At 36.9% G+C, this 66989-nt stretch overlaps 5 protein-coding genes across 16 annotated transcripts in view; 1 reads left to right on the forward strand and 4 right to left on the reverse strand.

Annotated features, from left to right (window-relative positions):
* Nucleotides 1–2148, reverse strand: part of LOC306877261 (regulator of nonsense transcripts 3A) — a 9848-nt gene extending 7700 nt beyond the window's left edge. For 4 of the 6 annotated variants that reach the window (XM_079428913.1, XM_079428915.1, XM_079428914.1 and 1 more), the window contains exons 1-5: nucleotides 1960–2138; nucleotides 1075–1181; nucleotides 875–981; nucleotides 646–744; nucleotides 401–511 (exon numbers count right to left, since the gene is read on the reverse strand). In XM_079428913.1, the coding sequence (XP_079285039.1) occupies nucleotides 401–511; nucleotides 646–744; nucleotides 875–981; nucleotides 1075–1181; nucleotides 1960–2100 (565 nt within the window). In that variant the 5' untranslated portion in view covers nucleotides 2101–2138. Of the gene's footprint in view, nucleotides 1–400; nucleotides 512–645; nucleotides 745–874; nucleotides 982–1074; nucleotides 1182–1959 lie in introns of all 6 variants that reach the window. The other 2 variants (XM_079428912.1, XM_079428916.1) reach the window with 2 other exon arrangements.
* A 2652-nt stretch (nucleotides 2149–4800) lies between these two features.
* On the reverse strand, nucleotides 4801–21953 carry LOC306877260 (cell division cycle protein 16 homolog). 3 transcript variants are annotated; one of them, XM_079428910.1, is made up of 19 exons: nucleotides 21749–21947; nucleotides 21248–21302; nucleotides 21005–21102; nucleotides 20732–20770; nucleotides 20284–20424; nucleotides 19892–20051; nucleotides 19039–19133; nucleotides 18614–18747; nucleotides 18433–18512; nucleotides 18295–18344; nucleotides 18129–18202; nucleotides 16913–17038; nucleotides 16658–16810; nucleotides 16505–16568; nucleotides 15687–15748; nucleotides 5981–6116; nucleotides 5799–5889; nucleotides 5626–5703; nucleotides 5236–5533 (listed from the first exon to the last, which is right to left on the reverse strand). In XM_079428910.1, the coding sequence occupies exons 1-19, from the start codon at nucleotides 21794–21796 to the stop codon at nucleotides 5514–5516; spliced, it is 1704 nt and encodes a 567-aa protein (XP_079285036.1). In that variant the 5' UTR covers nucleotides 21797–21947; the 3' UTR covers nucleotides 5236–5513. The 3 variants fall into 3 exon arrangements, with proteins under 3 accessions (XP_079285035.1, XP_079285037.1, XP_079285036.1); XM_079428909.1 differs by having other exon boundaries at nucleotides 4801–5703; nucleotides 21749–21953; XM_079428911.1 differs by having other exon boundaries at nucleotides 4814–5703; nucleotides 21248–21451; nucleotides 21544–21953.
* A 9-nt stretch (nucleotides 21954–21962) lies between these two features.
* On the reverse strand, nucleotides 21963–31951 carry LOC306877263 (DCN1-like protein 2). Its single transcript, XM_079428921.1, has 7 exons — nucleotides 31868–31951; nucleotides 30410–30626; nucleotides 25092–25260; nucleotides 24545–24675; nucleotides 24377–24459; nucleotides 24121–24217; nucleotides 21963–23969 (listed from the first exon to the last, which is right to left on the reverse strand). The coding sequence occupies exons 1-7, from the start codon at nucleotides 31868–31870 to the stop codon at nucleotides 23890–23892; spliced, it is 780 nt and encodes a 259-aa protein (XP_079285047.1). The 5' UTR covers nucleotides 31871–31951; the 3' UTR covers nucleotides 21963–23889.
* A 4817-nt stretch (nucleotides 31952–36768) lies between these two features.
* On the forward strand, nucleotides 36769–55484 carry LOC306877295 (transcription factor Dp-1-like; the record flags this gene model as incomplete). Of its 5 annotated transcripts, none has more annotated exons than XM_079428981.1 (11): nucleotides 36769–36948; nucleotides 40615–40699; nucleotides 40783–40849; nucleotides 41026–41129; nucleotides 48631–48752; nucleotides 49829–49994; nucleotides 50106–50321; nucleotides 50400–50551; nucleotides 50650–50816; nucleotides 50911–50989; nucleotides 53044–55484. In XM_079428981.1, the coding sequence occupies exons 2-11, from the start codon at nucleotides 40688–40690 to the stop codon at nucleotides 53183–53185; spliced, it is 1227 nt and encodes a 408-aa protein (XP_079285107.1). In that variant the 5' UTR covers nucleotides 36769–36948; nucleotides 40615–40687. The 5 variants fall into 5 exon arrangements, with proteins under 5 accessions (XP_079285107.1, XP_079285104.1, XP_079285108.1 ...); XM_079428978.1 differs by lacking the exon at nucleotides 36769–36948 and adding an exon at nucleotides 37618–37880; XM_079428979.1 differs by lacking the exon at nucleotides 36769–36948 and adding an exon at nucleotides 38950–39174.
* A 776-nt stretch (nucleotides 55485–56260) lies between these two features.
* Nucleotides 56261–60611, reverse strand: LOC306877431 (protein-lysine methyltransferase METTL21C-like; the record flags this gene model as incomplete). The annotated part of the gene is made up of 5 exons (XM_079429206.1): nucleotides 56261–56428; nucleotides 56545–56816; nucleotides 56941–57058; nucleotides 59657–59820; nucleotides 60515–60611. The coding sequence occupies 5 exons, from the start codon at nucleotides 60609–60611 to the stop codon at nucleotides 56261–56263; spliced, it is 819 nt and encodes a 272-aa protein (XP_079285332.1).
* Between the last annotated feature and the right edge of the window lie 6378 nt (nucleotides 60612–66989).

Below are 66989 nucleotides of genomic sequence, written 5' to 3' on the forward strand. Positions count from 1 at the left end.
GTTTTCTGTTAATGAGCAAAATAACATCTGTGGCAACATGTGTTTTGAAATCACACAACAGGGTTAAAAATTCACATTTGAGAAATGATTGTGTGCTATTTATGTAGTAGAACAAAAAATGAGAACATCTGTTATGTTCTAGTTCAAGTAATGTTCACCACAGACATATTTTACTCATCTGTTACTCACCATATACTCAAACCTCTATTCCCATAAACCCAAATTATCATACCAGACTGGCCTGCAAATTGATATCATAATTGAGCAGCTCTATAGTAGAAGAGCATTTCTCAACGTCAAAAATGTTATCATCAAAATCAAAATTGTCCTGTAAATATATGTCCTGGACATACATGTCTACAAAAATGCTAACAGTGCTAAACGATTTCAAAAACAGTACCGATGAGTTCTCGGGTTTTAGCTTCAATCTCTCCCAGGAGTGTTTCTGGATTTGCCATTGATTTCTCCTCATCACAAGAGTAATTTTCCAGAAATCGCCTGTATTCTGGGTCTGAAAAATTATTTTAAATAAAGTGTTTAACAAATGTATTAGCTTTTTGCAGTATATATTTTACTTAGTAAAGTCACTTTTTATAAATACTTGAAATTTATAAATAATGTTTTATAAATTAAAAATATAAACACCTTCTTCTATAGTTCCAGCTTTAGCATCTTTCTTCTTTAACTTTTTCTTGGATACCTTCTGAAATGGAGCAAATTCTACAACAGCTGGATACTCTTGGCCTAAAAAAAATATAAAACAAATATCATATTAAGCAAATATTTTATGGACTTGTTATATATTAGACTAAATATTAACTATTTATATTACCACTGTTATAATTAGCTTGAGGGGAAACTAAAAATGAATTACCTTTATTGTCAATGAATACATAGCCATCAAAGCGATCTCTGAAAATAATGATATCCTCTGGGTTTTTGAAGTTGATGTATGCTCTTGAGAAGAGATGCGGATATAAGCTGGGGAGAATAAATATATAAAGACATGCACATGTATAAGACGCTGACAGTGCTCCTGATCACAGTATATTCATATACACAACCCAAATATACCTCTGATCAGCGGGGAAGAACTCGAAATAGTCAAAAGATGGAAGAGGACTCAGATGCTCCTCGAGCTGGTCTTTTGATAAACTGGGTGGCAGTCGGCGTATGACAACCTATATAAAAAAGAAGCATGTATAAAGAAAACTGCACTAAAAAAACATCAACATCAAAGCAAGATCAGCACCCACAATTACAAAATAACAGTTGCAAATAAAAATGGCAATAACAAAAACAAACATGCCATAATGTGTGTGTAAAACTGCAAGAGTTAAAAAGAGACCTAACTAGTATACAAAATAAAACCTGAAATATTAGTGCTGAGGAGGGGCTGTGAACGCTTCTCATTTCTTCAGTAATTACAGTCTAATTTTATTGAGGGGTCCACAATTCCTGTGCATGAATGGAATGGAATGATTTATCGTGCTTTTTGTCATTTTTAATTATTAAAAATCAAGTCCCCATTCATTGCAAATGCATGGTAAAAAACAGTGCATTATTTGAATTTCCCATGTGTTCCAAAAATATAAGTCATACACAAGTGTGAGTAAATTCAACACATACACATTGGCTATATATATATATATATATATATATATATATATATATATATATATATATATATATATTAAAAATTTTCATTTTCAAATGTCTCTCTCTGGCTCCACTGACTGTGCGCTTTTCTAAAATTCTATATGCATATAAATATTCAACGCCTGGACTATTAAATCCATCCAAAAGGTTAATTGCGTAGGAATGCAATGATTGATCCCACTGGGGTCTTCGTTTCGTCCGGCTGTCCTGCGTTTTCGCTGTCTATGGTGCTGAATCCCGTTCCCTCCATCATCATCATCATCACACTCTCCCAGCCCACCAAACAACTGCGCCACTTACCTTGGTGAAGATCTCCTTTTTCTCCTCCTTGTGCTTTGGGTTCACCGCGACGTTGTCCTGCTCCCTCTGACACTCCCTGAACTGGATCTCCACGCTGCCCCTCTCCCTGCTTCCTGTCCTCTGCTCCTTTTCAGACCTCATATCTCCATTTCGCCCTCCTCGCTGTCCAAAATCCGCGAACTCTCGCGGGAATTCACCCAAATACCGCGAGGCTTGCACGTTAGTGCTTATTCTCTAGTCATGTCAAGAGGAATACGCTTCGTTGCATTTTGTTTATAGCAGTGCTACGTTATTTTAAATTGGAAAACTAAATAGAATATGGTTATTTGGGCATTATATATTTGGTTCATCTTTAGATTTAGATACAGAGATACACTTTATTATATATCACTCAAGTAAAACAAATCTGTTCATTTCAGCAAGGTGGAGGGGACATGACTGTCATCGTGTAGTCCCGGGTGCCGCGCTGTCGTCCTCGGAGTCGCTGTCGGTGCAGCTCGGTCCGAACGGGCTGTCGGTGCTGACTGTGCTCCATACGCCTGGGCTGCTGGACTGACTCACGGAGCGACCGTAACAGTCACGACTAGGAACTGCAAGAAACACGAGACCACAGTATATATTCTGTTTCCATTCCCTTATTTATCTGCAAACTTATATCTATCCATCCGTCTGCGAAAGCATTCAGTATAAATTATACAGATATCCATTATATTTATTGTCAAAAAATGTAGGCCTGCCCTGTCTATCTACAAAATTATATTATTTATCTGCAAAATTATATGTCCGTTCGTCTACAAAAATAGGCTATCTATCTATCTATCTATCTATCTATCTATCTATCTATCTATCTATCTATCTATCTATCTATCTATCTATCTATCTATCTATCTATCTATCTATCTATCTATCTATCTATCTATCTATCTATCTATCTGCGAATCTACTCCACTCATAAATCGACTCATTTATTAATCTAAACAAATGTGTCCATCTGTATCTTTCTATTTATCTGCAAATATATCAGTCAGTCCATCTGTATGAAGACGCATGCATACAGACAAACCAACATTTATTCAGACACCTTCAACATTTCTCACATTGCCACAGTTTATTCGCTATAGTTTAGAAAATGGTAATAAAATATGACAAGAACTCAGAGTTAAACTGTCAGAACAAATTCATCTTGATAATGTCAGATTACTTTGATATAAAAGTATGTAATGGATTACAATCAACCAAAATTATTCAGCTGTTAAATTCAAGTGCACCATTGCATAATACCAATTTAGGTCAACCAATTCATGCTTAATTTTGTTCAGTCTGTGGTGTAAAAATGTTGCATTAGCAATTAAAGAAAAAACACTTAAGCAAAACATGGTCAGGTTAAAGTGTCTGAATAATTAATTTATCAGTTTTATTGGTAGTCCACTGTATGAAGAGTTTTTGGGTGTAATATTTCACTGTTTTCTTTATTTGCTATACTCACTTACATAAATTAAATATAGTGTCCTGCGCCCACTTTTTGGTTTGACTGTGTGTCCATTCATTTATGTGCAAATTTATTATCTGCATACATATATAGTAGTCAACATTTGAAGTGGATCAAAAAAAGTGTAAAAGTTGACCTAAAACAAGAAATGGGTATTGTTTTTGTTTTAGGACAACTTTGATGAAAGGTTTTGATCCACTTCAAATGTTGACTACTGTATACTTTGTCAACAAAAAAGGGATCTGTCTATAAAAGTAGGCATCCGGCCATTTATCTATCTGTCCATCTATCTTTCTGCTAAAGCATTACCTTATCCACTCATTTATTTACATCTGAAAAAGGGTCAATTTTCCCATTAATCTATGCTAAAAGTATCTATCCAACCATTTACTTGCACAATTTACATCTGCAAATCCATCATCAATCTGCAAAACCAACCTGAAATTAAAGAAAAGTATCTACTATAATTTTTTAATCCGCAAAAGTATCAGACCCACTCTATATTAAGTGCATTTAACCACTAAAAGTAACATTTGATACAACTTTGATTAACTTTTTGATCCACTTCAAATGTTGACTACTATACATCTATTCATCCATTTACTTATATCTATCTACATTATTTCCTCTATTTAGTGTATCAGTATCCATATTTAATGGTGTTGTGTCTTACCCCTGAGAAACATTTGCTTCCCGCTGGCCGTCTCAATGCAGAGCTGAGGTGAAGGTCTCTCTGGTGTGGAAACGGAGCTCTTTAAACTGGGCACAAATGTGGAACAGGTGTCCAGATCTCGACTCACGCGCACATGCGAGTAGGTGATGTTGGATTTGGATGGTGTGCAGCCCATGATTAATTCTGCTGCTCACAAGCCAGCTTCCATCTGGGAAGCATCCAGAGTGACACAGCCTGCACATTTCAATGGCAGCAAACAAAGACACTTTTGCTCTACTTCAGGGGCCGATCTGAAAGACCCCGTGATGTTCCTGATGCACAATTAGGGAGGAGGTGCCAGATGCCCCCTTGAGAGGGGCTTTGAGTACAGCAAATTAAATAAATCTGGAACACTTTAAAATAACTTTCAGTGGTAACATCAACATACACTTGCTCAAAAGTTTGGAATAAAGCAGTTGTGCTGTTTTATATTTTTGTGGAACTATGATACATTTATACAGCATTTATTAGAAATAGAAATCTTTCGTAACTTTATTAATGTATCACTTTTGATCAATTCAATGTGTCTCTAAACAACAATTTCAAATAGAACATTTCAAATTGTAATATTTCACATGACTATTTTTACTGTATTTTTTATCAAATAAATACAGCTTTGGTGAGCATAAGAGACTTCTTTCAAAAACATTTTTAAAAATCTTTAATTATTCCAAACTTCTGTCCAGCAGTGTACAAAGTTATCACATAAATTGTATAAATTATCATATTCTATATTTCACTACTGATCTGGTTGGACAAACCTCAAGCTTTTATAAAGTGCTACAAAATCAAATTTCCTAAAATGTATAAAGCTGCTGATAAAATCTGAGGGAAATGCACAGATTACCTTGCATTCTCATCTTCAAACACAGATTTGAGATGACCGATAAAATCCCTGATTAAAGTCGTTGCAAGTAACTTCCGTTGGCTGACTAGTTTCATGGTTTTCTAAACTAAATGCAAATGTCAGCAGCTAAATGTTATTATCTGATTGGCAATGTAAAGATCACATTTTGTTCAGCTTCATCCACAAAACAGGTGTTTTAATAGAGCACCAATGAGAATACACAAATCTGTGTAAAAATATGGATGCAGGGTTTATTGATTAAATCATTTGAACCCTTTTGCAATCACTTTTTTACATTTATTCATAGTAAAAAATCCACAGGGGTCCAACACGGAGGACACGGCAGGGGTGGCGGATGGAGCGAGGGTGGGATGGTTGTGTCCTCTTTAGCGTCACATTCTATCATCATCTCATGCTCAAAGTTCCTCTTTGACCCATTTATAGGTCTCAATCATGTGCTGGTGTCAGACATGGACGTCTCCAGCATCATATCACTCTCGTGCATGTCACATTCTAAGAGGAAGCGCTGGAAAGCATCAGTTTGTTTGTCAGCGTTGAAAGACTGTGTTTCCAGGCACACGTTCACCTCTTCTACGGGTTGTGCTCTGCTCTCATTACCTTCGGCAGAAGTGTTGAGCATCTTCATCAGTGCAGGCGTGCTGAGGGTCTTTCTCACTTTGTCTTTAATATCAGTTCCTGAAAACAAGACAACTTAATAGTTGCAAAGAGACGTTGAATCTGTAATTTACGAATTAGATGATGCAAACAAAGCATATGGATGGTTGTCTTACCAATGTAGGCATCGGAGTCGCTGATATACATCTCAATGCAGTGACCCAGCATGGTTACGGAAAATGTGTCATCTCGTTTAAGACCAAGTGCCTAATGAAGAAGTTTAAATGTTTGAAGTGAATCATAATTGATAAAAAAAAAAAAAACAGACAAACAAATTGTAATGGTTATATATTCTCACAGTGTGAAAGTAGTCGATGGCACTCTCAAAATCTCCCATGAGGCTGTGCACATAACCGATGGCTGAGTAAGTGGAGGCATTCTGTGGGATGAGGACCAAAGCTTGCCTGTGGTATTCGAGAGCCTGTTCATATTTCCTACACAGACAAGATGAAAGCAATCACCTGATTTTTGTCTATTGCAACAGATTAACGTCTAGACAAGCTTGCTATAGAGGCAGCGGAAAATCCTAATCAAATGTTGACTTGTGAGTATAAACACTGCACACTATTATTGATTTTTGTATTTAGTGTGGGTCTAGTTTGCCACTTTTACATATGCTCAGGTTTCAGTTTTGTGCAGGTAAAATGCGTGTGGTTTTTCAGATGTTACTATAAATGATTAAATACTTGGAAGAAAAACAAAACCAAACCTAATTTAGCAGATTTAGTAGTAGTAGTAGATTTAGAATTCTGAATATTCTATCAATAAAACTGGGAAATGGAAATTCCCAAACTTTAATGAAAAAACTCCCTCTCTCTTTATCTATATACAGTGCCCTCCAAAAGTATTGGAACAGTAAAGACAAAATTGCTCTGTTGGCTGTGGATTCAAGACATTTACAAATATGAATAAAAGATGAATATGAGAAAACTACAGAATGTCACATTTTATTATTGGGTGATTCAACACTTAGATGTTTTACCAGCTAAGAAGTTCAGCACTTTTAGAGTTTCATCCCTCTATCTGATGTGAGCATAAGATAGGGGGACAGTTGCCTCACAGGTCTTTCTAAGTGATCAGCTGTGTCCTGATGCATTAATTCTTCAGATATTAAAAGCAGGGAATATGTCGTATCAGTTATATCCATTACTTCTGCATTCTGAATCTTGCATTCGATGATGACACACACAAACCAGGATGAAGACGAGGGAGCTGACTGAGAGAATAGCAAGCAATTTGGATGCTAAAAGAAATGAGGAAGTTAGTTAGAGCTCTAGCAAAAACAAAGGGCATGGAGAAATCAAGAGTTTGGAAACCACCAGTGACACCAGCAACCAACAACGACCTGATCGGCTGAGAAAACAACAGTAGTTGATGACAGACAAATCATAAAAGCTGTGAAAATGAATCCTAAAAGACGTGTCTGTAAAATCACCAACAACTTCCAGAAAGCTGGGGTGATGCTCTGACAATCTACTGTCCTCAGGAGACTTTGACACAGAATTACAGACGCTACACAGCAAGATGCAAACCTCTGACCAGCACCAAAAATAGAAAGGCAAGCTTAGAGTTTGCAAAAAAGCACAAAGGTGAGCCAGAAGAGTTTTGGAACTGTGTTTATGGACCGATGAGACAAAGATGAACCTTTATCTAAGTGATAGGAAAGCAAAAATGTGGAGAAAAAAAGGGAACTGCAATGATCCCAAGAATACAGTCGCATCTGTAAAGCATGGTGGACGTGGTGTCATGGCATGGGCATGCATGGCTGCCTCTGGAACAGGCCCTCTCAACTTTACTGATGACTTAATGTATGATAACAGTAGCAGAATGAATTTGGAAGGGTACAAAACCATCTTGCCTACCAATATTCAAGAAAATGCCACCAGATTCATTGGGAAGTGCTTCATATTGCACCAGGACAATAACCCAAAACACCCTGCCAGTTCAGTCAAGGAATTTATAAGGGCAAAGAAATGGAAAGTCATAGATTGCCCAAGTCAATCTCCAGATTTAAATCTGATCGAACATGAATTTCACAAGCTGGAGAGGAGAGTAAAGGCAGAAAGTCCCCAAAACAAGCAACAATTGGAATTGGCTGCATTAAAGGCTGGGAAAAGCATTTCAAAGGATGAGACCAAGAGTCTGGTGATGTCTATGGGTCACAGACTCACTGCTGTGATTGTGCGCAAGGGATCTGCAACTAAATAATAGCTTTTAATCTTTTATATCTGCCTTATGTTCAACTGTCCCAATACTTATGCTCACATCAATGAGTGGGATGAACTCTAAAAGTGCTGTTTTTTTTATTTGGTAAAACATATGTGTTGAAACGGCTAATAATAAAATGTGACATTCTGTAGTTTTGTCTCATATTCATCTTTTAATCATATTTGCAAATGTCTTGACTCCACAGCCAACAGAGCAATTTAGTCTTTACTGTTCCAATACTTATGGAGGGCACTGTGTATATATATATTAGGGGTGTGCAGCGGAGCCATTATTTGTATCTGTATCTGTGACAATCTCAAAATTATTTGTATCTGTATCTGTATTCGGATGGATCCGGAAGTGGGCGTGGCTTAAACTGGAAGTCCGTCAAATTACGTGAAAATACCATTTTAAATGCAAATCTGTTCGATTCGTAGTTTTCATTTAACAAATATGCCTTGTATAACTAAAGAAATTATTATTTTGATTATAATTACAACTTTGCAAATATTTTCAGTTTAAATCAAATTTTCAGAAAATGTTGATCAAAAAAGAAAAATAACTTTATTCTCCTTGTTTTCCAGTGAAACTGTGTACAAATTTGTCAAGAGACAAGCATCCACAATCTTAAATAAGAGCACTAGTAGAAAAAAAATAAATGGAAAGAAAGTGTTCAGTACTCATAGCAGAATGACAATAAAGCTCGCTTGAACTTGAAGTAACTTGGAGATCATGTATTGCTGGAGTCTGTGATCATTTACGAGTATTTTATCAACAGAGCACAACAAATCATTTGGACCCTCCAAAAGCCTTGATGAAACCTCGCTTTTCTTCGTCTTGTATAATTAAATGTAATGCCATTCACAAAAAAAGGCTAATGTAATGCGTTTTTACAGTTGGATTTCGAAAAGGTTTGAAGTTAGGACCGTTTTTAGGATATTTTTGCGAGTTAGTTGATATAACTCCAGACAAAGCTCTGATTTCTGAGAGACGCGCATAGACCCCAACACGGCTATTGATTTGCGCTCATTTTATTCATATAGGCTAGTTTACACATTCACTTTATACATCCAGGCCCATAGCCAGCTATGAGGTCCAGACCTCCATAAATGTTTCATGTTCAAAAATAAAATTTGAAAACATATGAAAAATTATTTAAAATCATGTCGCTGAATAAATTCATGTGGCTGACTCGCAGCAGCTGAGTGAACGAGCTTGGCGCAAATGCCGCCTCCACTCCACTCCGCCATGTTGCCAGATCTAGTTATTAGCGTCGCTGGACTTGTTTTAATACTAAATGTAACAGAGTTAATAAAGTAATTAGGGCATTAATAAACTGGGAAGTTGAAGGTTGAGATTAGAGATTCTGTATCCTACATGTGATTGTGTCTGCCGAATATTTTTTTCTGTTATTCGGATGAATTCGTTATTCATTTTGAAGCCATTATCCGTGCCTTTCCGAATAAGGTATTCGGCTTCGGGCACATCCCTAATATATATATATATTTATTTAGTCATTTAGCAGACACTTTTATCCAAAGCGACTTACAAATGAGGACATAAGAAGTAATCAAAACAAACAAAAGAGCAACAACGTGCAAGTGCTATTACAAGTCTTGGATAGCCTAACGCAGTACATATAATTATTATTATTATTATTATTATTTATTTATTTTTTAAATAAAAAGACATAGATAAAATAAAATTAGAATAGAGAGTGCTAGAGTTAGAGGGTCAAGTAAAGATGGAACAGATGAGTTTTTAGCTGTTTCTTGAAGATGGGTAAGGATTCGGCTGCTCTGATTGAGTTGGGCAGGTCATTCCACCAGATGGGAACAGTTAATGAAAAAGTCAGTGAAAGTGTTTTTGAGCGTCTTTGGGATGGCACAATAATACGTCGTTCACTTGAAGAACGCAAGCTTCTAGAGGGCACATAAGTCTGAAGTAATGAATTTAGGTAAAGGGGTGCAGAGCCAGTGGTGGTTCTGTAGGCAAACATTAATGCCTTGAATTTAATGCAAGCAGCTATTGGTAGCCAATGCAAATTGATGAACCGAGGCGTGAGGTGCGTTCTTTTCGGCTCATTAAAGATTAATCTTGCAGCGGAATTTTGGATTAATTGTAGAGGTTTAATAGATTTGGCTGGAAGACCTGCCAAGAGAGCATTGCAATAGTCAAGTCTGGACAGAACAAGAGCCTGAACAAGGAGTTGTGTTGCATGTTCCGAGAGAAAGGGCCTAATCTTCTTAATATTGTATAATGCAAATCTGCAGGACCGGGCAGTTTTAGCAATGTGGTCTGAGAAATTCAGCTTATCATCAATCACAACTCCAAGGTTTCTGGCTGTTTTTTGTTATGGTAGATGAGCCTAACTGGAAGGTGAGATTGTGATTAAGCGATGGGTTAGCTGAAACTACAAGCAGTTCTGTCTTAGCTAGGTTGAGTTGAAGGTGATGGTCCATCATCCAGCAAGAAATGTCTGTTAGACACGCTGAGATGCGAGCAGCTATCGTCGGATTATCAGGATGGAATGAGAGGTAGACTTGAGTGTCATCAGCATAGCAGTGATATGAAAAGCCATGTTTCTGAATGACAGAACCTAATGATCCCATGTAGACAGAAAAGAGAAGTGGTCCAAGAACTGAGCCCTGAGGCACCCCAGTAGCTAGATGTTGCGACTTGGATACCTTGATACTTGATACCAAGATACTTTGAAGGACCTATCAGAGAGGTAAGACTCAAACCACTGGAGTGTGGTTCCTGAAATGCCCTTTCTCAATAGGTTTGACAAGAGGATCTGATGGTTGACCGTATCAAAAGCAGCAGACAGATCCAGCAAGATAAGTAATGAAGATTTGGAAGCCGCTCTTGCAAGTCTTAGGGCGTCAACAGCAGAAAGCAAGGCAGTTTCGGTCGAATGTCCACTTCTGAAGCCAGATTGGTTACTGTATATACTTATATATATATATATATATACACACACACTCACTGGCCACTTTATTAGGTACACCTTGCTAGTACCGGGTTGGGCCCCCTTTTGAGCTTTGTGGCATGGTGCATTATCCTGCTGGAAGTAGCCATCAGAAGATGGGTACACTGTAGTCATAAAGGGATGGACATGCTCTGCAACAATACTCAGGTAGGCTGTGGCGTTTAAACGATGCGCAATTGGTACTAAGGGGCCCAAAGTGTGCCAATAAAAAAATCCCCCACACCATTGCACCACCACCACCAGCCTGAACCGTTGAGACAAGGAAGGATGGATCCATGCTTTCATGTTCTTTACACCAAATTCTGACCCTAACATCTGAATGTCATCTGAATGTCGCAGCAGAAATAGAGACTCATCAGACCAGGCAATGTTTTTCCAATCTTCTATTGTCCAATTTTGGTGAGCCTCTGACCTCTGACATCAAGGCATTTTCATCCACACAACTGCCACTCACTGGATATTTTGTCTTTTTCGGACCATTCTCAGTAAACCCTAGAGATGGTTGTGCGTGAAAATCCCAGTAGATCAGCAGTTTTTGAAATACTCAGACCAGCCCGTCTGGGACCAACAACCATTCCACATTCAAAGTCACTTAAATCCCCTTTCTTCCCCATTCTGATGCTCGGTTTGAACTTTTTTTCAACTCTGTTTTGAACGGGGACACTTAATTTCTAGTGATTATCGTCAATTTGATTTCGCAGATACTATTTAAACTAAACTGATCTAGACAATGACATCTCTGAATTCAATAATGAAATGCCTTAAATGAAAATTTAGTGTTTAATCTTATTTTTATACATTACTGACACTCTATCCTCCAATTTGATACTGTTAAGTGCTTTGACACAATATGTATTGTTAAAAGCACTATATAAATAAAGGTGACTTGACTTCAGCAAGTCGTCTTCACCACATCTAGATGCCTAAATGCATTGAGTTGCTGCCATGTGATTGGCTGATTAGCAATTTGTGTTACCAAGCAATTGAACAGGTGTACCTAATAAAGTGGCTGGTGAGTGTGTGTGTGTGTGTGTGTGTATATATATGTATATGTATATATATATATATATATATATATATATATATATACACACTCACCTAAAGGATTATTAGGAACACCTGTTCAATTTCTCATTAATGCAATTATCTAATCAACCAATCACATGGCAGTTGCTTCAATGCATTTAGGGGTGTGGTCCTGGTCAAGACAATCTCCTGAACTCCAAACTGAATGTCAGAATGGGAAAGAAAGGTGATTTAAGCAATTTTGAGCGTAGCATGGTTGTTGGTGCCAGACGGGCCGGTCTGAGTATTTCACAATCTGCTCAGTTACTGGGATTTTCACGCACAACCATTTCTAGGGTTTACAAAGAATGGTGTGAAAAGGGAAAAACATCCAGTATGCGGCAGTCCTGTGGGCGAAAATGCCTTGTTGATGCTAGAGGTCAGAGGAGAATGGGCCGACTGATTCAAGCTGATAGAAGAGCAACTTTGACTGAAATAACCACTCGTTACAACCGAGGTATGCAGCAAAGCATTTGTGAAGCCACAACACGCACAACCTTGAGGCGGATGGGCTACAACAGCAGAAGACCCCACCGGGTACCACTCATCTCCACTACAAATAGGAAAAAGAGGCTACAATTTGCACGAGCTCACCAAAATTGGACGGTTGAAGACTGGAAAAATGTTGCCTGGTCTGATGAGTCTCGATTTCTGTTGAGACATTCAGATGGTAGAGTCAGAATTTGGCGTAAACAGAATGAGAACATGGATCCATCAAGCCTCGTTACCACTGTGCAGGCTGGTGGTGGTGGTGTAATGGTGTGGGGGATGTTTTCTTGGCACACCTTAGGCCCCTTAGTGCCAATTGGGCATCATTTAAATGCCACGGCCTACCTGAGCATTGTTTCTGACCATGTCCATCCCTTTATGACCACCATGTACCCATCCTCTGATGGCTACTTCCAGCAGGATAATGCACCATGTCACAAAGCTCGAATCATTTCAAATTAGTTTCTTGAACATGACAATGAGTTCACTGTACTAAAATGGCCCCCACAGTCACCAGATCTCAACCCAATAGAGCATCTTTGGGATGTGGTGGAACGGGAGCTTCGTGCCCTGGATGTGCATCCCACAAATCTCCATCAACTGCAAGATGCTATCCTATCAATATGGGCCAACATTTCTAAAGAATGCTTTCAGCACCTTGTTGAATCAATGCCACGTAGAATTAAGGCAGTTCTGAAGGCGAAAGGGGGTCAAACACAGTATTAGTATGGTGTTCCTAATAATCCTTTAGGTGAGTGTATATATATATATATATATATATATATATATATATATATATATATATATATATATATATATATATATATATATATATATTACATTACAATTCTTATTTTTATAAAATATTTTCAAAACATTTGTACAATTAAGGCTAAAAAATTATCCACAAAACAAATACAGACTGCATGTGGACAAATTTATATTGATAAAGTCCAAAAAAACAAATAAAGACAAAATAAATATTTAAAGAGCCATTTATAATTGTAGAATCATGAGCAGAATAATCTTCAAGTGTGAATTGCGAGCCCTTTGATATCCAGTGGGTGGACATGCATAATTCATGAAACACTAGAGTGACAGAACAAAACAAACACTCAAAGTGGAGAAAACAAGACAAACAACAGAGAAAGGATGCCATGTGACCATGCCCAGCTCATGCTCTTCATTAAAATACCACTCCTGATCATTTTAGAAGCAGACACTTTTTAGTCACAATTCCAGCTTAGTGCGTCACTATGGCCCAGATCCCATCTATTTTAAATAAGATATAATGAGGTACTTCATCTGCAATATTTGCCAATATGTATAGTGTAGTGCAGTGGTTTTCAATCCTGGTCCTTGGGACCCACTGCTCTGCACATTTTGTATGTCTCCCTTATTTAACACACCTTATTCAGATCATCAGCTCGTTAGGAGAGAGATCCACTTAACTTCATGTGTCAGATAAAGCTGGGTACACACCATAAGATAATAGGGCTGATTTTGGGCCAATTTCTCCCCTTCCGACAATCCTAGGTAATGTCCTGATTATCTTGGTGGATCTAAAGATCATCTTATCAGATTTTCCTGTGGTGTGAGGTGTGTTAAGAGTGACCGAATCTGCTTGGAAGAACGGAGGCGGCGCCCCGATCGCGAATCGTAAATATATTCATCAATCCTGATGTGTAGGGGAACCCCAAGGACAAACACGCATATGATGTTGAGATTATCACGTGAAACGAAACAATATCCAATAAGAAAGCAAGCTGACTGACGACGGAAGCATAACAAACGCAGTCATGGCGCAGCACAAAAGAAAAAAACACTATCATCGCAATTTCTTCCTGCCATTACCAAAGACTGGGACTTTGCCATTGCTTTAAAGCCTTAAAACTATTCTTTGAATAATTTGTAATTATTTATACATTAATTTATTAATTTATTATTTATTGTTGTATTTGATGTCATTTATATGTTATTGCACTTGTATGTTCTTTGTTCTAAAATTGCAATAAAAAAAAAAAAAATCTTGTTTATTCTCAAGTCTCCTGAGATTTTGCGAGATTTCCCATGTTCACAGTCGGGAAACTGTGTGGTGTGTTGTCTTTGTCACATCGTGGCACACCACACACTATAGGAGAAAAACAGTTAAATCTAGGATTTTTTTGTCCTCATATTTGTGGTCTCTCACATTTTGAAGATCTTATAAGATTTTAGTGTGTACCCAGCATAAGGGAGACATACAAAATGTGCAAAGCAGTGGGTCCCCAGGACCAGGATTGAAAACCACTGGTGTAGTGTATGTACACTATCACTCAAAAGTTTGGGGTTTGTTAGGTTTTGTGTAATGTTTTTGAAGTCTCTTACACTCAACAAGCCTGCAATAATTTGATTAAAAAAATACAATAAAAAGTTGATATTGTGGCATATTATTTTGATTTTAAATCATATTTATCATTTAAAAATATATATTTTAAAATATAACATTCCTGTGATGGCAAATTTGAAATTTCAGCAGCCATCACTCCAGTCTTCACTGTCACATGATCCTTCAGTTTTCATTGTCTTTCGACAGCGCTGAGCACGTAGACTCCAGGGATTCTTAAGGGATTCTTCCACATCCTTCAGTTTCTGCTCTTGCTCTAACAATGAAGTTTTTATAGAAGTTCTCTGATATCTCCCTGGCCCGAGACGGCGCCATCCACATTCTGCATATCACCAGCATCTTCAATAATATCAGCAGGTTTTTTAGTATTCTTTCTCAGCTTGTTGTTTAATAAGGTTCGCAAACAGTATTCCCAAACTACGTCACCCAATAAGTGCAAAATAAGCTGTTAAATAATAAGAAAACTTTACGACTTCTCACGCCGCCATATTTTTCACGCCCCCCGTCACATGATCCTTCAGAAATCATTCTTATATGCTGATTTATATGCTCAAGAAACATTTCTTCTTATCAGTGTTGAAATATTTTTGTGGAAACTGATATTCTTTTCAGGATTCTTTTATGAATATAAGGTTAAAAAGAACAGCATTTATTTGAAACGATTATAAAAATGTCTTTACTATTACTGCTCAAATTTTTGCACCCTTGATCAACTGAATGCAGCTCGTTAAAATAATTTATTTCTGTCAACCCCAAACATTTGAATAGTAGTGTAGGTTATGAAAAACGAAAGTAAATGTACTAAAAACTAAAATGTACTGTAAAATCAGGATTCTTAGGATCAGGAAAAATAAGGACACTTACTTCAATTTTCGACAGACATGGCCCAAATTGTTTAAGAGCGGCTCCCATTTGTCTACTGTCACCTGAAAAGAAACGATTCATTAAACGAACAGAACATTTTACAAGGGTATGATTCCTACCATGTACCAAAAGTGAGAAATATGTGACCCTGGACCACAAAACCAGTCATAAGTAGCACGGGTATATTTATAGCAATAGCCAACAATACATTTTATAGGACAAAATTATAGATTTTTTTTTTCTGCCTAAAATCATTAGGACATTAAGTAAAGATTATGTTCCATGAAGATATTTTGTAAATTTCCTACTGTAAATATATAAAAATGCAATTTTTGATCAGTAATATGCATTGCTAAGAACTTCATTTGAACAACTTTAAGGTGATTTTCTCAATCGTTTGATTTTTTTGCACCCTCAGATTCCAGATTTTTAAATCGCTGTATCTCAGTCAAATATTGTCCTATCCTAACAAACAATGAAAAGTTCATTTATTTAGCATTCAGATGATGTATAAATCTCAATTTAAAAAATTTAAATTACCCTTATGACTGGTTTTTGTGGTCCATGGTCACATACGGCCATTAAAGTTAATATGCTACAGAGAACACACATATTTTTTTATGTTGACACAAATGAAAAAGTTACAATCAATACAAGAATCTGATTTTCTTTGTTTCACAGGTATTTTCATTGTTTCCTCAGTTGAACGATGCACCCAGGAACATAAAAATGGATCATGACGTCTACTCTGACCAACGTCTGTTCTGACCAAAACAAGCAGAAAAACACCTTGATGATAGAAGCAACAGGATGGTTACCTCATTTCCAATGGCCTTGATCTTATCCATAGCATCTAAAAACAACTTCTCGGCTGTTTTATAACTGCAACAAAGCAAAGCGTTTATCAGCAAGCTTGTACAAAACCACTAACAACTGATGAATATAGTATTAATGCTTTTGTAATCACTTACTCTCCATTTTGGAAGGCAACCACAGCTACCTCGTGTATGACAAAGGGGTCCTCAGGCGCAATGCTGAGGGCCTGGCTAAAGAAACGTTCTGCCAGCTTGGGGTTGTTAGTGAGTCCATATTCCAAACCGATGTACAGCATGGGCAAGTGACATCTGCTCAAACAGGAAGTCAGAAAGTTTTAATTTTTTTAGCCTAAACTAGAAATATGTTTGTCCTAATACTTTAACTGTCATAAGCACTGCAGGTCTACAAACCCTTTCATGAGCTGGGCAGCAGTGAAGTACGCAGCCATGGCCTGATCGTGTTCGCTCTCCACAGCAAACGAGTGACCGTATGCTATCCATGCCGGTCCGTATGTGCGCTCCAGTGTGGTGGCTTTACTGTAGAAGGGGAATTTGATGTTAACCACAAGTTTTCTCAGCTACAAATCTACTGCTATTATTACGAAACCTTTTGCCAGATTTACCACAGAAACATGTTTCATGAAAACAACCTCTATGGGAAATTGAGTTCTGCAGAGTCAGCACTAAAACGTTTTTAAAATAGGGCAAAAGGTTACAATACTTTTTCACTTATTTTGCATTTCTTTTGAAGATATGAGTGACTTCTTTAGTAAGAAGTATATGTTAGACAACATTATGAGACAATTTCAGTAAAACAATTGAATGTTATTGAAATAAGTCTGTTATGCTTATCAGGGCTGCATTTATTTGAATAGAAATTCAGTAACTGTAAAACTAAATATTAATTATATATTAGTTGATTCATATAAAATATTAGTACAATTCAAATAACTGTTTTCTATTTTAATATATTTAAAAATGTAATTTATTGCAGAGCAAGCAAAGCTAAACTTTAAAGCAGCCATTACTTTTTACATTTCTTTTTTCTAGTGCTGTCAAACGATTAATCGCGATTAATCATCACATGCCAAATAAAAAATTTGTTTACATAATTTGTGTGTGTGTACTGTGTAAATTTATTATGTGTATATAAACGCAAGCATACAGCATATATTTTGCATGTATTTATGTGTATATATTTATATTCATATAAATTATATCATATATAAATATATTTAATATATAAACGTAACATTTTTCTTAAATATATACATGCATGTGTGTGTATTTATATATACATAAATATGCACAATACACAAACATATGTAAACAAATATTTTTATTTTGGATGCGATTAATCACGAATAATTGTTTGACAGCAATACTTTTTTCGAATCCTTCTTTCTTATTTGCTGATTTGGTGCTCAACAGTTGTATTATCAAATGTAGAAAACTTTTTCTGCTTAACATTTCAGAAAGTTTAAACAGCATTTCTTTGAATTGTTAATTTTTTGTAACAATCTAAAAGTCTTTACTGTCACTTCTGGCCAATTAAAAAAAAAAGAAAAGTACTGACCACAAACTTTTGATTGGAATTGTAAGTTTACAAAATTAAATATAGTTGTACCTCAGATACCGCCTTGCATGTTCGTTTTTATGTCCAACCATGAGGTAGTAACAACCAACAGCAAACCACGAAACCTTGAAAAGGTTCACAGAGGAAGAAATGATGAGAAAAGTAATCATATAAAAACCTAACTGGAACTTGAGTTATGAAAGAGAATCTAACTCACTGGATTGCTGGGATACAAATCCACCAGTTTATGAGACAGGTAAAACAACTCTAAAGAGACAACGGATGATAAATGTTATGATTCCACATTAAAAATGGACATTTAAATTAAAGCTTAAATCAATATTTAGTCTCATACCATTTGCTTTGCTCAGCTCAACAAGGGTTCCTATGTGCACTGGTAAACAGTTAGCATGAAATGGGTCTTTAACCATAACCCTAGATTAAAAAAATGTTTTTAAAAAATCATCAGAGGATTTCAAACTCTCCCTAAATGTCAAACCAAACATTAGAAACCAATGTCGGTTTTGCAGACTTACATTGACGTAAGAGTGTAGCACATTTTAAAGTCACAGTTGTAATAATGTCGCTCTGCAAGGGAGACGACAACATCCAAGTTGTCCTGGAGACCGTTGACTATTTCTGGGACGACCATCTCGCTAGGTTTGTTATACTGGAAAAGGAGAGCTGCTGATTAGCTCCTCAGTGAGCACTTCAAAACCATTGGCTGAATAAACAGGTACTTCAAATTCTCATAGTAATTTGTGCACGTTCCTTTTTTAAACTGAAGAATAAACACAACAAAATCAGGAAAAATAATAAACAGCATCTGATCCACATGATGAAGTGAATGTTCAATCAAACCTTTTTTTATATGTAAACATAGCAAACCATTTTTGGTACACAAACCTTTTACTTCCTTTGTCTTAATTTAACCTTACTAGAGAGAAAAATGCCTTCTAACCTTCTTTAACTTATTTTCAAAAAGGAAACGCAGCAATTCCACTTCCTCTTCTGTACATTGTTGACTTAAGGGCAGAGAATCCAAGAAATCTTTCTCTACAACAAAATAAAATTATGAATTTAAAGGCATTTACAAATTTTATCCAAAGTGACTTTCAAGTGAAGACTATTATGACACAAGCAAATGGCAATAGGTCAGAGAACAATACACTACAAAAACATATATATATATATATATATATATATATATATATATATATATATATATATATATATATATATATATATATATATATATATACACACACACACACACACACACACATACATATGTGACCCAGGACCACTAAACCAGTCATAAAGGTCAATTTCACGAAACTGAGATTTCATATTTCAAGCTGGATAAATAAGCTTTCCATTGATGTATGGTTTGTTAGGATGGGACAATATTTGGCCGAGATACAATTATTTGAATATCTGGAATCTGAGGGTGCAAAAAAAAAAAATTTGCCTTTAAAGTTGTCCAAATGAAGTTCTTAGCAGTGCATATTACTAATCAAAAATTACATTTTGATATATTTACAGTAGGAAATTTACAAAATATCTTCATGGAACGTGATCTTTACATAATGTCCTAATGATTTTTGGCATAGAAAAACATCAATTTTGACCCATAAAATTTATTTTTGGCTATTGCTACAAATATAGCCCAGCGACTTAAGACTGGTTTTGTGGTCCAGGGTCACATACATACATAAATATATATATATTTTTTGGTCCACTAATAATGTTAGTTAAGCTGTACAAAAACAGAGAATTTCAAAAACTGAATGAAAATGAACAGCATCTCTCACCCTCTTGGGCTGTCAGCATGTGATGGGACGTCAAAAGGTCAAAGGCTTCAAAGCAGTAGACGTCCAGTTTCAAGGCCTCTTTGTAGCTAGACGTGGCTAGGGGTCTGTTGTCCATGGCATCATAGATCTTCCCCCGCAGGAGACAGATGGAACTATTGATCTGAGTGAAAAGGCCACAGGGAGAAAAAGGATTCAAATACCAAGTTTATTATTATTTCTAAAGATCAACTGGACTCATTCATTCAGGTACAGTGTAAATATAAGAAATAAAACATAATAAGCACAATCAGTGAACAAGAAAATGTTCCAGAAATCAGAAAAAAAAAAAAATGTAGTTTTGATCCTGGAGAAGTCCAGAATAAATAAAAAATAAATAAAAGAGATAGGCTCACTGAGGCAGGAGACATTTCCCATTCCTTTACGGATTCTCTTGAGCCATTATCCTCCTTTACATTCCTCTCCAATAATTTTTTACTGGCTGCTTCCTCCATGTCCAGTATGTCTAGAGCTTGTTGATATTCTTTGGCAGCATACTGCAATTACAAAAAGATTTAATAATACAATCAATGATTATTTCCTTATTTAGGTTTTCATAAAAGTCAAAAAACAACACAAATGCCCCACACAATGCATGTTCATTTATTAAATATTTTTGATCTGATTACGTTTTCAGATACCAATATATTTATTTATTTAAATCCATTTTTACAACCCCCCCCCCCCCCCCCCCCAAAAGGCAAAAAATGTATATTGTATATAATGTATTTATTTGCAATATCACTATTTTAATTTATGTGATGCATAAAAGAAAACTTCCATGACATTAATATAAATACTCACGTGACATCTTGCAGCTAGATACTGACAGGCTCCATATAACTGAAAAACAAAAAAGAAATGAAGTTATAAATAACAAGCCTTGTATACTTCTTCATTAACAACTTTGAACATGAAGATGTTTATTTACTTTATTCTATTGCATTAATGCACATTCAACATTTCAGCATGACAATACAGTTTTGTAAATTAATTTATAGTTTTCGAAGGACTGCAACTCAGAGACCCAAGAAAATGTTACTATTGAAATAACTTCAATCAATCAATCGCTCTTACCTTGTCAAGTTTGCGAGATCTGAGCGCATGAGAGGCTCTGTGATACTGTGCTGTCAAATAAAGGCACTGTGCTAACCAATAAATGTCTTGAGGATCCTCTGTCAAGAGATTAAACAGTCTGGGATTAGTCCAGTATGCAATTAAGAGCAAAGGTAATTTAATTAACACACAATTATTTTTTTTAAATCTTGCACTACTGTTTGACAGAATCCATACAGTGTTCAGGAGGATGAAGATACTTACCATGTGATAAGGATGCTATTTTGTCAGCCCAGAACAGAGCACTTTGATATTGTTGCTATAAAACAGATCATGCAATAATTACAGAGAAAAACTTCATTTAATGTATACTGCCAATATGAAGATAAAACCTGATTTTATTTAGCAATCAAACGATGTAGAAGATCATTTAGCCACATTAGTGCAGTCCTCGTAGAGGTTATATTTCTGAGAATAAAATAGTCCAAAACAACATGATGTCATATCTATTAATCATCAATAATTATGTTACTTAATTATAAATTAAGAAGCTCTCAAACCTGTTAGCATGAAAGTCAGCTGGCTAGCTTCAAAAATACACCCAGGTGTTCCGAGCTTAATGTACTAACTCCACCTTTTTCATTTTCTATAATATTCTGATTATGTAGTATCATATAAACAGCTTTATAAAATCAGAAATTAACAAAATCTTGAGGTACAAATTAAAGCCACAGTCTTAATGCTAAATATCCTGCCTCTTCTTACCTGATCTATGTAGTGTCTCACTCTTTTACGAAGCCTGTCAAGATTCATAGTGATTGTACTGTTTGTCAAATACAAAAAAATTTCATTCTTGTCAAATGCAATAGATTGAAAATGAGTTTTGTAAGACTGCTCCTCTGTATGAAGATTGAAGCACCCGCGGTTAGCATAAAACGTGCGTTACATTGATAACACTCCGTACAGAAACACGGATTTTGTGAAGTTCCGTAGTTTTTTTTATTTATTATTATTTGTATATGGATTGGAAGTAACAATGAAAAATGCAACAAAAAAGCAAATTTCAGTGAAAATACATTTTTTACACACTTAGAATATTATAACATACATATAAACACTCATAATAAAAATGCAGCAATATAAGCTCTCAAACGTGAATGTGAAGCCTCTTTGGATTACAAACACATTGCCGCTCTCTTGTGGTACACAGTACAATTGCATTGCCATTATAGGAATATAGTTCACCCAAAATAAACAATTCTGTCATTGTTTACTCACCTCATGTTGTTCCTGATAGTTTTTTGAGAATTGAGAATATCAGGCAGATGACAGCCTAAAATCTCATGTTCCACAGAAGAAAGTCATACATAATCATACTAAATCTGTTTTAGATAAACTAAATTAAGTGATCTAATCAGTTATTTTAGTGTGTTCGACTGCTTCTATTCACTAGAACAAAAGATCAGCCTGTGAAATTGAACTTTCAGAAGAACTGAAGAATTAAAAAAGCTACAAAAAGTTATAATATTATTGGCAAAGCTTTAAATGTTCCTATACACGTTAAGTTCAGTTGAACAGAATGGATGAAAGAAACACTGGGCACAATCCAGGCCTAACTGAGCAACAGAAAAAACAGGGAAGATGTCATATGGCTGACCAAGAGGCCAGCTACAGTGCTGACCGCGATGCAGAGCATTTTGGCTGACATCAATATTCTCAGCACTGCAGATTTGGCACTCTATGACAAGAAGGAAACCACTTCTGAAAAAGATGAACATTACATCATGCCTAAATTTTCCTAGTAGCCTTGTGACAAACCTGAATTTTTTTTTTTTCTTTATAATTGTGGTGCCAGAACACTAAAATTATCCTGAATGTTTGGTGCAAACCAAATATAACTGCAGCACTACCATCATGCTTCAGGGTTGCTTTTCAGTGATTTATGAAGGGAGATACTAATATTCTGTACTAATCATTTTGATTCAGAAGCATGATGAATTTCTGATACTGATTGGAGAATGTTTCATAGTGAAAGCTTACAAAGCTTCTTGTTGTCCAAGGATAGATTTCCTGTTAAAGAATAACAGGGTTGTTAGAGATTGAGAAGAACATAAAGGGCAATAATTTATTTAACATAAATCTGGTAAACAAAAAACAAAAAAAGAGTAACACTGAACCGCGTTGTTACAAGTTCCGCAACAGGGCAGATGACACGTTTGACCTAAAATCACACAAGAACATGGTATGGAGGCATCTTGTTTTAACCATGCCTTTCTTTCATATGTCTCATATTTCATATAATAAAACATTACTGATAATACATTTCTCTCTGTACATACTGCTGCAGTAGATACAGTATTTTACAACTGTAACAACAGTGCTGGTGTTGTGAGCCACATGCTGTGCTGCCCATGAACGTCTGGCATAAAATGCGGACATGATCAGCATCAAGTCCAGCATGAGATGCACACCCAGACAGATGGGTACATAATCTAAAACGAAACTGGAGAGACTATTCCATAATTCAGACTGTGAGGAGTGGGTAGGCAATGAGGACTCGGCCCTATAGAGTGACACTGATTACTATGGAGATGAGGTACTAGGTTCGAAGTTATCCACCCAAAATCTCCAAGGGTTTCAGGCTAGAATTGAGTCGCCAGTGCAAATATAGCTGGCCATGTGCGTCTGATGGCTCTATAAGAAATCTTGAGTTTTCGCACTCTTGTCCTTCCTGTGTGATATGTGGAAGTCTGAGTCGTCTTTTCCGTCCTGTTTTTCCTTTTGCAAAGCTTGTCGGTTTCAAGTGTTTCTCTTAGTTCTCTCTTATAATGCTTACAAGTCTTTAAAAAAAACTACAAAGTCAATGAGGCGACCAAGGCGTGAGTTCTCGCCCAGGGGCAGCATTACTATACAGTTTTGCGTTTTGATCCTGTCACGATTGGCCGAGCGTATTCCACAAAGTCGTCGATGAGAACAGGCCATGCTCCTAAAACAAAGCAAAATGTCATATTAAAATCCAAAATACCCTATATGAGTAAATGCAGCCAAATTAATGTTTAAAAAAAAAAAAACAATCGCTAAAAATTCTGTCAGTATTACAGCTCACAAAATTAAAAAGTATTGATAATGCATGTCACCTTCTTCATCATAGTTTGACATGTCATCTGCAATCATGTTGCCGAAATCCAGTAGCAAGTTCCATGTGTCTTTGGGAATTGATCGCTTATGATGCTCCTGCGCAAAATAAGGACAGAGACCAGGGAGCATCTAAATTAATTGCTAAAGGAAATTATTCCACTCTGTGGTTAATGTGTTGCGTAGCAGCCAGAAAATCCATTTTAATTTGTATTCAGTGCTAAAGAGGGTCAAAGGTCCAAAGCTGTAATGATTTACCAATAAAAATCTGTTCCAGAGGTCTAGGAACTTAAAACGTCCAGCCAGAACCAGGTTCCAATATGCTACTGCCATCTCTAAATCTGAAATGAGAAAAAAACATTAATACAGATGACTGTTCATTCGAGTGAAAACTCACAGAAATGCAGAAAGAAAAGGTGCCCTTACCTAAACCTTTTTGTCCAGGATTCTTGGCAAAGTTAAAGGTGAACTGGTAGAAGTCTTTGAACTTTCCGCTGTCTTTCAGATCCTGTTCTAATCTGGGCAGAAGAGCTCGAAGTTTCTCCGGACTGTCACACCTGCAGATGAAATGAAACGTTTAGGCTCATCATCAATCTCAGCACTGATTCTTCACGCCATTCACACAAAACTCAAATCTGTATAGCAAAGGTGCTGTAAGCGATTACAGCCTGACTTTTTCCATTCTGCCAATGTTAACTAAACAGCTTCTCTCAGCAAATCTAAAACGTGAAAAATAATTTGAGATACATCAAGCATTTCAGATTGGCTCATTTTTCTGTGGTTCTCAGAACTGAGGACTGTCACAGAAAGAGTGATTTCTCAAGACACCCTTTTTTTCAGTGATTCTGTCAGGTAGTGGGACATTTTGTGTGATATTCCCAAAGCACCTTTAAAGATATTGCCAGCCACCACACACCCCAAATTTTGTCAACAGTGCGCATGAAAAAAATAAAGAAATGATGTCATAGCCTACCCCAACTCTGTCATGCCATCAATGAACTCTTTCTTGCTGAATTCACACTGTGTTGCTGCACGGAATTTCCATGCCACAACCAGAACACTGATGCTGGCCGGATCCAGATTGAGGTCATCACAGAACTGTTGAATTCCATCGATCCCAATCTTATTCTCATCCTGGGGATCTGAGGGGGAAAGCAAAAGACTTTTAAAAAACCAAGAACACTAATGCGGAGTTCACACTGCATGATTTTCAAAGTGATCGTTCACACTGCACGACTATCTGGGGTAGCAGTCAGTTGTTGCCGTGTTCACATTGCATGATGGATCGGCGATAAGAGGTTACACACTGCATGACTTTACAATAGGAAGAATCGCCAACAACTCTGTCTGGTCCGCAGACTACAGCCAAACGCACACGAGAAGTGATAAGGAAATAACACAAGATCACACTGATATTATGGTCTATAAGTCCTCCACAAACACAAAATAATTAACAAAGATGACTTCCTTTTTAACAACACTTCTGCTGGGAAAATGTTATATACACAAATCTAAGTACTTGAAAGTGAAACAAGCCTTTTGTGCATTTTATAATGAGTTTATTTCTAGCCTACAAAAGCCCTCAATGTGATGAAAAATAAAAATGCAATAAATCTTTTGTCCTTTATAGAAGAATGTTATTTACAGGAAAAACTTTAACCCCCTTTTGTGTTTAATATATATATATATATGTTTGTGTGTGTGTGTGTGTGTGTGCGTGTATGTATGTAGGTCTTTTATTAAGTTTTAGTTATATTTAATTTGAGTTATTTTAATACTTCAACAAACTAAATGGAAATGAAATAATATATATATTGAATTTATAAATGTGTGTGTATATATATATATATATATATATATAGTTGTTTTTTTGGTGCTAGGCTTAGTGATATGTTAGAATAATTATTATACTCCTATATCGTTTTGAAAATTTGTTGTATGCATTCGTCAATTTTTATAACATTTCTTTATTTCTAAAATGTGTAAAGGTAGTATTTATAAAGTTTTAGCTTTTAGTTTTGGATCTGTTTTTTGTTGTTTTAATACTACAATTGATTGCTTCTGTTATCCTCATTTGTAAGTCGCTTTGGATAAAAGCGTCTGCTAAATGACTAAATAATAATAATAATATATTATATTAGGCATATATAGGCATATATAGCCTATATATCTTCTTGTACCTCTTCTGTATATTCGAATGCAAAAATATACTGATATCGCCACGTTGTTTGTACATAAGTAATTGCTTAATAAAAAAGAAAGGGAAAAAAAGTCCTCCCTGAACTAACAGCTGCCCTGTATCTTGCTCTCTCATTGGCTGTAGGTCATCACCAATGTATTTTTCAGTCAGAACTCATTTCACACATTTTGAATCGCCACAGCTCCAGATATTTAGCATGCCATTGCCAAATATTTCACGGGCGTCGGCGACGCATCGGCGATTCTAGGCTGGCCGAACACTAGAGGATTTTAAGCCCGATTTTAAGGCCGATTTGCACCCCCGAACGATCGTGTCATACCCGCGATAGCCAATGACAGCGAGCAAGCTTCACTCTCCGGATGTTGAGTGCCTCTACAGCTGAAACCTGGCAGCCACAAACATGCCGTGAAAGCAGAGAACATCATCCATATCCTTTTGTATACTTTGTTTTTCACTGTGAAACAGAACATACGCCAGGAGAGCCAGCTGACAACGTTGATTGACCTCTATTTGTTTTTCTTCTCAAGTCATGTTTGATCTCGCGAGTCTCTGTGAGATCACGTGTCACTGTGAAATCGTTCCTACAATCTTCAAGTGTGCGGTCTCGCGGTCTGCTCGAATCATCTAGTGTGAGTGTTCGGAGGATTATAAGGCTAAAAATCGGTTGAACTGTCTGCATGTCTGTGGTCTCCCATGGTTTTAAAATCGGTTAAGATTTTTCAAATAGTCCAATGTCCAGCCAGCATTAGATCGCTTCTTTGAAAAAATCGGGCTAAAATCGTGCAGTACAGATTTATTGCATTTTTCTTTTTCATCGCTTCGAGGGCTTTTATAAGCTATAAGAAATAAACTCATTATAAAATGCACAAAACGTTGGTTTCACTTTCAAGTAGGCTACTAATTAGATTTGTGTATATAAAAATTTCCCAGCAGAAGTATGTTTGTTAACAAGTCATCTTTGTTAATTATTGTGTGTTCGGGGAGGATTTATAGACCATAATATCAGCATGATCTTGTGTTATTACCTCATTACTTCTCGTGTGCGTTTGACTGTAGTTTGCGGTCCACTTCCTTTTGTAAAGTCATGCAGTGTGTAACCTCCTCCCAGCAAACACAGAACGTTCCCCTAACGTTAGTTTTTGGTTCCCGTTTGGTTATTGTTTTGGGAACCAAATACTAACGTTAGGGAAATGTTCTTTTTAGGTTATTTTTTTTTGTTACCATAAAATAACGTTCCCAGAATGTTGCATGGTGGTTATTATTAAATAACAAAAAAATAACTTATAGAGAACGTTCCCTAGTGGTTAGTTTTAGGTCATTTGTTTTGCAACCATAAAATAACATTCCCAGAATGTTGCAGGGTGGTTATAATAACGTTATGGGAACGTTCTACAAACCAAAAACTAACGTTCTATTTCCGTTAAGAAAACTTTCCTGGCTAACCAAAAACAAACCATAAAAAATTACGTTCTGGGAACCAAAAACTAACGTTTCCAGAACATTCTGGGAACCAAGAATTGTTAGTAGGGCTGTCACCGATCCATCATGCAATGTGAACACAGCAGCGACTGAATACTAGCCCAGATAGTTGTGCAGTGTGAAAACAACAGTTATCCGATGACTTTGAAAATCATGCAGTGTGAACAGTTATTAAAACAAACATTTCTAAGAGGAATTCAACATTTAAAGGTGCAGGAGTAGGTTTTTGTTTAGGTTTTGCTGGCTCTTCTTCATCCAAGTGGTTTTGGGCTTTTTTCTTCACTCTGTGGCATGCAAGCTGCAGATCTAGTTTTATTGCCCTAAGAGGAACACCTTGTTTAGACATTTTATTTTTCCACTCAAACTTTGCCTTTATTCTAATTTTAATTCCATTGTTTTGCTTATATGTACGTATATGTTTGGTTAAAGTTGCAATGTACAACCCAAATTCCGGAAATGTTGGGATGTTTTTTAAATTTGAATAAAATGAAAACTAAAAGAATTTCAAATCACACCAGCCAATATTTTATTCACGATATTACATAGATAACATAAATGTTTAAACTGAGAAATTTTACAATGGTGTAGCATCTCCTCTTCTTTTCAAAACAATTTGAAGACGTCTGGGCATCGAAGTTATGAGTTTCTGGAGTTTTGGTGTTGGAATTTGGTCCCATTCTTGCCTGATACAGGTTTCCAGCTGCTGAAGAGTTTGTGATCGTCTTTGACGTATTTTTCGTTTAATGATGCGCCAGGTGTTCTCTATAGGTGAAAGCTCTGGACTGCAGGCAGGCCAATTCAGCACCCGGACTATTTTACTACAAAGCCATGCAGTTGTAATATCTGCAGTATGTGATTTTGCATTGTCCTGCTGAAATACACACGGTCTTCCCTGAAATAGACATCGTCTGGAGGGGAGCATATGTTGCTCTAAAACCTTTACATACCTTTCAGCATTCATAGTGCCTTTCAAAACATGCATGGTGCCCATACCGTATGCACTTATGCACCCCCATACCATCATAGATGCTGGCTTTTGAACTGAAAGCTGATACCACGCTGGAAGGTCTCTCTCCTCTTTAGCCCGGAGGACACGGTGTCCATGATTTCCAACAAGAATGTCAAATTTGGACTCATCTGACCATAGAACACTTTTCCACTTTGAAACAGTCCATTTTAAATGAGCCTTGGCCTACAGGACATGACGGCGCTTCTGGACCATGTTCACATATGGCTTCCTTTTTGCATGATAGAGCTTTAGTTGGCATCTTCAGATGGCACGGCGAATTGTGTTTCCCGACAGTGGTTTCTGGAAGTATTCCTGGGCCCATTTAGTAATGTCAATGACAGAATCATGCCGATGAGTGATGCAGTGTCGTCTGAGAGCCTGAAGACCATGGGCATCCAACAAAGGTCTTCGGCCTTGTCCCTTACGCACAGAGATTTCTCCAGTTTCTCTGAATCGTTAGATGATGTTATGCACTGTAGATGATGAGATTTGCAAAGCCTTTGCAATTTGACGTTGGGGAACGTTGTTTTTAAAGTATTCCACAATCTTTTTATGCACTCTTTCACAGATTGGAGAGCCTCTGCCTATCTTTACTTCTGAGAGACTCTGCATCTCTAAGACATCCAGTTTATAGCTAATCATGTTACAGACCTGATGTCAATTAACTTAATTCGTTGCTAGATGTTCTTCTCCTAGCTTAATCTTTTCAAAATTTCTTTGAAAATTTGCTTTTTCAGCCCTTTGTTGCCCCCGTGCCAACTTTTTTGAGACTTGTAGCAGACATCAAATTTGAAATCAGCTCATTTAGTGGATAAAAGTGTAACATTTCTCAGTTTAAATATTTGTTATGTTCTCTATGTTCTATTGTGAATAAAATATTGGCTCGTGTGATTTGAAAGTCTTTAGTTTTCATTTTATTACAATTTAAAAAACATCCCAACATTTCCAGAATTCGGGTTGTAACAAAAGTAGAAACAAAATCATTTTTCTGCATTGTGATTTATATATAAGTGAAACTGATTATCTGGAAGAAAAAAAAAAGGAGGACGGGTACTTGGTTCAGTCGATCAGTTGTTGATTAGATAGAGGAAGCTGTGAATGCAAGCTTACAGCTTAATATAAGAAAAGGGCAGAGTTTATGCGAATGGAATGATTTGAGAAGTCTGCCATAAATAACCAAAGAGAAAGTATGTCATTTCACCAGAAGAGTTATGAAATTGATTAAACATTACAAAGTGAAAACATTTCTTAAATATGAAACATACATGGATGAATGCATTTCCATTTCATTGCAACTTTAAGCACCTGCTGGATAAGAACTATATAAAGTAAACTTCTTTTTATTATTAGTAACTCAGTGGAACTGCATGACACAGCTGGTCGTGTGATTTCAAAATGAAGGCCCCCACGAGAATGTAAGCCACTCTGAGTAGAAAAGTTAAAAAGCTTTACAATTTAATCATATTTCTCAAAAGTAATAGAAAAAAATAGTAAGACTTTTTTAATGAGAAACAAATTACTAAGAGCACTTTTTAGCATGCAGTGATACTCTCAGGCACAGGACAGCGGGCAAAATACATATCAAATTGAGATTAAAACTCACCTTTATATCGATTGTAAAGCTGCTCCAGCTTTTTACGGTCCACTGAGCTTTTCATGGATTCCTTGTGGTACAAATCAGGGTTCTGAAAGTAGTTGTCGGTGGCCACCTCTAGTTTCCAGTCATTTTGAGTGAGGCAGTATACAGCAGTCTTCTCCCCGGCTTGAGTAAAGGACATGAACTGCCGTACCTTGTCCTTTTGGGAGGATTTTAGTTTATGCTGTGTGGACACAAAAGATATGCCCTCAGACATGAACTCAGACAGACGGAGGAATACACTCAGCAGTGTGTACAAACAGAAAGAGACACAAACAAACATACAGAGAGAGAAAATTGCACACATTCAGGCACAAGACTAAAGTTGACAACTGGAACAACCATAAACAAAGCGTTGACCAAACGTCCAGACCTATGTGGCAATTTAAAAGGACATCCTACCGGTTATAGCAAGTTTGACTGAAGCACCAAGCATGTGAGGACCTGTGACAGGCCACTTGTGCTTGGCATGTAATATGAGATGGCAAGCTCAGGGCGGCCAGTGCAAAAACAACCGGGTAACCCTACAGTTATTTCCATCGATGCACAGTAAGCTGTTTCGCTAGCTCTTAAAACAAGTTCAAAAGAACCATTCTGACTGGACCATCACAAGACACAGAACCAGAACACAATGTGCAAAAAGTTTGATAGCCCACTTAAGACATGTTTAGAGGGTATTACAATCTGGAAAATAACCAGGCTGCTATTGGGGGCTGGATTGAAAGGGCAGGGCTAAAAGACTTACGTTTGACATTTCATAGCTGGGTATGGATGTCACTTAACCCTCCTGTTCTGCAGACATTGACTGCCTGGTTGTTTGGAGTCACAGAGACCCCTATATTGTATGTGTAAAATCATTGTGAACATTTAAAAACATCAGTGATGTCATTGCATTTATCAATCCGGTTTTAAACTTGGGGTCTCAATGACACCACTACAGAAATATGCTTTGGTTTTAATGTATAACTATCTAATCATAACATCGAGTTGAAAGCTTGTTTATAATCAGATCTTTTGCATTTTGGAAAAGTCATGACGTTCAAGCTGATTGTTCGATGTTAAATACGATTTTGGTGTGTTAAAATAGGGCTTGGAGGGTTTCTAAAATCCAAAACAGATGATCAGGGTTAACAGCATGCATGCTTAGCTAAAGCACTGAATAATAATAATCCTCAGATGCATTATGCAGTACATAGTGCATGATTCCAGGACAGATAGGAGGAAATGTACATGCTGAACTCCCTAAATATCAACAACTGACCTTCCTGCCCATACAAAACATACACACAATTATGATCATTCTCGGTGCGACACTCGCAGACATCAACTCGTGCAAGACGCGGAATATCTACGTTTGCCAGAGCTTCTCCGTCGAACACAGGAGCAGAAAACATCAGCAATATTTTTAATTTCTATGTCACCTACCATTTTATCACCCGCTGTTTGACCAAATTGATACCCAATGCTCCTATGTACAACTGCGCATGCGTGTAGGCATCAAGGGACTGCGCTAGAACACCAGCGAGTCTGCGCGGTGGACACAGTTACGATTTGGGAGTTGTAGTTCGTAAACGTGCGTTTTGTAGTTCGGAGAATAAAAGGGTGTGACTGTGTATAATTAAAATCTCTCTACCAGAGATGAGTAGTAACAAATGAAAAGTAGTAAACTACATTTAACTACATTTTCTGTAATTGTTCCTCTCTCTCGTACAAACTATCGCATGAATCAATTCATTCAGCTCAAATGATTCACTCATTCTGATTCATTTTAGAAAGTCGATTTGGTCAGACTGTTCATACTTGTTATGCATCTGTTCACAAAGTATTCATTGATTAATTGGAGATTCTGTCGTATTTTTTATTAGAAATATTCAGTAGCGCATGAAAGCTAGTTTCTAGATGCTTTTGCCCCTCAAATGGTCTCGTTCATACTTTTTTTAGTAAGTACTTTTTTAATAAAATTGTAAAAAATGTAGGCTATACCCTCGTGGCACACGTGTGTTTTTGCTGTGAAATATTTAATGATTTTTATAATGTAAACATAAAAATAACTTCACTGGACTAAACCATTTTAGGTTTATAAACAGGCTTTTGAGGAACATTTATTTGTACTTCTCTCAATCAATATTGTATTACATAGATTATATGTTTTACGTTGATTTTATGTTATCAATGGCATTGCATTATATGTTTTGTTTTTTTGTCGATCAATTGTCACTATACATTGAAACTCATCGATTTACACATGCTCTGAATTTCATCTTACTTTTTGGCCATATTACTACTATTTGGCCCTCTGAATACATTTTTTAAATTAAAATAAATTATAATAGCCTAAATTTAAATAAAATAAAATACGTTTTTTTTCTTCGTCAAGTGTCAACTCCATATTGGACATTTAAAACATTTTTTTGCAAACAAAAGGCATTTGCAAACTATAATATACACACACACACACACACACGCACATATATATAATTATATATAGAGAGAGAAAATATAGAAATACACACAAGTCTTTTAGGCATGAAGACATGTTCAGGACGATCTGCTGAAGTTCAAACCAAACATCAGAATGGGGAAGAAAGATGATTTAAGTGACTTTCAATTTGGTCTGAAAAAGAGAAAATATCCAGTGAGCAGCAGTTCTGTGGGCAAAAATGCCAGAGGTCAGAGGATAATGACCAAACTGGTTTGAGCAAAAGGTTGCCTGGTCTCAATTTCTGCTGTGACATTCAGGTGGTAGGGTCAGAATTTGGTGTAAACAACATGAAAGCATGAATCCATCCTGCACAATATCATTGGTTCAGGCTGCTGGTGTGGATGTAATAGGGTGGGGGATATTTTCTTGGCACACTCAGGCCCCCTAGTTCCAATTGAGCATCGTTTAAATGTCACAGACTGAGTACTGCTGCTGTCTGACCATGTCCATCTCTTTATGACCATCCAGTTTATGACATGTTACAAAGCTCAAATCATCTCAAACTGGTTTCTTGAACAAGACAATGAGTTAACTTTACTCAAATGGCCTCTATAATCACCAGACCAAATCTGCAGCAACTGATGCTGTCATGTAAGTATGGACCAAAATCTCTGAGGAATATTTCCAGGACCTATGAAGAATTATAGCAGTTCTGTAGACAAAAGATGGTCCAACCCGGTACTAGCAAGGTGTACCTATAAAAAGGGGGAGAGGGGGGAGGTCATGGGGAAAATCAGATCAGATCTGAATTCTGTGTCTGATTTATTTATTTATTATTATTATTAATGTTATGCTATACTGTCATCTCTCTGTAGCACAATCTGCAGACTCTGTCATCATTATCTATGTAGGTTATGACCTACTTTTGAGCATGTTCAGCTGACCAGTGCAGTATGGCTAAACCTTTGAGTGGATAAACGTGTTGAATGTTTAGTGTGAACACCACCAAATAGACTGATTTTAAAACATGTTTCACATATCTATAATAGCCCTATATAGTCAAGGTGATATGTGCAAAATTTGAGGTGAAATGTTCACTTTTTCATAAAAGCATGAAATTTGGTACACTTGTATAGTTTGCAGCCCTAAACATTTTCAGAAATGGAGCCATCACAAAAACAACTTGTGGTTGCCATGGCGACCATTTTACTTTCCGCCATAATCAAATTATGTATTTTGTGTCATAACCAAACATGATAACACAGAAAAGGTGATGTCTATGTTTTGATACCATATACAACAACATAAACTGTTCAAGTGAAGAGTTAATAGTGACATCAGCAATGTATCACAGCATTTACAAAAGTCCATATTATGGCTATTATTATTTTTTTCTTTCTTTGATAACTAATATTTTATTCATAGTACAATAAAAGGATGTTTTAATTAATTAATTTGTTACATTTAGCGCTTTTCTGGGTACTGCTTAATGGAAGGGGGAATCTCAGTCTCAACTGTACAGCATCCACCTGGATGATGTGACAGCAGCCATACTGAGCCAGAACACCCACCACACACCAGCTAAATAATATTTTATTCAATAGTACAATAAAAGATTGTTTTCAAGAATACAATAATTTATTTCAGAGATATAAAAAAATATCATCTCAAGTAAGTGTATTTTAATTACCTCAGAGTCAGGTAGGCGGTAGTATGTTTCCAATACATTCTTGTTCTCTCTCAACAACGCTCTATATCGGCAACAAAATCTTGCTAAGCTGTGTCATTTCTAATTGGAAATACTCAACCCACTCTTCCCTATATATTAAAAATTATTTTGAGTTTCAACTGAGTTAAACTCTGTATTGTAATGATTTATCACCTTCCTGGTCATATATAATCCTTTATAGAGGAGCTGTATGGGCTGCTGTCCTCATGGCAGTCCACTTGTAGTCTTTGGTGACTTCGAAATCCATCTGGAGAAGCCTTACACTGCAGACTTCCACTTCCACTCCTAGCTTCATTCAATCTCAAATGGTCTACAATGAACTGAAAAGGGCCCACTTCACACCTCTCTTTATCTCCCCGCATTGGCTACCGGTTGCGGCTCGCATCAAGTTCAAGACATTGATGTTTGCGTACAGAACAGCCACAGGCTCAGCACCCTCCTACTTCCTCCTCACTCTTATGAATCTACATCCCCTCCAGAAGCCTGAGATCTGTAAGTAAGTGATGCCTTGTGATAACATCACAGAGAGGCATTTTCATTCACCTTTCCTTTTTGGTGAAATGATCTTCCCACAATCACAGTAATTAACAGAACACCCGACACGTTATCTGACAGCAGCACTAATTTAATCCTATACTCGACCCATTTGACATAAAAACTGGGACCCGAACCGCACCTGCTTTAAATCTCCTACATGAGGTAGAAAAAACTAATTTATTAAAACTTTTATTCAAATTGTGAATAGATTAAATACAGAAAGCAAGCAAAGAGCGCCCCTTTAATATAATCTCTACAGCTGTCAATCAGTGGCAGCACGATTGGCTCCATTGCTCAGCGTGTACTGGACTGAGTCGAAATAGTCTTGGGTACTGGACCCGCAACCCACCTGTGCTTGTCACCGTCCGGCCCGCACCTACACATAAATATTATTCCACCCGTTACATCAAATATTAGCGATTCACCTGTGTGTACTCGCCCGCATGCAGGACTCTGGCTTTCCCCTTGTGGACAACAAAATAGACAACTCTGGCCCCAGTGAGTGATTGTAAATTAAATTTACATGATTAAGTAATATCTTCTGAGATTTCATTGTAATCCTTCTCATAAAGTCACTAAATTAACCATTAACTCTTCACCTGATTGCGTTGCTGTCTGTGTGTGATATTAGAGCGTTGTTGAGAGAGAACAAGAATGTATTGGAAACACACTTACCTGAGATGATTTTTATATATATATATCTCTGAAATATATGACAGTATTCTTGAAAAAATTATTTTAGTGTATTATTGAATAAAATATTAGTTAATTATCAAAGAAAGAAAAAAATAATAGCTTGTAAATGCTGTGATACTGTGATGCTCATTACTGATTTCACCGTTAACTCTTCACTTGAACAGTTTATGTTGTTGTATATGGTATCATTGTAATCATTGACCATCAAAACATAGGGGTAGACATCAGCTTTTCTGTGTTATCATGTTTGGTTCAGGAGATATGACACAAAATATCTAATTTGGTTATGGCGGAAAGTAAAATGGTCGCCATGGCAACCACGAGGTGTTTTGCAATGGCTCCATTTCTGAAAATGTTTTGGGCTGCAAACTATACAAGTGTACCAAATTTCATGCTTTTATGAAAAAGTGAATTTTTTTTCACATATCACCTGGACTAATAAAAAGTGTGTGCATCTTTCATGCATGATGTAACTCAAGCTCAAAGTTTTTCTCTTGTAATAAATAAACACAGACACAGCATGTGTTGCAAGAGCAAGACCTTCTCTGATTTATGTAATGTGCAGTTATTTGTAAACACACGCAGTGTTTACGGTCAGGCACATGAACTTTTTCAATAAAGGGTGTAGTAATAAAAGTTGAATTGTTTAATTTGTCTCTTTTGGTGCATTTAGATTTTTTTCTGAATATATTTGTTTCTGAATAATATTTTTGTTTAATGACTATACCTAATCATATTTATGTTATATTTTATTTTTCAAAAGGTGAAAAGCCCATCTTCATAGATTTACAGTATTTAACCCAGATAATGTCCACCCAGAGATGTGAAAATGATAGGGACACGAAAACGGTGACACCCTTTTTAGTTATCTACTCTTTAGTTATCTGTATAAAACATACTGTACAGTGTGTTCTGTAGGGGCAGCATGAATACAGATAAAAAGGTTCCAGAGGCTGACACCAAACAGCAACCTAATGACTTATTTTAATTACAGACATTTTAATTTATTAGTTAGATGATTCATACTTTCTAAATCTTGACCTTTGTTTGCGTTCAAAAACACATTTTAGAATAGCTTTAATAATGAAGGTGTAAAGTATTTGAATAATAACACTTCACTACGTAAGTATTATTTTGGAGAATTTGTAACTAAGACCGTTAAAACTGATTGCTTGCATGTTTACATATACAAAAAAAAAAAATATATATATATATAAAAAAAAATAAAAATGAATGTAGTTAAAAATACATGTCATCAGGACTTATATCTTTACTCAATGATTTTAATTTTTTTATCCTAACAAGCCAATTAATTGTTTAACTTTCCTTTTATTTAAACAGAAATGTATTTGTTTTTTATTTATCTATTCTGTCTGTTCTAAAAAAGTCTATTAAAAGCTAAGAAAAGTGTTTACTTTTTATTTTTAAATACTGAAGTTCAATTAATTGTGGATACTTTTGTTTGCTTTCCCTCAAATATTTTTGGCTTAGTGCTTAGACTTTTAATATGTTTAACATAGTATCTGTACTTGAATTTATGTACAATTTTACACCCCTGCATAATAATAATAAAGAAAGAAATAGGATAACATTCATGTAACAGAGCAATGGGGAAGCGGTATTACTATACATATATCGTTATAAAGTGCGTTTAAATTTGTAAATACTGATAATAGCTATTATTATAGACTTTGACTCAAAATTCAATAGATCTTTTATAGACATAAACCTTTTGATTAGTGAGTTTCTCTTTATTATTTACATGTATTCTTACGTACGCTCCGCCCTCAGACGCAGTGGGGTGGGATCCAGTGAAATTAACCAATGAGAAAATTTTACCACGGGTGCTGTGGAGTCCCATCCAATCAAAATGTAGTATGGGCGTGGCTTCCGTATCACACTCCCCCGACGTCATGCGCATTACCGTCCAATCGGATTTCCCGTGGTGTAGACACCGCCAAGCTCAGTTTTACAGACCCAGAGAGGGAGCAGTTTCTACCGAGTGCGCTGCTATTCATTCAGATCTAGACAGTTGAAGGTGGATGCAACCGACCGTAAGTGAGACCAGCGGGGGTTTGAGTCCACGCAGACAGCCTTGACCGATATTTTCAGTATTTAGAATTCATCATTGCATAAAGAAGTTGCCATTTATCTGCGTTTGAAAATAAGATAATTTGGCATGAAATAAGTGCGTTTGCCAGCAAAACCGGTCGGTAACCCCGGCTTGTATCTGTGTAGACTTATACATAATTCAATCGATGATCGTTAGTCTGTGAACCCTCAGTCCGGTTTAATGATCACTTATGTGAAATATCGAAACTGTCCGTCTTCAAATGGCTTGTGTTAGCCGACAAGCTAACCCATGTCAAGTGCTTCTGTCAGTGGAGTGCAATGGGAAATCCTCAATAATCTTTAATCGTATTTGGCCATTACACGAAAAAGCTACCAAACCAGACGTGTAGCAAACAATAGTATATAGATCCTATATTGATTATATTAAAGCTGCCCAGATGACCTCGATTTGAGTGGAAGTTAGCTTACTAGCTCGACTGGTCGCTAGCTTAACAGCTTTTACGTTACCATATTCACTCTAAAGCATTTTTGAAATACTTTAGCAAAATGAAACGGCAGTTGTTGTTAAATTTGAATAACCGTGAGGGGTTTATTAACTAGATAACAACTAGTTTAGGTCGTCTTAAGGACCTGTCACTTCAGCTAGCAGGCTATTAAAGCATCACTGCATGATGGCTTTGCTTTAGCTTCCATGTAAAATGGCTGCCAGGCATTAAACCAAATCCATCCTGCTTGTTATATTAGTTCTGATGAGTTAGTAAACAATTAGGTCAAATTTTGAACGATTATTTTCCAGTTTTGTAGGAATATCTGTCGTCTAAACTCATGCTGTAGCGAAGCCAATGAATTGTTACCCTCCAGCAGAATAGTGTTATGACTGTCAACTCTTGCTGAAAATAATAGGTCGTTTCTATATACTGTTCCTAAGATACATTATAGAAACTCTTTGTAAAAGATATCAGTATTTTTAATTCTTTTCTGAAACTATGCATGAGGATTTCGCAGTTGCCATGCGTCTTTTATGTGCATGCTTATAACATCCGCATCCATTTTGGGTTTTATGAATGTGCCCTGATCTTACAATCAGACATCTCCCAGGTGCAAGCTTGTTCTAAAAGCATGGCCATTTACTGCACATGGGTTTTATTTTTCATATTTGATTTATCTTTGTTTCCTGTTTGAGAGATGGGCTTCAGACCTCCTCTTCCTCTGTCCTCTTGCTAACTGGCTATGCCAACAAATACAGCACCTAAGAAGGCAAAGGGCTTCAGGACTGTAAGTTCAGAGGAAAGTTTACACACTTTATTTCCAGATGGCCATTTAAGTCCGATCCGTTCGCAAAACGGTACGAGCACATGCACAATCCTCGATCTGGTCGCATTTAAGCAGGAGGGGCACGTTTTGATCACATTTAGATCAGGGTTTCGGTGCAAAACGTGTTTGAAAGGCAGCTAGCTAACTGAGCTAACACGCTTTATTATAGTACATACTGCTTCGATTGTGCATTATGTTTGATGCGGAAAATATAAACGAATAAAACGGATGTGCGTTCTGCTTAATGCGTTTACATGGTTTTTATAACTTGGGAAATTGGCCATGAATATTTCCTATATTTAAGGGCCCATTGCATTTGCAAAAAAAGTTACTTTAAACGACAGGAACTGTTGCATATGGGTGACTTTCAGAAGATTACATGCGGTTTTGAGTGCACGAGTTGAAATGATGCTAAAGAGATGGAAAGATTCGTCGAGGTCTTTGTCTGGTAATATAAGCTGCATGAGTGCTGGAAGCAAATCGGCGGGCCTCGTTTTCATCAACGGTGGCTGTCTCAAAACCTTGTGAGCTACCTACCTAGACAGCATTTTAAAATAAGCAAACTTGGACTCCATTAGTGAACTGTGATAAAGAACCCAGCTCTCTTTGTGTTCACACTGTCCCTGGGCTTGAAAGAGGACTCAAATCTCATTTTAGTCCACTTTACCTGTGATAGAGTTTCAGTCCATTTCACATTCACACTAGCAAGAGTGCTGTTTTGCAGAATATCAGCATATGACCAGAATATCAGACGATTCCAAGTATACTATACTGTTGCATAAAAGCAACATCATACAGGTAATCAGTCTTGAGTAATAGTAAGGAACCAAACCAGTAAGGAATCATCATCCAGTAAAACAGATATTCGTTTTTTTAATATCTTAGAAAATGTATGTGTTGAATCTTACAACAGTTTGGTATGAAAATCTATACAAGTAATTACACCTATAATAAGAATATAAATGTGCTGCACCTTTGAAGTTTGAACCCACCTATAATGCCTAATAATATTTCCTTGGTGGTTTTCAGACATGCAGAATTATTATTATTTTTTTTTACATTTATTGCAATCATTTATCATTTATTTGGCATTTTGAATGAATGCTGGTCCTGTCTTGTTCGCAGAGGGGTTTGGCGTTGAAGCCTATCATAGAGACCATCCATGTCTGTCTGAACTGTTCATCTATGAATATGTTCATAGATCAAAAACCACCCGAAACTGCAAGATATACTTGTTTGAAATCCCATTGATCATTGCATCCTTTTGGCGGGGTTTTGTAAATTAAAACTTTCCTCATTAGTCACTTTCTCTGTGAGAAACAAAGATTTGTGTAGTAATCTTGGTTACAGTCTTGAAGTGTCCTCAGCTTTTGTGCCAAACCAGTTACATTTCTGTTGCAGAGACATTTTGTTGTGGAAATTTGGCCCAGGTTTTTCAGCTAGACCAAGCATCTATTCCTCAGCCCCAGGGATCATGGCCAAAGATGTGAGTATTCTCTAACTCTAGTAGATGTAATCGACTGAAAATAGTGTAAGTCCATGAGTTGATGGTCATCTTGTTCTCCACAGGCTGGTCTGATTGAGGCCAATGGGGAGCTGAAGGTTTTCATTGATCAGAACCTGAGCCCTGGCAAAGGTAAGAGGAGCATTAGGAATTTCTGAAGATAATAGTGCAGTGCATCAGCAGCTGAATTTTTTAAAAGATATTCAAGAATTTTTGATCTTACAGTAATGCTTCACAAAAGCCCAAACACCTGCTTGACCTTACATAGCACTGCATTAAGATGTCCTCTGTGAATACTACCCCTACAGGTGTGCTGTCTTTAGTAACGGTGCATCCACAGTCAGTGGTGGTTGGAAAACAGCTGTTGCCAAAAACACTGGGCCCTTCCAACGTGAACATCGCACCACACATGGTAAGTTTTGAATGGAGTTTGATTGCGCAAGCACTGAAATGTAAAGATCACATAAGCGTAATTCACACCACACTCAATTCCAATTTGTTTTTCAGGTGTAATGTCCTGTCTGTCCACACACTTAATCAGCCAATGCTTTAATCAGATGTGTTTGTTCTCACATTGTATAGAGTTTCTGGTTTTATCGGTTACTTTTACAGGGCTCAAAAATAACAGTACAAACTACTGTTCAAAAGTTTGGGCTCAGTAAGATTTTTATTAATGTTTTTGAAAGAAGTCTCTTATGATCACCAAGGCTGAATTTTTTTTTTTGATCAAGAAACAGTAATATCGTGAAATATTACAATTTAAAATATCTAAATTATTATATTTTAAGATGCAATTTATTCCTTCAGTCTTCAGTGTCACATGATCCTTCAGAAATCATTCTAATATGCTGATTTGGTGCTTGAGAAACATTTCTTATTTTCATTGTTGAAAATATCTGCTTAATATTTTTTGTGGAAACCTTTATTTCTAGGGATGCACCGAATGTTCGGCAACCGAAATTAAGCGAAAAGGCCAAATTATTTGTACCGAACAATGACTTGACACGATCATATAGAGGCGCACATTAATGTGTCTGCAGTGTGGAAGTATTTAAAACTGTCAGAGAAAGACGCTAAAATCATTACAAACACAAAACACAGACAGCGATTGACTGTGCTGTATTTCATGTCTCCGATGAGAAGAGGAAGAGGGGGTTGATGCTGGTTACTGTATGATGATTGAAATCGCAAAATGGCTTTAAACGATTAAATAAACTGAAGAATGTTATGTTTTCATATACACGCACGGTTTGCATGGATTCAAAAAGCGCTGCGTGGGCGCCGTGTCCGGCAGCTGTGGCCACAGAAATCAGCGCACGGACAGTGAAATAAGTTCTATTCGCATCGTCTTGCGCTGGAATGGCTTAAAATCACTCGAATGTGTAAATTGGCAAGATAAAACACATACAAATGATAAACGTTCACTCTATGATGGTTCATTTTTGCAATTAGTCTGTTAATCACATGCGAACCGAACCTTGAGGTCTGGTCCGTACGGATCAACTGCGATCAGTTTCACAACTACTGTGTAATGTTGGAGGTTGAATCGAATCGTTACACATAACGTACTATGGATGGGCGATATGGCCTAAAAAATTTATCACGATAATTTCAGGTATTTATTGCGATAACGATACAAATGACGATAATATATATACATAGATTAAGTTTTAAAGATTAAGTTTATTTCATATAGTATTATTAATGCAATTAACTTGAAACTTTCTGTACACAGCCAACTTATGGCCATGCTAATTATGATCAACAGCTCATCTCCATTAATTGCTCTTATCAACCATAATAATGCGTTATGGACGCTTCATATTAAATCATATGCATAGGCTACTGGCACACGTTTACCACGTTGCTGATGACTGAAAGCCTGTGTATGGCTATACTGCTGTGATCTGTTTCAGGCTTTCCATATCATAACATTTTAGAAATTAATTCATTGTAATATCTCAGAAATGGCATATTTAACTTTATTAAAAGTATGGCATCTTTTATGTCAAATTAAAATTGGACGTGTTTCCACTCTTTGTAACCACCATTTTTCTGTACACTTTGCATATTACGGTAGTTTGCTCCTCATCTGATTTTCTGTAACCAAACTAGCAAATTGTGGAGGTAAGTTAGCTCCTCGCGTAACAACAAGCTCCTCCTCATGGTGCGTTCACACCAGACTCGAATGAAGCGTTAAGCGCGAATGATTTACATGTTAAGTCAATGCAAAGACGCGAATAGACATCCTGCCGCGCAATTCGCGCGAATGACGCAGCGCGAATTGAGCGTTTAGAGCGAAATTCTATACATATGCTCTCTGTGGCAGTCATACATGTGCGCCTGGCAGAAGCCCTGCCCATGACGCGAATTCGCGTCTGTTGTGCAGTGAATTTCACACGCGAATGAAGCACGTAAACCCAAAATGTTCACGCGTCCAACTACGCGCGAATAGCGCGATTTATTCGCGCAAGTCGCGTCCGGTGTGAACGCACTGTCAGCCTCACGTCCGCCTTCCGCCATGCTTGTTTTCACTCCTCACGTGAACAGTGAATCGGGCGCGCACAAAACTACGTCATCAACTAGACTTATCGTTATTATCGTGAGGAGACAAATTTTTATCGTGAGGAGAATTTTCAACGGTATATCGCAAACGATAAGATATCGCCCATCCCTATAACGTACACCACTACTATGATTACACTTAAGTTTGCGCTATATTATACTCACCTTTTAATAATTAGTGTGTGACTAACGTCTCCTCCACTATAAATTACCAGACTGTAAATGAATCGAGTGACGTCATTGAAAAGCTGCAGCCGTGGCGGGGATGATTTTTGATGTGGCGGGCCGCCACGGCAGAATGAATGTAGCGGAAACACTGAGAAGTGCAATAAGCAGAGGTACAGGATATACAGTGCCTACAATGTTACATATGTACAGAAATATACAGATAAGGCAGTACTATGGACATCATTTACAAATTTTAATTACTATCAGTATGATATACAGATGGGTGATATGAACATACTATACAGGTGGATTATGCAGTAAATGTATGTACACTATGAGCAAAAACTATGATCATAATTACAAATGGATATGAATAAGCTATACATTAAGATATATAAACACTAGTGCAATGAACATTGAAAGTGCATAGAAAATAAAAAATTCCAGTACATAGTACTCAGTGTGTAGATGGATTTTTTTAAAACCGATTTAGTGATGGGTTTCCACTGTTTCCGATTTAGTGATCTTTTCCATTGTATAAATCTCTATGGTCACATCTATCCCATTATCTAAAGTTGGTCTCTCTTGTTTTAACCATTTACGTGTGATTGCTTTCTTACTGGCTGCCAAAAGCACACCCATCAGATATTTATTATCTGCTGTTACTATATCTGGATATCCGCAGCCAAAATACAACAATTTGCTTTCTAGAGGTATGTCTCTTCTAAAAATACATTCAAGAGCCTCCTGTATTTCTTTCCAGTATTCTTGAATATGTAGACATTCCCAAAATATATGATAGTGATTCACTTTATTATATCCACAGTTTCTCCAACATTTTGAAGAGATATTTTTGTATTTGGCTGTTTTAAAATATTTGAAGGTTTTTCCAACAGTATTCCTTCGAATTTAATGAACTAGTTGATTTCCATTGACATCCATATATTAGACCACTCTTCATCAGTAAAGATTATTCCACATTCTGTCCTCCATTTCTCTTTGATATGTTGTATATGAGTGTGTTTTCATATTTTCCAAACTCTTGTTTACATTTATGCATTTAGCAGACGCTTTTATCCAAAGCGACTTGCATTGCATTCAAGTTACAGTTTTAACATTTTTATCAGCTCTTGCTTTCCCTGGGAATTGAATCCATGATCTTGGCGTTGCTAGCGCCATGCTCTACTATTTGAGCTACAGGAAAGCCTATATCTGGGAAACTATCTTATGTCGAATACCTGATGTGTGTGCCTTCTTAAATAGGTCTATCAATGGATTCAAATTATCTTTGAGTTTTCCTTATTTTTTGATCATAATAATTTCGAACCTGGAGATATCTGTAGAAATCCTGATTTTCTTGAGAACTTTTCCTTTAACAGTTGAAAATGTCAAATTTCACCTTTCTCAATGATGGTACAAAAAGAAGTAATCCCCTTATTTGCCCACAGTTTGAACCTGTATTCCAGCCTGTTTGGGGTGAAGTCTGAATCATAAGCTTCTATCTTCAGGCATTTCAGAATATAATTTATTAAACGTTTCAAAAACATCTGGGATATTCTCTTGTTTGTTTTGTAGTTTTTTGGTTATGGGGTCCCTGATTTTGTATATTGTTTGATCGGCTTGTTGTTTTCTTTATTTCCATGCTAATACTTTCATACATTTAGACCCATTTTCAAAATATTTTTGCAGAGAGAATGTTACTTTTTTCCTCTATCTCTTGAGTATACAGCATATTAATTTAATTTCTCATTTTTTTTTAAATTTGTTCTAATATTTTTGGATTCTGCCTATCCTTATGTTCTCTTTCTAACAACTTTAATTGGTGCTGTAATCTATTTAACTCCTGTTGTTGAATTTTCTTTTTAAGTGAGGCAAATGTTATAATTTTCCCTCTTAATACTGCTTTAGCAGCATCCCACACGATGGAAGGTGTGACCTCTTCATTATCATTATTTGCTAAGTAAGAATGAATTTCATTTTTAATATACATTTTAAAAGAGGGATCAATAAGAAGGTTCAGATAAAATTTCCACAAGTTATCCTTAGATTTATTATCTGAAATATCTTTTGAAAAAAATTTATATTACTACCAGGTGGGGCATAAATATTAAATAAAGTAACGTGTTCCATTTAATATTCTATGAACAAAAATAAACCGCCCTTCTTTATCAATATGTTCATATTTCTTTTAAAAAATAACCATATGGGAGATCAGAATAACAACTCCTCTCCTATGCCCTGTATGGTATGATGAGTAATAGATCTGAGTAAATCCCATTCTTTTACATTTTTCATGCTTGGTGTTATTTAAATGTCTCTTGCAGATACACTAGGGATCTGTAATATATTGTAATGTTTTAAAAGAAGTTTCTTCTGCTCAGCAAGGCTGCATTTATTTGTACAGTAAAAAAAATACATGCTCGATTCAAGAAGGGGGTCTATACAAACAACATATCACATTAATAAGCATTAGAATTAGCCAAAGCTTAAAACATTAATTATGACTGAAAGCTGTATAGAAGGATTAAATTAAAGGTTTAGGTCAAACTTTGTTTTATTAAACATACTGCTCACATTTTTTCACGTGCTGACTTTGATGCAATATTATACAATTGCATAAAATTGAAGTTGTTCAAATAAAGAAATATTTCCAGCGCATAGATAATTAAAGTTTGATCATCTTAATCGAGTTATTCTACATGATTGCATGCAACGATTGAATATTGTTGTACTGTGAACAAGAGCGGGAGGTTAATCACAATGAATATAATTCAAAAATAAACAAAATAATATTAAAAATAAAATTAAATCAATCCGAGTATTTCTGTCAGTAACTTGAGCTGCATGCTTTTCATTAATCGGACTGGCAGCGCTGACAGTCGCGTCTCTCAGAAAGGCTCATGTTACACATTAAAATGAAGGATGCATGATACATGGTATGGAATCAGTATAAATAAGCCGTTTTAACATTGACGTTTATTGCGTCAATGTTCAAATAAATAAGTTGTTTCATTTTGAGTTCATATCCTGACCGTTAGATAGGAGTCTTCATCTAAGAAACTTAAACAGTGACAGGAAATACTAGCATTAGGGCATGTAATGTTAGCGTTAGTATAGTTCGCTGCCAGTAATGGAGGATGAAAGAATTCTTCCAGTTCCCAATTCGGTGTACAAAGCTGAAGTGTGGCGTCATTTGGGCTTTTGTGTTAACGTCCGCCCGGGACCGCGGCTCGAGTGCCACCTCGGTTCCGCCACGTCCGATATTGAAGAGCCTTCGCGCGGGGTGTGGCGGGCGGTACTAAGCAGATGTAATTTTTTGTTCTGATCAAAATTTTATGACATTGAAAGTGAAGTGACATGTGGCCGAGTATGGTGACCCATACTCGTGATTTGTGCTCTGCATTTAACCCATCCATAGTGCACACACACACAGTAGTGAACACACACCCGGAGCAATTGGCAGCCATTTATGCTGCAGCGCCCGGGGAGCAGTTGGGGGTTCGGTGGCTCAAGGGTCTCACCTCAGTCGTGGTATTGAGGGTGGAGAGAGCGCTGGACATTCACTCCCCCCACCTACAATCCCTGCCGGATCTGAGACTCGAACCCGTGAGTTTTGGGTTACAAGTCCGACTCTCTATCCATTAGGCCACAGCTGCCCCAATTGTATATTACAATGGTAAACTTAATGTGTGAAACTTTAAAGCAGGATCTAAAAATGTTTTTTTTATACATTTAACTAAAGAATCCTGCAAGCACTTTTAATTTCCCCCCCTTTACTCGTGCTGCACAAAAAGTGGTTCAATAACGTTGAATGTTACAGGGACTGATTATTGCAAATGCAGATCCCAGTGTGTTCTGGTTAAACAATTTTTATTTACGCATTTATTTATTGCTAAGTTTTGCATATAGTGATGTGCTCTTAATGACAGCTTTCCTAAAAATATATCCTATTCCTAAAATAAGAAATATCCCAATATATCGCCTTGCTTACTGTATCGCAATATATCGTATCGCAACCCCCGTATCGTGATGCGTATCATATCGCCAGATTCTTGCCAATACACAGCCCTACTTCAGATTACAGATAGCCTGGGATTACACAAGATTTGTATTTGAAAGAAAATGGCAATATATGGTGAAATTTCTTATTTGGGTCATATATTCCAAGACGTAGGCTAGAATCTGTGATTGTGAAATACAGTAAATATCCACACCGGTGCGGTGACTGACAGACTGACACACATACTCCTCAAAACATTAGATAGAACTGTTTCTTACATGATGATCAAAAAATGTAAGAGAATCATGTAGGAAACTCAACCTTTAGCAAAATGGGGCAAGTCACATTTTTGTCATCTTGCACAAAACTCTTACTTTGGACCTGGGCCATCAGGCATTTTTTATTTTTAAGCCCTGCAAGTGATGTTTGTTTATGACAACTAAGAATAGCCAGGCATCAATGTGGGGAAGAGCTTAGTAAACTGGAAATAAAATGGCTCCTGCTTTTGTTGTGTTTTACACAGCTAAAGTCATGATATTGAACACACACCATCTCCTGAACAAAGAAAGATAATTATTTGAATTCCGATTTGAATTATTTGAATTCCGAGCAGTTCAGGGTGAAACAGATTTCCAAGAATGGTTATGTTTAGTTCACAGTTTTACTAATGCACATGGAGCAATGCGCAGTAATCATTGTAGGAGTGAGGTACAGTATATACTCCTCGGGGATGGGAACCAGCTTTGATATATCCAAGGGTTGCTGCTTTTAATTGCTTTGAGAAAATCAGGGTTTGTTGGAAATTGAAGCAGGCTTCTCATGACAACTAAAAAAATGAAACCAACTAATTTAGAAAAGAGAAATTTTTGGCTCGTTTAACTGACGCTTGCTGTTTAGCCACCTGCATATTCGCAGCTGCTGTTGTTAATTCCTTGCCATATGTCAGTGAGAATTGGAAAAATGTAATATGTAGCAAGCATAAAAAGAAACATGTTAGCTTGCATTTGTCCTAATTGAATAAATGTTAACCTTCCTTAACATCAAACCTTTTTCATTTAGATTTCATCATAGTACAGATCTGATTAATGTTGTAATCAGGTAGCAAGCTTTGGTAGCAAGCATCGTAGGCTCTTTTTATGTTTGCCATATTGTCTCCTAAACCTGATGGTCTCTATCACAGGTCATTAGCACACCTCAGAGGCCCAGTGGCTCCAATGTAATCCTAATGAACAGCCCACACACACCCAGCTCTCAGTTTATCACCCAGAGTCAACCATCGGAAGCATCTCCGTGGTCCTCGGGGTGAGTCTTACTTCAGCAGGCTACTTCATAACATGTAAGGACATTTCTATTTCAGAAATGCATTCAGTGGAACCAGGTGCATTTCTGTTCTTGAATGCTTTGTATTTTAGTCTTTAGAATGGGTTCAAAATACAAGTACGGCCATCTGCCTGTGCAAAGGAAAATATTATATCTATATATCTAAATATTAACAGGTTTTGTAATTTATATTTACATGAGACAAATCAGTAGTACATTTATAATTGTTTGGCAACTTTTTAGAATATTTTAACTTTATCCTCTGCTCACAATCAAAGAGAAAGTTTGATAAATAATTTTTTTAAATAGTTTGATTATAATTGTATAAATTAATTTGGTTGTTGTTACTATTGTTAATTGGCTACCGTAAAAATAAGATGCAAAAAATTAATGATTTTAGGGATGGAATAAATTTTTTTTGTTTACATGGAATTATTAAAAATAATATGAACGAATGATTAAATAAATAAATAATAGTAATAATAATTATCATTATATCAAGTCATTTACACAAAATGACTTAACTTCGGATAGGTCACACAAGATATAAATGTTTACTATCAGGAGAAAATTCTCCGAAGTGTCCATCTTGTCAAAATCCACTGTCCATTAAACACATTTTGCTGGACTGTAATGCTTCAACTCCTGTGAGAATTATTCTCTTGATACTTTTGAAAAAGTTTTTAATTTAAGATTTTTAGAAAAAAAATCTTAATCATAATCTTATACATCTTATTTAGTTTTAATTTTGAATATCTAAACCTGGCTATTCTCTGAACATAGGTATAGAAGGTGACATGGCATTAAAAAAGGAAAGAACAATTATTTACTTTAGTATTTTAACTTCAAAATCATTGAAAAATATTACATGAAATTTGCATTGATGGAAATCAGCTTTGTTTTCTTCCATGAAGTACCACGGTGGCACTATAGAACCTTTTTATAAGGAAAATTTCCCACAAAGCAGCAGCAAAACATTTCTTTCGGCTATCCTTTTTCTGTCATTTATCATAATGTTAAATATCGCAAAATAATTTGGTTTTTCTGCTTTTCTTCAGAAAGAGGGGCAAGAAGGGGGAGAAGAATGGGAAAGGCCTCAGACATTTCTCAATGAAGGTTTGCGAAAAGGTCCAGCGGAAGGGTGTCACAACCTACAACGAGGTTGCTGATGAGCTTGTGGCTGAGTTCAGCTCTGGTGATAATCATATCTCCCCTAATGATGCGGTAAGCCTCTTCCTGTGGCTAGGCATTGATCCAGAGCTTGGTTTGTTGAGTGCAGAAGAAGCGCAGCTCTTAAATGAATGGTGCTTCACATTCTGTGTTGTTCCTTTTCAGCATGTTTATGACCAGAAGAACATTCGGCGGCGTGTGTACGATGCACTCAATGTGCTAATGGCCATGAATATAATCTCCAAAGAGAAAAAAGAGATCAAATGGATTGGCCTGCCCACAAACTCTGCTCAGGAGTGCCAGAACCTGGAGGTGGAGAGGCAAAGACGTTTGGAGAGAATCAAACAAAAACAGTCGCAACTTCAAGAACTCATCTTACAAGTGAGAAGCTGCTCTTTTGTCTTATAAGAATTGTTTTGATGATGAACTTGTTTTGAAAGTGAATGTGTTCGATTGCAGCAAATTGCCTTCAAGAACCTTGTACAGAGGAACCGCCAGAGAGAACAACAGACGAAAAGGCCCCCACCTACCAACTCGGTCATTCACTTGCCATTTATCATCGTAAACACCAGCAAGAAAACAGTCATTGACTGCAGCATCTCCAATGACAAGTATGATATCAAAAGCCAGACCATTTATGCTGTTGGTGACCTGACTCAAATATCAGAGATTCTTACCTTTCACACCTTTTCTCATTATTTTTGATCAGGTTTGAGTACCTCTTCAACTTCGATAGCATGTTCGAGATTCATGATGACATTGAGGTGTTGAAGCGCATGGGCATGGCTTGTGGTCTCGAGGTGGGCAAGTGCTCTGCTGAGGACCTGAAGACTGCTAGAAGTTTGGTGCCCAAAGCACTGGAGCCCTATGTCACAGGTTAGTTCTGGCTGGTTACCACATCAGAGTATAAATATGAAGTTTTGTGACTGTAAAGGTCACGTTTAATTTTATGGGTATTTTTTGCGTGCAGAAATGGCACAGGGGCCTATCAGTAATGTCTATAAGACAGGGGCTTCGTCTGCTAATGGAGGCCGCTATCATGTTGGGAGGTGAGTTTCTGTTGTGCACCTTTCAGTTGTTCATTAATAAAATGAATGGAGTTGGAAACAAGAGTAGCTAATGAATCAGGTTACGCTATGACAGTTCCCAGTAATATACTACTGTTCAAAAATTTTTTTATCTCTGTGCTCTCCATTTATTAGTAAATCAGTGGCAAGGGGAAGAAACTGTAAAGGCCAGGTATAGAGAGGGTTTTTCTTATTTACTTACCTCTTTTTCTTTAATGTGTGTTTTTTATTTAATGTGACAAGAAGAGTTGCCAAGTAGTGTGAAATTTTTCTGTATTACCAAGTATTGTATGATTCTTTTCTATTTGAATAAGCTGCATCAGGTCGTGAATTCAACGAAAGTAGCTGCGTGGGGAAAGATTTTTCCAGTTCAGTAATATAAGCCTTTTAGCAATTATCAAGCAGAAGGTGAGTGCATTTGACTCTGAGGGGACAAGGAAACATTTGTTGGGTTGAGTCCAAATAATGCTACTAAGGGGCATGGTTCAATATCTAAAATAAAACATTCGGAAATTTATTTGAAAATTAATGCCCAGAAAGAAATCAATGCTGGGCAAAGCCAAAAAGTATGATAAAGAGTAGCTGGAGCTTGTCGACACTGGCACAGTTTGGATCAAAACCAGGGTTAATTTTAGACAATTTGGCTTTTGTCCAATACTCAAGGTATGTACACGACTAAGGGCCTTGGACCATTCCTCATCTGTGAAAACATGGTTAAGATCTGATTCCCAATTCGGCTTTATTTTAGAGAGGGGTGAAAAGTAGGGCTGTGTAATTTATCGTAATCGTCATATCACGATTTGAGTGTGCGTGATTTCTAAATCGCTTTATAGGTTCTTCCCGCGCCCCCGACATCCGATTCAATCAGAATGCAGCGCGAGAACAGAACTGACCGGGCATACAGACGTAACGCCAGGTTCACACATACTCCGTCTGTTGTGCGTATTTTTTTTCGTGCCCATGTTAACAGATCAGAGCGTTCACACTGCACATGGTTGCGGTCCAGCAGTGTGCTCCGGGAGAGGTGTGTCTGCAGCAGTCATGCAGTGATCCTTTCTGCACGGTCTATTTTTTCTGTGCTGCACATGCTTAATTAAAGTGACAGTGCATTGTTTGCAGTAAAAATTAACATGGATTGACACGGAAATGTAGAAAGGAAGGATTTTTATATATAGGAGACAGGCTTGACAAAACCAAAATGTTTTCAATTTTTTTTACCAGATTTTAAGGTTGTGTAGTACTAAAAGGTTGGAAGAAAAATGGGATGTCCTTAAGAGCATAATAAAGCATGCAGGGACACTTGGGTACAGGAAATATGGAATAAAAAAAAAAAAAAAAAAGGCATTCATTTTAAATTGTAATAATATTTTACAATATTGCTGTTCTACTTTATTTCTGATCAAATAAATACAGCTATAACAATTTATCTTCGGCCCTTAACCTGGGCTGCTTTGAAGTAACTTTCCTTCAAAGTAAGCTGAGTTGAATTAAATTGTGACTGACTTTTCTAGAAGTTATGATGAATATAGTTCTGATATTGCTTTTTGCTCTGGTGTGGTTATTTGACAATAAGTGGAAAATAGTAATGATAATGCTTTTATAAGTTTTTGAGCCAGGCATTTTATTTTCAAGAAATACTTTTACCCAAACTTACAAATTCTGTAATTTTTCAAAACTGGAAGGATTTTGTTCCCTAAAAGATATAATGCAGAATATTCATTCTGCTTTGTGTATTTAATTTTTTTCATACAACACTATTGAATTGAGAGAGGAAAACTTTAAATCTCCAAAAATGTTACGGTACCATAAAAGTAGTCTTATGAAGCCACTTGATTACTTTGTGTGAGGTGGAGGTAAAGAATTCCAGTGTACATTTTGGCCACAAAACTTAGCAAAAGACTTGAAATATATCATGCATGCTCTATGGACTGATTTTGTGTAGTTTAATTTTTGGAGTACTTTTCATACTTTCTTTTGGAACAACAGGTACAAAAGTCAGTGTCTTGTATTTGAGCTTTCCTCTGTTTCTCTGACAGTGACGGTGGGGCAGACGGCACAATGGCCTCCAGTTCAAATGACTCCCACTACAGCGGCTCTCGGGTGGAGACCCCCGTCTCTTACATGGGCGAGGACGATGACGACGGTGACGAATTTGATGAAAACGACGACGAGGACTAAGCCCAGCCCTCGTTCAGCCTGTCCATCATGCACAAGTTCTTCCAGCTGCCATGTCCGAGGATTGATCAACCACATCGTTCTGTTTCCTCTTCTGCAACTCATCGTTTCTTTCACTCTCTGTCTGAGAAGGGCATTGAAGAACACGGGCTTTAATAGGATGAGTTGTTTTCATCCTCATCTTTCTGAGCTCAGGACAAGCCACATCATCACAGGCTGTGTGCTTTGCCTGCTGGGAATGATAGTTTTCAGCTGAAGGACTTTGCTGAAGTTTAGAGGTGTCACTTTATTTCCTGTCGCAGTGTTCCTACTGGATGTTATCCGCTCTGATCTGCGTGACCCTCTGAAACCTTCCCTCCCGAAGAAAACCCCACTTGCATACAGCCGTACAGCGAGCTGTTGGGAAATGTTGTGTGATCTTTGTGTGAAGTAGTTCTCTTCTGTTTTTGAATGATCTTTTTTTTTGTTATTGTTTTTGAACTTGCTGGCTTGATTTGCCTTCTGATGATTCGGAGACTAATCAATCGAAGAACCTACAAAGCTGGCTGCTATTTTTTGCCCCATCGAGGGCAGGTCTTTGGATGTGTGGACTCTTTTCGTATGCTGACCTGATGATTTCTTGCAGGCTTTTTTTGTAGAATCTCTCCTGTGTGTGTTCGGCTCCTTGGCGTTCTGCAGAGCGCTGCTTTTTTGGAGGACTCTGAGAAGTCAGTCTTTTTTCGTTTCGTTTGTTCTCTTTTGGTTTCCGAGCTTCATTGGCCAACCTGTTCTAGAGACACTGGAGGACATTGGAGAAATTTAAGTACCTTAAAGCAGTTATAGGAATATAAAAATGCTTTGTTTCTTAACCACATGATATCAAGATTTGTTTCTAGTTTCCTCTCTCCGCGTCAGTAATACCTTAAAGCGTGTAAGATTACTGTTGTGTATTAAAAAGATATGGGCTTTAGGTCTCTTTCGACTTCCCTTTGAAAATTTCCTGAAAAAAAAACTGAATCCTTGTACTGACTCCTCAAAGTAACTTTTCTGTAATCTAATATAAGTTTCAAATTTAAATATAAAGAATGTTTTAAGAATCCAAACTCGTGTTTATTTGCGACACTAATGTAATACTACTAATTTCAATAAACTTTATTTTATATATGTGCCTAGTGTGACCAGATTTGCGTTCAGGAAGTTGACATGGCATAATGTTTCCCCGTAGTATTTGAGAGACTGTACCTCTCTTTAGTTGAGAATATTTGTACTTTTAGGATTTACTTACCAAACCACAACCATTGAAATTAGAAGTTAAATATTAGAGAATGTTAAGGGTGCTTTTACACTTGGTTGATTGCCTGGTCAGAACCAGAGTTCGATCCCTCCCCCTGCCCCCGCTGGACAGCGTTCATATTTTATTTGGGTCGTTTGCATCGTCAAGCCAGCAGCTGTTTACCCCATTGCTTTGTAACGACGGCGCAGGAGAAGGCAAAATGCATAACATTGCTCTCTGCACTTTTATATATTTAAGTTTCTGAACCGTTCATTTTGTTTAAAAAGCTTCAGTGCATAACGGCACTTACGTCTGTCTTACGAATGTACTGCAAATGCTCTAAAAAAAAAATGCTGAAAGCGAACAGAAATGAGACCTACAGCTCACTGCTTGCAGCGCGTCAGTCACGTTCGTCAGGAAAGTGAGTGAAATGCACACAAACAGACATTTTTATCAAATATGTCATTAATAACGGTTCACTTCCGCGATTTAGTACGATTGCGTTCACATCAGCAGCGGTTTTGTGGGTGCACACCCGAGGTCGGAAGACAGTGTTCACATCACCCAAACGAACCGAATTCTGACGTCAGTTGAACCCGGGCGTGCACCAAAAGTGCTAGTGTGAAAGCACCCTTAAAGCTGTAATTTCCAGATAAGTCATGGACATATCTTTGTCTTGTTTATGCTCTCCTCTGGTTGGTATTATATTGCTCACTGAGAGTGTTTTATCACTGTAAGTGGAGAGGTTTTGTAAAATTTCAGATTTTTGTCATGTGACCAAGTATGACAGAACAGTCCCTGTGTGATCCAGAGTCAAGCCCCCCTTCAGGACTATCCTTCCTATCATTTCTGTCTTTATTCTGTTTGCTAAGTCCCTAAACAAGTCATCTTATTCCCTGAGTGACGTCTCCCACGGGCTCGTCGGTTTCAAAGTTGTTTGAGAGACAATTAGCTTGGGAACTGTTTAGACGAGCCTAATGTTAGTTTGTCTTTTTGTTGGTCACACTTTTCCTTGAGTACGACTCTACTTTATTAAAATAGGAGTTATTTATATCTTGTCACATATACTGTTGAAAATTGAGGTTGGTAAATTTGATGAAAGTTTGTTCACCAAGGATGCATTTAAATGATCAGTGTCACATGATAATTCAGGAATCATTCTAATATTCTGATTTGGTGCTCAAGAAACATTGCTGATCGATTTTGAAAACGGTTATGCTGCGTAATATTTTTGTGGAAACCAAATTATTAATTTCTAATTAAAATATAATAATTTATTTAAAACAAGTGTTCCTGACCACAAGCTTTTGAAATGTAGTGTAGATTTAGGGAGAAGATTAGGACTTTGCACCATATTGCAAATGCAATGAAATTTTAATAATTAAAAATGATAGTATACATTATTATATAATAAATTGGGGAACAAAACCTCATTAAGAAATTCACACTCACTAAAAACTAAATTCTATTTCCAACTCAGACTAAGAAATAAACAGATTACTGTGAGAGATTTAAAATAAGCAATTGACAATTGTCACATTGAGAAGTAGACACATAAAGTGACAAAGTATTAAATTACATTACTTAATACATTTTTATTCTGAAACCAAAAGGAGCTTCCATACTACTTGATAAAAAAAAATTATATGAAGTATTGCTCTTTTTTTGAAAAGGGTTTTTTTTTTTTTTCATTATTATTAGGAATAGTAGCATTTGTCAATCATTCCTTGCAACTTTGCAGAAGGCCAACAGGTGGAGCACCTTCCCTTCAATGTTGGGGCTGCTGCACTCATTCCATATAATCTCCCATGCATTTGCAATTCTTGCTACACATGTCGTTGGTTCTCCCTCTTCTCCTCCTCCCTCATTTGGGCTGACGTCCTTGCAGTGGCCTGGTAGATCCTTACCTCCTCTTGTGGGATCTCTTCCAGCAATGTGACATTAAAAACATTTTTAAAGTTTTCAATGAAACGCAGGTCAGATTGAAATCGTACCTGTTGGAAATTAAACAGACAACCATCGGGTCTTTATAAAAGAGGCTACCTCAGGCTTAAAGACATAAAGCAAACATGTTAGCTATATGGTTTAATGAAAAAACATAGAGCCTGACCTTATTTGCCCACAGTAGGGTGGTTCCTGGCTTACAGAAGTACTGCATGGTGATCAGTAGATCTTCTAGAAAGTTGTGATGATAGATCACGTCTGCACAAAACACATAGTCATAATTGTAGATGGAGCTGGGGAATTCACGTTTCACATCCTGACCCCAGACCAGAGTCGCCACCTGCGGTGTGTATCTGCAGCGGCCCCGTGTGTTGCGTGAGAGGTTAAAGTTCAGATTTGACAGGACATCGGGCAGATCTGTGGATGTGACCCAGGCACCTTGATGTGGAAAAGGTGTAAAATGAAAATAAATGGTAACTGCAAACAAATAATTCAAATAAATTGACCTTTGAACTTCCACATCACTTTCATGCACACAGAAAAAAAAGAGATGTTTATGTACCCAGTAAACTTGCCACTATGGACACCAGTCCTGTTCCCGCTCCAAGTTCCAGCACTGCTTTATCCAGCAGATCAACCTGTTCCCGGTTCTTTTCCAAATACTGGCAAAGAGCCACAGCCTGTGTGCACCCATACATGCACAGGTAATCTTTGCAAACTTCACAAAACTCAAAAAAAAAAAAAAAATGGGTTTTTCACACTTGAAACAGTTAACCTTGTGTCGTTCTAAACCCAATAGAATCTTGGGTAATGTTGCTTCACCTCACACTGCTCCTAATTTAGCTGGGGTTAATTAATCCACTGTTTTTGTAAACTGACGTTTCACTTTGCACATTCTTAAACCTCTAGTGCTCTTTATATAAAACAATTTGTGTGTGTATATATATATATATATATATATATATATATATATATTTCTTGTTCTGTTGTTCTGATTGTTCTTTATCAATGGTTTCGAGAAACCCGCATTTCTCTTTAGAAAAAAAAATCTAAAGTATGCTTCAAAGACGTAATAAATGGGTTACTAATGCATAGTATAGTAATGTTAGTAATGCATAAATATAATTTAGTAGGCTACCATTAAATCCCCTAAAAATAGAAAATATTTAAAAGAAAATAATCCGCTTGAAATTGTTATTTGCATATTTGCTATTTCAGTGTCATTGATTGGACAAAGACAACATACAACCTGTTTATGTAAATGTTTAAAGTGCCCCTATTATTGGTTGACATGCATGCAAGGTCAACAAACACTTTCATTGCCTTTTTAATATGCATATATTTTAACCTTATTTGCTCAATGACTCCCAAACAATTAATTTAACGATTTTCCAAACCTCTCCTTTGTGTGAAGCTAATCTGGGTGATTGGTCGATTTCATTTCCATTTCATAATAACAGCAATTTTTGAGAGGGCAATGCTGCAGCTGCTACCGGGGAAACCGCTATTTTACCGGTACAAAAGTGGCACCTAGTGGCAAAGAATGATTTTGCATTTTCATTCAGACCAACAAGTGGGCAGGCAATATGCTAATGTTTCATGTTGACATTAACATGAAATGGCTTGGGATTCATTTTCAAAACGACTCGTTTCAATGATTCAGAGTCGACTCTTTCGTTTGAGAGACAATAACTTTATACACGGTGCACTTTTAGATTTAAAACTTTGCAGGATGTTTTCATTCACTTAGAGCTGCTTTACACATTGCATGAAAGGTAATTTTCAAAAGTCCACAAGAGGGGCACTTTTAAATTGCATCCTCAGGTTATTGCCGACTGTATTGACGAGTTTTTCCTGAATGGACTTTTCATACTATAAAGGTAAGGTGGACTATTTGATGTCACCGTTTTTCCCCTTAAACGCTGGAACTACTGTTTATATAGAATACGCAGATTTTCTGTGATTGTCCAAAGGCAAAGCATGTGAATATGAGGCGCGATTAGGCATCTGTTGCTCTAGCCGTAACTTTTTAACACTGAATCGTAACAAATAACAAGGAATCACACTGTAGGCTATAGGTTTGGCAATGCATTGCTGGGTTAATGCGAACCCTGATCCGTGGTGTTTTTTAATAACCCCAGGTAAAAAGCGGTGGTGGGCTTCTAAATTGCAAGTGTGAACTACCAGGTTTCTCTACCAGGGGCCAGTTGCATAAACTTAGCCTCTTTGTTGAGACAGTGACTTAAAGGGGGCATTGGATGCCCTTTTTGCATAAATTGATATGATTCTTTAGGGTCTTAATTAAGTCTATAACATTCTTTGATTCAAATTTCTCAATGGTAGTGTAAAAAACACCTGTCAAAATCAGCTCTGTTTTTAGCAAGCCATTATAGTCCATGTTTCTTTAAATGCTAATGAACTCTGCTGACCCCTCTCTTCCATGGAGTGACGAGCAGACTGTAAACTACAGCCGCGAAACTGGCTAACTAGTACATTATTAGTAAAGTCGATTTGCAAAGATTCATAAAAAATCCCTTATACTCCTTCTGTTGGTGAGGCTGGACCACGAATGATTCACGCAAACATAGACGCATTTAGGCAGATTGGGGATCGCCGCATTCCCTTCAAAATGAAAGTAACGTTAATCCTCTGCGTCTTCAGCGGCTCAGATGTCGGGAGTAAATGACTGCTGTTATATTCATTATTACATTCAACAACAAAACACCCCAATGACTTAATCGGAGACATCTTGTCTTCCCCTTCCCCTGAGTCGACACAGTGGTGGACCGCTCTCAGCTCACTCAGGGCGGGTCTAAGGTTATCGGCTTGTCGATCAAATATCGCGGGAGCGGCTTATGCAGAACTACGTCATTCTGACAGGAATCTCAGAACAACCTGATTTGAGAAAGGGGATTTCAAAATAGGGATTTAAAAAAAACACTGGGTGGATTTTTATCATAGGATGGATGTGTACACACACTTCCTACACATTTATGTTCAAACAACAAAAGTGAATTTTGCATCCGATGACCCCTTTAAGAACTAGTTTGACCAACAAGCAGTTAACCAAGGGGTAATCATTCTTATTTTTTGGATTCAGTTTAGACTAATCTACTTTGTGACCAAATTTAATTTTTTTTGACCAATCTTAAAGAACAAAATTAGATGACTAACTTTTAAGACTAGTCTAAACCTTTTATGCAACCGGCCCCAGAGGAGTTAAAAGCGGAGTTTAGAAAAACATGCAGTGTGAAGAGTCCTATAATATTTATTCTCACGCCTGGCCAGATGACTGCGCCAAAAGAGTCGAGTGACTCTCGGATGTTGATGATCTGCCCGGTGAAGAAAAATGTCTCGTTGCCAAGTGAATAGAAGACAGTGGGCTCCCAGGCATTACTCCTGTTCAGTGCCTCCTTCTGCATGCCTTTACAGTCCGTATCCTCTAAAAAGAGCACCAGTAAGATGTGTCATTGCAATTCAGTCACTGTATTTGCTGATCTGAACACATGCATACATATACACCTAAATACAGTGGGATCCAAAAGTTTCATACTGCTTTAAAATTCTGGGATTTAAAAAATGAAAGCATAAAAACTGAATAAAATGAAGATGAAGCGCTATTTCTAGGTCACTAATCAAATGCACAGAAATTTAAATGTGTCCACAAGTCCAAACACACTTTTGTGTCAATTTGTAACTATTTAATGTTTTGTCGAATTTGTGGCTAAATCTAATAAATCTATTATCTAATAAATTTGTGTAATCTCATGTTTTTGTAATCTGTTTACACCTATTGACAGTTAGGTTTAGGTGTTGGCACTTCATGCTTATATTTTATATATTTTGTTTAATCGTATATTTCCATACGAATCACATCATACAAATTCATACTAAACTGCCAACTTGTAAAATTGTTATATCATGAGATCAGGTTGTCCCAAGTCTTTGAGTTAGAGTCAGGGTCACAACTATTTTGCCTATATTTTTAAGAAGTAAAAGAGGTTTCAATAGTTAGTTCACTATTACACCATTATGGAAAATAAATAGATATGTTGCCTAATAGGTGCATTTTTATTTACTGGTTTTTGGAGCCCACTGTCATATAGCTCCCATATCTCAATCTTCTACTTATTTACCTTCTTCTGTGTTGTTTGGTGGTGGTTTGACAGGGTCAGGCTGCTTCACGATTCCTTTTTTCTGCACATTTAGACCTGCCCTTCCTTCGATCTCCATTATGGAAACAAGCCCAAATGTCTTCACACACTCTGTCCAGCTATCGTATTGGAAGATTTCATTTTTAATTCTCAAAACTATTTTCTTACAACATCATCTCACATGCATTTTCACCAGTAGTTCTTAAATTTAGGTAGCACACAATAGCAAGCAAAATTCCATGCAAAATTAATTTTAATTTAAACTAGTTTCAGTAACAAACAGCAATGAAAAGGAAACCACACTCTCCCAAACATATAGAAACACAGAAACAGACCTGTGGCTTTAAAGTTGACATCCTCAGGGCAAATTGACCTTTATAAAGAAGCATCATCCCTCTGCTCCTCCCATGGAAGAACTGAGCTAAATGTGTAGTTAGTTATGAGAGAGAGAGTTGCATACAGTGTCAAAGCTACTTAATTCCACAGCTCTGAGTGCAATCCTCTCCTCAGGGAACACTGATCCCTCTCACTGGTTCCCGTGTTTTCGAGTTTGTGGAAAACAGACAGAGATATAGACTAAGAATGGGTGGGGAAAAATGGCTGTAGGTATTTATGTTTGTATTACACATGTTGTATTCACATGTTGTATTCATCAGGAGCCAGTTTTTTAATATCTTACCATGCACATAAAGGCATATCCCTTTACCCACAGCCTGGCCATGGCTCTGGCAGATATACTGTGGCCTGGGGGATCTTGAAAGCTGCAACTGGGGTCCAATAACTTGTGCAAGCTCAGATGGTAAATGGAGGATGACAAACATTTTACTGTGTGCAAGTGTAGGATGACCTAACGGTCAGTTTTAATAGCTGGGATGGAATCAGACATCAGAAATAACCTGAGACTAGACTGACATAGAAAACATGATGTCTGGCATAACTGGCATACTAAAGCAATAACCCAAGAGAGGCTTTTGAATTTTTTTTTTACCATTGCTATAGGGCAGGGGTAGGCAACGTCGGTCCTGGAGTGCCGATGTGCTGCAGAGTTTAGCCCCAACCCTGAAAAAACCCTCACCTGCCTGTAGCCCTAGTAATTCTGAAGGCCCTGATTAGCTTGTTCAGGTGTGTTTGATTAGGGTTGGAGCTAAACCCTAAAAGACCTACAAATTATTTATAAAATGGCATCAACATCAATTTTCAAAATGAACACAATGTTTAGTAAATAGTTTTTAAAGTCAAGTTAGTTAGTTCACTCCAGAATTAGAATTTCTTGATAATTTACTCACCCCAATTTCAATGTCTTTCTTTCTTCAGTTGAAAAGAAACTAATGTTTTTGAGGAAAACATTCCAGGATTGTTCTCCATATAGTGGACTTTAGTGGGGACCAACTGAAGGTTCAAATGGCAAGTTCAATGCAGCTTCAAAGGGCTCTATACAATAGGAATACACTGAGGAATAAGGGTCTTATCTAGCAAAACGGTGGTTTTCTAAAAAAACAAAAAACAAATTCTATACTTTTTAACCACAAATGCTCATCTCTAGTCACGTTAGAAAGGTCATGCATGAGGTATAGTACAGATCCAGTATTTACAAGGTGAACATGCAAAGACTGGTTAAAAAGTATATAAATGTTTTTTTTTTATAGAAAAGACAGACCGTTTCCCTATACGACCCTTCTTCCTCAGCTGGGATTGTGTAAAACCCTTTGAAGCTGCATTGAACATGCAATTTGGATCTTCAACCCCTTGGTCTCCATTGAAGTCCAATATATGGAGAAAATCCTGAATCTTTTCCTCAAAAACCTTAATTGCTTTTTTATTTGAATCACTTACCCCATGTCGTTCCAAACACGTAAAAGCTTTGTTTGTCTTCTGAACACAATTTAAGATATTTTGGATGAAAAGCGGGAGGCTTGACTGTCCCATTGACTGCCAAGTAAATACCCAGAAAAGAATGAAAGACATTGTCAAAATAGTCTATCTTCTATCAGCGGTTCAATCTGAATTTTATGAAGTGACGAGAATAGTTTTTGTACGCAAAGAAAACAAAAGTAACGACTTTATTCAACAATTCATCTCCTCCGCGTCACCATAGCGGCATTTTGGAGAGTATCCACTGAATGCAAACACCGTATGCTGTTCTGTGTCAGCCGCACCATACGGATATGTTTTCTACGTTTATTTACGCTTTGATTTGAATGAAAACTGCGTATCCATGTGGTGCGGCTGACACAGAACAGCATACATTGTTTGCGTTGCCTTTTTTACTTTTTGGAATCTTCAGTGTGAAAACACTACTTAAATGGCATAGAATAGTATATACAGTAAGTACATGATTAGGAGCACGCCTTCTCTCTGAGTGGAGTGGCACATTCTTATGAAGGACAAACAGCAATTGCAAATTAAAAACAAACTATTACGTTTATCCAAAAGGAGAAAAAAAAGAGTATTCCCTAGTCCCCTTGCATGGTAAACAAATTTTACACTATGAGATTATCATGTCTCTCAGTCTTAGGCCATGATTAATCAGACACCTGGGATGAGAGCATAACGTCTGATTAACACTTCCGTTGAAGCTGTAAACACCGACCTTGCTGTATCACATTCAGGTCTATAATAGCCTACTTTTGAGAACACTGATACTGCTGAAACAGGCTGAACGATAATATCAACTGGTTAACTAGCTAAGCATAGTTGTATAAGGATTGAAACATCTGTACCATCTGAAACAAATACAAAAACTTTATTAGTTTAAGGTGGAATTTAGGTGGAATTCTCGTGCAATATTTGGTTTCATACACATGCGCATATTTGGTTCTAAAGTTAAACAAGAGGCCAGGGAGTTGACAAGTATTAATTTGTGAGTGAAATGGCTGGAGTGGCTGTGGTTTAGTTCCTGCAAATCCTTCACTGACACCCAGTAGTGAAAACACAGCTGCTGAGGTAAAATGGAAAACTGACTCAGCCATGGAGAACAATGTGTTGTGCATGCCAAAATAAGCTTCAGCCCCATATCTCATAGTGTGTGTCGGACAAAGTGAGAGAGGGGGCGTTAATCTTTAGAAATTCTGACAATAGTATATATATGAAGATTTCTGGAAAATCTTTGGCTTTAAAGATTCTAGATCCTCTGAGCAACTGATCCTCAGCATCCACGGTATGACCATTAAAAAATTGCCAGATCTCATGGCAATTTGTACATATTTTATGAGGTGGCTAATTTGTGCGAATTCGTACGACCGCACTTCAATAAAAATGAAGGAAATAATGAAAAAGGTGAAAATGAAGTATCGGGTGGGATTTAGAGTAAGGTTAGGTGTAGGGAGGGCTTTTTTTCCCAATAAGGTGGCATCCATTTAATAATTTGAATTAAAAGGATAATTTATACTGATTACGTTCTAATTGCATAGTTTCATAATTTACTACAATAGGCCTTCTGAGGTGCAAATAATTGCCTCTATTTGCCATAAGTTGTATAAATAGCAGAAAATTGTGCTATTTTCACTGTGTAAATAGAATAGATATTTGCACTTAGTGTAAATACACAAAAAAATCAAGAGTTGAGAAAGCTTAAAAGTTTAAGGCAATCAGCTTTTGAGTTTTCTCAACTTGTTGTATTCAGTTTATACAACAAAAAGTTGCGAAAACTCAAAAATCTCCTACAAAAACAAGTTGCGAAAACTCAAAATTTTTGCTAAATCGTACGTATTTTACGAGTTGCCAAATCGTATGAATTTTTATGAATGACCTACACCTAACCCTGCCCCTAAACCTACCCGTCACTGGGGTTTGGACAAATCGTACGAGTGAGGTCGTACGAATTCGTACCTCGTAAAATATGTACGAATTGGTCGTGATATAGCATTGAACCAAACGCTCATAAAGACTAATTTTTCCAAAGTCAGAAGTTTAATGTATGATCTCTAGAAAGAACTAGTATATCTGTACTAAAGTTAATATTTAAAGGTGATGTGTCATGTGTATAATTTTTTTGTAAGAAGTGTTATCTTAGAAGTAAGGCATTCGTTGTTGGATTTCTGAGAAACATGTAAACACTGTGGCTCTATGGGAATTTAACAGATCTAGTCTCTATAGCTGAGTCCAGGAATCAGAATTTATTTGCAAATGTTTTATTCTCTTTTTAAATGTAAAAGTCAGTTTGGTGATGCTAGTGGCACAAAAATGACACACTTTACTTTTAAAAACCTCTTGCACTAAAGTTCATTTTTATGACTGCCGCAGGGACCGCTGCTGGCTTCACAACAAATGTGTGTCAGACCAAGTGTCTCTCTCTTTATCCCAAAGATGATGCATAGAAACACTGGAATCCTGACATTCCTGGCCAGATGATGGGATGGAAAACAGCCTGCATGGTAGGCTCATGGTGATGAGAGCTATTAACGCACCAGCACCTGCCTAAAGCCTTTGTGAAGCTTTAGTGAAAAGCTCTGCGAGGATTTAACATTGAGTGACCTTTCAGTTAACAGCTAAATGACTCAACAATTGGCATTAAAATTACAGCCTTGGATACAGTCATTTTTGATAATAAAAGTCAGCTTTATTTACACAAAGTTTTCAAAAGCATGTTTTAGCTGGTAAACAATTAAATTGCTTACAACAATTTAATGCTATATTATCCAAACTAAATGAAACAGTTGTGGTTTATAAACATGTTTATTATTATTATTATTTGTAAAAATGCAAGGCAAATTTAATAAAACATCAGTCTATAACTTATAAATTAATCTTTAAAAATTGCAATAATAATAATTATTTACACATTTCATCAAAGTTACTGTATAGCAGGTTAGGTTAACCTCCTGGCTGTCTAAAGTGGACAGGAACAGATGAACGGTTTGGGTATTGCGCATGGTTCATCATTGAATGCCAGATTATCTGAAAATAGACAAAGCTTTGTTAAACTGGTAAAGACAGATCATGGAAAAGAGGAAAGCATCTCTATAAAAGAAGAACAGAGGTGAAAGAGTTAAAGGATTATATATTATTACTTTAGATTATCTGTGATGAATGTAACTTTTTTTAAATTGTTGTTAAGTAGCAACACTTACACCAAGTCTCTACACAGTTCTCCTGCCCACCAGCATTATTGGGTTCTCCAGCAGCCCAGCCATAATAGCTCCACGGCGTTCCATCCAACCATATGAAATTATGTGTCTGTCAAAACAGGAAAGTGACTTATTAAAGGGACAGATATGGTGGCGAAATGAATAAACCATGCAAAAAAGTGAAACACTGCAAAACAAATGAACATACATTAAAGATTCTCCATCCTCCAAGCCATGCACGAGTGCGGCCGCCATTCTGATCCATTAGCTTCCCTATTTCGCCAAGAATGTAGCTGTTTGTCACAGAGGCCAGGTGGCCATTATGGCAGATGGACTGACAGTGGAACTAAGGAGAACCATAGTTGTTATAAAGTGAAAAGAAAAGAGAAATATAGTGTCATTAATTAGCCAATAAGTCATTAGTTAACCAGTTATTATTATTATGTAAATAATACAGTAAATATATTAAAACATACTTATATGTTTTATATGACATTAATACCTCTGCTTGATAGGCACTGAGGTGTCTTGTGAAGAACTGGTAACATTTGCCCTGTAGGACAACTCCTCTACAAGTCCACCGCCCTGTGGACATATCACCACACTACAATCATCATTCCATATCTTACATTACGTCACACCTGCTTGATAAAGACAACTGTTCACAATGACCCTAAGCACTGTAGTATTCAGTGCATTAGGCCAAGTATGCTAGTATCAGACTATTTGTACACAGTGGTAAAACTAATATCATCTGAGGTGGCTTACCAATCTGTGTCCTTCGTCTTTCCCTCCCAGGTTCCATTTGTATTTCTGGATCTTCAGCAGTTATATAGTCAGCCTCAAGTGTAGGCTCCTCCTTTACTACATTTTCATCTTCCACTTCTGTATTAGTTTCAGACTCTAACTCTGCTACAGCTTCCTCCACAGGAACGATGTTTCTGTCTGTCTGAATGGCGGTTATTTCTGGCTCAGGCTCTAGTTCTGTCTCTGGTATCTCATCAGTCAGGTAATCTGCCTCTAGCACAGGTTTCTCCAACATCACTTGTGTCTCTTCTGGTACTCTTTTTTTCTCTGTTGTTTCTGGCTCCAGCAGCACTGAGTCAGGCTCCACAAGATGGGACTCTGCAACAGCTTCATCCTGCACCAGAGGACCTGCTTCTGCTTCTGCGTGCTCTTCTCTCGGTTCTTTTTCAACCACTGGCACCTTTACCACTAGATCTGGAAACTTCTCATCCTGAACTGGTGGACTGGCAAAAGCTACAGAAGCTAATAATCAGAAAGTAATAATGTTAATCAATCTAGAGATTAAATGTAATTATTTACAATTTTTAAGATTTTATTTAACTTGTGAGATATTGTAAGCTTTCACCAATAATGACTACTTCAAA

Source organism: Barbus barbus (genome assembly GCF_936440315.1).
Source record: "Barbus barbus genome assembly, chromosome: 11".
Lineage (NCBI taxonomy): Eukaryota > Metazoa > Chordata > Actinopteri > Cypriniformes > Cyprinidae > Barbus > Barbus barbus.

Bases quoted from the DNA above. Each gene is read 5' to 3' on its own strand.
- LOC306877263 (XM_079428921.1), bottom strand. The intron at 24,676-25,091 runs GTAGGCTATGAC...TTTCATCTGCAG, and splicing joins GATGGCATGACAGAGTTGGG to GTGTGACAGTCCGGAGAAAC. The intron at 23,970-24,120 runs GTGACATGCATT...GCTTTGTTTTAG, and splicing joins GTCAAACTATGATGAAGAAG to GAGCATGGCCTGTTCTCATC.
- LOC306877260 (XM_079428909.1), bottom strand. From the start codon at position 21,796: ATGAATCTTGACAGGCTTCGTAAAAGAGTGAGACACTACATAGATCAG. The intron at 18,513-18,613 runs GTAAGTCTGCAA...TTTTTAATCTAG, and splicing joins TGCTACACTCTTACGTCAAT to GGTTATGGTTAAAGACCCAT. The intron at 15,749-16,504 runs GTAACCATCCTG...GTTTCTTTTCAG, and splicing joins TCAAGGCCATTGGAAATGAG to GTGACAGTAGACAAATGGGA.